The sequence below is a fragment of the Mytilus edulis genome, chromosome 8 (assembly GCF_963676685.1).
Source record: "Mytilus edulis chromosome 8, xbMytEdul2.2, whole genome shotgun sequence".
Lineage (NCBI taxonomy): Eukaryota > Metazoa > Mollusca > Bivalvia > Mytilida > Mytilidae > Mytilus > Mytilus edulis.
In genome coordinates this window covers 85,632,912-85,696,248 of record NC_092351.1, presented here as the reverse complement: position 1 = coordinate 85,696,248, position 63,337 = coordinate 85,632,912, and the positions used below count along the sequence as shown (strand labels likewise).

At 31.2% G+C, this 63,337-nt stretch overlaps 2 protein-coding genes across 3 annotated transcripts; one reads left to right on the top strand and one right to left on the bottom strand.

The window, feature by feature from the left end:
* Window positions 1-6,255: 6,255 nt before the first annotated feature.
* Window positions 6,256-22,669, bottom strand: LOC139486500 (uncharacterized). Of its 2 annotated transcripts, XM_071271399.1 has the most exons (6): window positions 22,565-22,669; window positions 21,031-21,799; window positions 18,592-18,660; window positions 14,933-15,571; window positions 13,031-13,202; window positions 6,256-6,784 (listed from the first exon to the last, which is right to left on the bottom strand). In XM_071271399.1, exons 2-6 carry the CDS (start codon window positions 21,795-21,797, stop codon window positions 6,602-6,604), a joined length of 1,830 nt encoding a protein of 609 aa, XP_071127500.1. In that variant the 5' UTR covers window positions 21,798-21,799; window positions 22,565-22,669; the 3' UTR covers window positions 6,256-6,601. The 2 variants fall into 2 exon arrangements, with proteins under 2 accessions (XP_071127500.1, XP_071127501.1); XM_071271400.1 differs by lacking the exon at window positions 22,565-22,669 and having other exon boundaries at window positions 21,031-21,899.
* Window positions 22,670-32,039: 9,370 nt separating this feature from the next.
* On the top strand, window positions 32,040-33,887 carry LOC139484473 (uncharacterized). Its single transcript, XM_071268206.1, has one exon. It carries the CDS (start codon window positions 32,040-32,042, stop codon window positions 33,885-33,887), a length of 1,848 nt encoding a protein of 615 aa, XP_071124307.1.
* The last annotated feature ends 29,450 nt before the right edge of the window (window positions 33,888-63,337 follow it).

Genomic DNA, 63,337 nt, shown 5'->3' with positions numbered 1-63,337 from the left:
AACATAAGATTTGTTCACACTTGTAAACCATATGTCCTTGACCTTGACCTTATAATCCTCTAAATGAAAAAAAAATGTCTTTATATCAAAGACCTTTTTGACTTATGGCGTATGCATTAGTTTAGAATATTATCTATGTTTTTAAGGGAAAAACTCTCTGAGAACGTCATGAATAACAAAGAAGCTAAATTCATTCAAGTATGGACATCACAATATAGCAACTTATTACATAACAATTAATTATGTAACAATTATGTCATAATAAAATTATCACAATTTGAAAGATTAATCATTCCTCTTTCCTTTGATACCTCATTTGTAAAAGTTAAAGAAGGATGATTGGAATTACAACAGTTTAAAGATGTCTGATTGGGGATGAAAAATCTTTGTATTGTGCTACCTTAAACATAAGCAAAACACTCTTAAAGTAGACAAACAATTTCGAGATTACAGTTTGTTGATATCTTTTATGATTAAAGAGAAATGAAAATAGAAAAACGATAATAATAATAATAATAATAATAATAATAATAATAATAATAATAATAATAATAATAATAATAATAATAATAATAATAATAATAATAATAATTATAATAATAATAATAATAATAATAATAATAATAATAAAAAAAAAATAATAATAATAATAATAATAATAATAATAATAATAATAATAATAAAAATAATAATAATAATAATAACAATAATAATAATAATAATGATTATCATATAATTGTAATAATTTTACTTCTAATAATAATAATAATAATAATACAGTACAAGACAGAAAGGGATTTCCCTTTTGGAAAAGAAAAAAAAACTAAATCACAAAAAATATAACATTGTAATCAGAATGAAGCTTTGATCAAGTTATGACATATTAGAGTTAGTCACGTATTTCTTATCTAACTATAGCAGTTACGTTCAAAACAGACTTCATAAAAAGGGACGAAAGATACAAGAGGGACAGTCTGGGGATTTTTCAACCCTCATATTTGGGTCCGATTATTGGCCCCTGTCCAAAGAGACATGTGCTCTTTTTTTCTCAATTTTCAGCTCTAAAATTACCAGTTGTATATCATTGTATATAAACTTCATTGCAAAATTTTGTTGGTGTTCTAATGTGGTATTTTGTTTACAAAGCTGCAATTATAACTTATTCCTTCTCAGAATGCAGAATTTTGCACATATTTTTTTTAAATTTTCTTGAGGACCTAGTCCCTAAACCCCACTTCCAAGTTGCAAACGACTGGTGCTGTGCGCCACCAGTATCGATACACTAATATATTTCCCCACAATCCAACATTTTACGACCCAATGGACCTTCACCTAGATACAAGGAAAATCACTGCAGTAAAACTCATAAATAGAAAAAAAAAATTGACAACGCAATGGCTGAAAATGAGACTAACAGACAAACAATAGTACACATGACACATCATATAAAACTAAAGCATACGCAACACGAACCCCACCAAAAACGGGAGGTGATCGGAAGGGTAAGCAGATTCAGAACTATTATTCTTTTATTGTTCATAACGATACATAACATCATTTTTGGACTCCGATTTCTATATGTTTAGATTCAGCAAATCGAAGAACCCCAATAATTCATTTTTTTCATGAAATCAAAAAAAAGTTTAATTTCAGACCTCAATGTAGAATAATTTGAAAATATGGCCTAAAATCTGAAATCTATATAAACGGTAACATACCGATCAAGTATCCAATGTATTCAGTTTTTTGTTGAAGAATTTAATCTTGGACCCCGATTTGCACCAATTTGAAAACCAGTTTCAAAATCAAAAATCTTAATACACATACAGATTCAGCTCATCAACAGAACTGCAAGAATTTTATTTTGATTGAAACCAAAAAAGTTTAATTGTGGACCCTTTAGACCTCAATGTAGCCCGTTTTGAAGGCGGGTCCAAAATAGAAAAAAATATATTCACGGATGTATTTGGCATACATGAAAAAGTTTTTTTAATGTTTGATTAAGTAAAGTAATTTTCTATATATTTCATTTCTAAGTTGTTTTAGTTATTTCTTTAATTGCATGTGATTGCATGTGATTGTATATTTTGTAATTTACCTCTTGTTTTTCTTGTCAATGGGGCGAGTGTTTTTAAAATAAAGCATATTTTATTATATTGATTAAATTAAACAAAGTTTAATTTTGGACCTTTAGACCTCACGTTTATACCAATTTAAACACGGGGCCTTCAATTCAGAAAATAACAAGACAGTTAGATGCAGCATTTTAAAAAACCCCCGGAATTAAATGCCATTGAAATTGGTCAAGAAATAAACAACAAACACCAAACAACAACATATGATAATATTATACGGATGCAAACATTTTCTCGGTCGCTTAAAAAGTTATCTGATCTTTGAATACAAAGGTCATGAAGTCTTTAATGATATACAACAAAATAACTATACCATTTTCTGAGTACATGCACAAGACAGTTCATGAACTGCATTATGTTGCGCCCATGGTTTACATTTTTATGATGCCAATTTCATACTTGTAAAAAGACAGGGAAATGGTTAGATATAAATTGAAAAACAGTTTGCGAGTAAAATATATATTATAGCAAACGTTACATATCATAATGATCAGATTGTCCATGATTTTTTTTACCTTTTTATCATGTCATGATTATTATTCATTTCAGCTTTTGAAATACAAGAATCATTTTGTAAGGACATCTGTCTGCTATCCATTGACACAAGTTACACCCTTAAAAATTCGCGTGCGTTTGAAACTATGTGATGTATATGGATAGGTACTTCCTTAAATATTATTTTTCCAAAACGCCGTCAAAGCTTTTTTTGTTAAAACTAAACCACAAAAAAAGCGGAAATCTACGGCATATATAGAAAAGTGAGACTAGAACCGCGAAGAATGTCCCTAAACATCCAACTGAAAAAGATTAAAAGAGAATGTGTACAACCGACTTAATTGATAGCTAATGTAATCAAAACAAATACTCCAGCCATTCTATATCGTTGAAATATTTTTATTTTGTGTGCTGAGAGCATATGTTTTCATTATGTAAGGTGTTGATTTAAATCGATAAAACACAATCCACCTTGATATAAATAAAAGAAAAACAATTTGAAACTGAATGATGGCAAAATCTGAAACTGAAAACCTTGAGCACCTATTTTGTTTATAGTTATATCAATTCTTTCATTTTCCTTCATTTTTGCCATATCCATGTATATGTTGTAATTGCATAAGCTTGAATCTCAGAATTAAAGCAGATGTAGCAACTGTGAGCGAGACTTGAAAACCCGATGAAAATTTTCAAACAACAACAGCAGGGCCGCATTAAGTTTTCAACAAAAGACAGGACGTCCAAGTCTATTTCCGTAACAAGTTATTCAAAAGAATAAAAAAACCTGATTTCACTGTACATGTAATTATATTGATAGCAGGTTATGTCAACAGGTTAACGCAGACAATGGACATAAATTTGTCATTGTTAGTTGTTAAGTATGAAATCTTTGCCATATCCTCAATGCTAAATGTAAGAGCATCGTTTTTGGAGTCTAAAATTCTTGAAGCACAGAGTTAAAAACAACACCTCAAAGTAAGTAAAAAACATTTTGATGTCTGCAGGGATGACCAGGTTTGACAAAAGTTACATTATACATCATATGTATAAATATCAACCAACTAAATAATTTTTAGATTAAGTAAACCATTAACTGAGTCAACGTTTTGAAATTAGTCTGTGAAAACAAAATTCACAATTACTGATGTCGTCTGTTTTATGTAATGGCTCAAAACATAGCCTAGTGGATAAGGTAACTTATTCCTGGGATAGGAAAATCCTTAGTTTTTCGAAAAATTCAAAGTTTTGTAACAGGATATTTATAAAAAAATGACCATATAATTGATATTCATGTCAATACTGAACTGCTGACTATTGAGCTGGTGATACCCTCAGCGATGAAAAGAAATGACTGGTCGGTTCAAAATCAGACCAATGAGTCTGGAGAGGATGTCATATATAAAGAATAAGGGGGAGGTTGTGTGATTGTAAATTATCCACCAGCTCTCAAAACATGTGGATGGAATCACTTATAGGTCAATGTTAAGTCTTTATAAATAAGAAAAACCCATACATTAAATTGGATGTTCTCGCAAACTGTTATATAGCAAACGACCTGATGCATGATACAAAAGCCTGTCTATCATGTCGGTCTTGTTCATGGTGAACAATCACATCATTGCCTAGTTTGTCCATCAGTCTGTCTTATTTCAAGCCTATATTTTAATCAGAATAGCTTATGTTTTCGATATCACAAACTAGTCAAAACATTCACAAAATTGCATCATCATCGGTACAAGGATATCATTTGTAAATATCAATCAACATGCAGACATCTTATACTTTTGAGTATGTCACATTCATTTTATGGTTATATTATATACAAAGAACACACATTTCGATATGGCGAAAATAAGGGCTGACTTTTCCGCACATTTGATAAAATTTATAATTTCATTCCTCAACTAAGAGAAGTAATTTAATAAAAAAGGACCACAGTCACGTGGAGAAAATCATAATTATGAAAAAAGTACCCTTTTTGCCATGGAGTTAAAAAACCTTTTGGTGGTCGTCGGCTGTTTTCTGCTAATATGTTTGGTTGTTTTCTCTTTGACACACTTTCCATTTCCATTTTGAATTGTATTGTTGTTAGCATAATGTAAGACTGTTAACATATGTTCGTTATGAAATGTAATGTTAAATTGAGGTTTTGACCAATATCTTACGGCTACATGTACTGGACATGGATATGAGACATGCGAGCAAAGTGTTTTTAAATACAAATACAGTTGGTGTCTATTTTCATTTTTTAATTCTATATCTGCAAATCTAAAACCTGTTTATTCACTTCTTTTTCCATGACAATAAGAAATTATTATGGAAACATAAAAGTCTAAAACAAGTATATTTTTACTAATGCTGACTAAGAGTAGTTGCATATGTGTTTATTAGCAGATGTATGCCTATGAAATTTTCAAGGCCGAATGGTAATATTTTTTAAACGATGTAGACAAATAATGTTTGGTTCCACTCTAGTCTTTACTACACATTTAAATGTTTAAGCTCTACAAACATATCATAGGTTATAGATAAACTACAGATGATATGTAAAACCATGATATTGAAAACTGACTTGATATACAAGAAAAAGAGATGATCTTTGCAAATAATACAATTAATGGACCGTTGTAGAATAAGCAAGATTGGTTGTTTGAACTGATTTCTAGTTAACGGTATTGAGTACCGGTGACTCCTAACATAGAGGCATATTTAGATATGTTTCTTTAAGATTATTTTTTTTATTTGAATTCTTCTTGTGCTATTATACTAATTTAAGTAAAATAGTCTCATATTTGACTTTTCATATTCAATAGATAATATCTAATCAATGATGATATTTTTGTTTGCTTACATTATATATTGTAAATGACCTAGTAATTACGGATAAGGTGTTAAATTAAAAAAAAATACTTATTATACAACATTTTGTACAATGCGTATGATTGTTTGTCGTGCCAATTTAATAGATTTATTTCCGACAGAGTAAAATGAACGAGTACTCAATGCATACTTTATTTGGTACTTTGAACTATTTTGATTTGGTCATCATTGATGAGTCATCTTTACTTGTAGAGGAATAAGCGTCTTGCGTACATAAATTTAAACCTGGTATCAGTAATATCTCGTTGATATCGCATAACTAATAATTAAATTTTCAAAATTTTTTAGTGTTATTTTGTTGTCGTCAAGTGTAAAAAGACGGCCCTTTACAGTGGTACTACATGGATCGATTTGTTTTGTTGACGTTTTAGTTTGTTTTGAAGTAAACTGTCTTCACAACGGCTGTTCCCATGGCTTGGTTGATCAGCGAGGCATCCCGCTAACAACGTCGTTGTTTTACTGATCGCTGAGTTGTGGACTCTAGAGACAACCTGTTCAGGATCAGTACGGAAGCTCGATATAACGCAATATGTATATCGGCTTAGTTTGGGTGAGTGGAAAACTTGCCCATTACCATGCACTAATAATACAGGGCCTTCGAACGTCGGACGTCATAACACTTCCCCGTTTTGAATTCTCGTAAACAGATCAACATCTCACTTGAAAAGATGTCAACGAATTTCCCTTTGTCTTAATAAATTCATATTATCTAAAATCGTGACAAAGCAACTGTTTAATAGATAGATAGATATATATAGTTTTATTTCAAAGATAAAACTTGGTATATGTACATGATATATAATGATATTAAAATTTTAAACATACATATGTAATCACTAAACAGGTATATTTATACAAACCAGCCTTAAGAGGCTTATGCTGCATTGTCATTTATATGCGAAATATTATATGAATAAATTTCAAAATCTTATTATACAAATATGAAGATGTGGTATGAGTGCCAATGAGACAACTCTCAATCCAAGTCATTATGTATAAAATTTCAAGATAGGTCAAAGTATAACAATTGGCTCACACAGAACGTCAAGCTATAAAGGGTTATTCAAGACATAACGGATCTTCAATATGAACTATGTATCGTGTATTTGTTTTGAAGAATCAAGTGTTGATTTCATTGCTAGAGCAAAACTATCTGCATCATCCTTGTTTGCAAAATTCAAACCGTAAACCTGTCTTTGATCTCTCCATTGGTGAAATGTAGTGGTAGCCTGTTGGTAATGAAGAGTTTTTGATATTGAAGAGTTTATCACTACCTACAATACAAACAGTTGTTTTATTTTTGATAAAGTCAACCTGAACTATTTCTATGCTTTACTTACCACCCTCAAACGTTCTACAATATATTATAAAAGTAAGCATGGAAATGGGTAATGTGAAAAAGAGACAACAACCCGACCATAGCGCAGACAACGGTCAAGGTCACAAATGGGTCTTCAATCTAGCGAAAAACTTCCGCACCCAGAGCCGTCCTCCGGCTGGCCCCTAAAGAAATATGTATACTCGCTACATTGAAGACCTGTTGGTGACCTTCTGCTCTTGTCCTTTCTATGGTCGGGTTGTTGTCTTTTTGGCACAATCCCGTTTTCCATTCTCAATTTTATAGTTCAGTGATAATGGACGTCATACTAAAATCCGAATTATACACAGCAAACTAAAATTAAAAATCATACAAGACTAACGAAGGCAAGAGTCTCCTGGCTTAGGACAGCCACAAAAATGTGGCGGGGTTAAACATGGTTTTTGGAGATCTCAACCCCCCTAGTCAATGAAGAAAAACAAACGCACATCAATACGCACAGTAGGACTCAGTTCAAGAGAAGTCCGAGTCCGTTGTCAGGTTAGGTACAATAATACATAAATAACAAAAGACTACTAGCAGATACTAACATGCCAGCTCCAGACCTGAACTTAACTGATTGACATATTATGTCTTCATCATATGAATATAAAGCACAATCCTTCCCGTTAAGGGTTTAGTATAATACCATCATGAAATATATGAGAAGAACATAACCCGGGTCGTACCAACAACTGGTGTTAGAATAAATGTGTTTAATTCCGTTGACTTATGAATTATAACACCATGGCATTTTTTTTTACAAAAAAACAAACTACAGTTTACAAAGCACAGTATAGAAAACTAACGGGTGAGCAACACCAAGAAAAACAGCGGTCATTGTATATGTTTTGGGAGGGTAAACAGATCCTATTCCAAATGAAGCAACCGTCGTGCTGATCATGTAAGTATCAAACCAATATTAAATTAAATCTAGTAGGTTACACACGCATTCGGGGAAACAAATTTTGGTTACGACGATTTGAACATATCCGTTGTCATCTAAAACAAAAAGATATTTTATAACATTCAACCAACTTGTAATGACATCAGTCAAATTCATGAAGGAATAATTTCCGCTTTTCCACTTTGAACTCTTGATTTAAAAGTTTCTTAGTGAGCATCAACCCTCTATCAACGAAGTATCAACAGGAAACGCTAGCCCCAGGATATCGTATCAACTGAGAGGTACATACTCAACAAGAATTAAGGCGCTGCTGAAATGTTCCTACATAGAAAAAGAAAGGTCACGACTGGTGAGCTGAAATTATCACTTTTGTCGTAACGTTTTATCTGCAAGCTACCCTCATTATTAATGCCTAGTTTTAACCCCTCCCCCCCAAAAAAAAAGAGAAGATGTGGTATGATGGACAATGAGACAACGCTCAACAATAGACCAAACGACACAGAAATTTACAACTATTGGTCACCGTGAGGCCTTCAACAATGAGCTAAACCAATACCGCATAGTCAGTTTAAAAACCCGAAAACGCAATTGTACATTAATTCAAACTAAAAAACGAACAACCTAATTTATGTTCAAATAATGACCGAAAAAAAAACAGTAGCACAGGAACGCACGATTACCACTGAATGACAGGCTACTGGATTAGGACATGCACATACATATATCTGCATGTATCTGTTATATCCTTCATTTCAAGTTAGAGGGAATAGATACGTTCAACATAGTCACTAACTTTGAATTATATAGTGATATAGTGGCAATGATAATAAACATCTGTAATATTCTTTTAGTGCAAACACATATTGTAAGAATAGACCAGAGCATTTTGACACTCAATGTCTACTCACATGTATATCAATTATCATGATTATAGGCCGGCATTTAGTCGATCATTATATGATATGGGTTTGAGATTGTTACATGAGTTTCTGCGGATATACATTATTATTGTCTGCGGTATATGCAAATTAAGGATTTAAGGTAATTAAAATAAATACATTTTTTTAATTCAATTTTATTTAAGAAGATGCCAAGTATATATAACAATGAATGTTTATTATGCGTGACCCGTATTTTGGGATTTCCCAAACCAGATTATGTTAAAAAATTTAAACAAGGTACAATGTTTTTACAACATGTCGTCGGAACACGGAAAATGATTTATCGTTTGCGTTATTTTCTCATTTTATATTCTAGTTTGATTATGGTAAATACAGTTTTTATCATTTAGAAAAATAATCATTATAAAGATATCTTTACTTTCTATGTGAACGATCTCGGGAATTCGTATAGGTCACATGTTTAAATAACCGACAATGATTTCAAATGTAAATATACAGAAGACAAAATTGATATCACTACATGGTAATACCCAAATATGGAACGTTTTTATTGTTGTTCTTCATCTTCAAGTTACCATGTGCCATTCAGCAATGACCAATATTTATCATAACTGGTAATAAATTTCAGTGGACACTTCGCATTGGTTTGAACAGAATTCATAATTAAATATCACACAAAGATACATTTCTATTTGTATGAATGTTTGTTAATTTCACCAAAAGCGAATAGAAATGAAATTATTATTTCAATGAATTCTCAACCTTTACTGAGAGGAATAATTTGATATTTGTTTGCTTTAAGATTTTTCTATTTTTATCAAACGAAGTTGGGAAAGAGATTTAGTGTTTCTTCTGTGCATCATAAAGTTAAAGTCCATCTATCTACACTACAAACTGCTCATAGTCTGAATTGACCAGTTTTTGTGCTCGACCAGTAAAATCGAGCAGACATTTTACTCGGCTTTGTCTCGACTGTACTTAACTGTACTTAAGTGTACTCAACTAGGTCTCGACTTTACTTAATTAGTCTAATTCACTACTTGATGATCTTTGTGTAGTTTGAACTGGTCTTGACCAAGGCTTAACCTGTCTCGACCTGTCTTGACTAGTCTCGACCTGTCTTAACTAGTCTCGACTTGTCTCGACTAGTTTCGACTCAGTCTCAACCAGTCTCGACCTTTCTCGACTTGTCTTGACCTTCAAATTTAGTTTTGACTGTAATCAATCAGCCCTTCTAACTAAACTGAACATTGATCTTACAAAATTCAAGCTTATTAGGTAAATTGATTTATTGCGGTGAAATGAAAGAATTTAATTTTACAATAGGTAAAAATAAAAGTTATTATATAAATTCAGATAGGCATCTTTAATTTTTATAACTTTTTTCAAATAAACTTGGATTTTCATCAAACTATGCAGCTATCTTAGATATATATTAAGCTTACTGAATCCCAGGTCATTTTGTTTTTTGTTGTATTACTGTCAAATTAAAGAATTAAAGTAATTTTGGTAAAAAAAAGCTAGGATTTGCAGTTTGGACAAAATAAAGATAGTTCACTTTAATTTTTTTTTATAACTTTTTCACATCAACTTGGGTTTTCATCAAACTATGCCGCTATTTTAGATATATATTAAGCTTACTGAATCCCAGATCATTTTGTTTTTTGTTGTTTTGCTGTCAAATTTAAGAATTAAATTAATCTAGGTCAAAAAGCTAGAATTTGCAGTTCGAACAAAACAGTGATAGTACACTTTAATTTTTTTTAATAACTTTTTTCAAATCTACTCAGATTTTCATCACACTATACAGCTATCTTAGTTTGGTGCGTCTAAACACTGCTAAGAAGTCCTTAGTGCACTAAGGACTTATAACATGCCACTAAGGACTAAGGCGTGCTGTCACATATAATTTCTTTTCATATTATGGTAGATATTGATATTTAATGCATTTATTTCAAATATTTGTTCTTTTTCATTAAAAAATATATCTATAAAAGAAATTGTATTTGAAATTATTTCTGTCGGCTTTTTTTCATTTTTTAATGAAACTTACTCTGACAAAAATTCGATGAAAGATTTCTTTTAAAAAATTCTTTTACTTTTAGAAAAAAAAAATGTTGAACAATTACAAACACATGAGTACCGTATGAAGCCTTTGTAAACAGATATCAAAGGACGCCACATGATTTTTTTTCTTCTTCAATTCAATCGGAATTCGCTCTAAGTATAAATTGGTAAGGTTAACTTTCTGGTAATAAGACCCGTCACGGCCTGACTGAGGAATTGGGTAGGCAAATGCTCAAATTAATTTGTATCGATAAAGGCTCCAAATGCCTCCTTTATACGCCATAACTCATGGTGGTGATCCTTATAAAGGATGCTTATACGGAGACAAAAAGAAGATAAAGCCGTAAAAGAAAGTGGAAAAGCTAACATCATGTTTTATAGGTTTTATTTCGTAATTTACTCATAATTTTTGTAAAACCATTTGTATATACACGCATCTTTGTCAGAATTAAAATAAAGACAAAACACTTATGAATATATCTATTCCTTTTGTTTCGATATCTCTTACATAACCATTTTAACAAGCTGACCACCTCTAACACCAGAGTCATGCAGCTATGGCATGTAACTTTGTCGGGAATGAAGTACAGTAAAGTACAGTCGAGACAAAGTCGAGACTAGTCGAGTAAAATGTGTGCTCGATTTTACTGGTCGAGCACAAAAAACTGGTCAATTCAGACTCTGGGTAGTTTGTAGTGCTAGTTTAAACAGATTTATTTAGAGTGGATTGGAAACACGTTTTTCAACTTTTACTAACCCATTTCCACTTTCCGGTTGCTACTGCTGCTTTTTAACGAAATTAGCCTTCCCTTTTTCGAAATCTACAAGAGTATATTTTACGTGCAAGATATGTGGCTCTCTCTTAACACGGAGCAGCCATTTATCGTCCCCTTACGACGGACTATTATCGTTTCTCCAGACCATACTCGCAAATGGTATCAAAGGAGAGGCGGAACCGGGATCGAACCAGGAACCTTTGTGTAAATTTTCCGATGCACTAACCTCTACATCACGACTCCCCATCAATCCGTGGAAGTATAAGTTATAGTTTATAATATTTTGCTAATAGATGCGTCTTGGAATAAATAAAGGCAACAGTAGTATACCGCTGTTCAAAACTCATAAATCTATAGACAAAAAACAAAATCGGGGTAAAAAACTAAAACTGAGGGAAACGCATTAAATATTAGAGAACAACGACACAACATTAAAATGTAAAACACACAGCAAAGGACTAAACATTAGACAAAATCCGAAGGAGTACTGATAATTTGTAAGTAGATGAGTCTGTAATAGTCAAAATCGAGGGTCCAAAAAAAATACGTCATCTTGACATTAAATTCATTGATGAGGAAATGAGGTGAAATGCTGCGTTTAAGTCCATATCTAAGATGAGGAATACAAAAAATTGTCAGTAGATGCAATTTTGATAGTCATGAGTTTCAAAATCAAGTTTTGAAAATGAATTAGATGATATTTCATTTCATCAGCTCAACTTACAAGATATTCGATTTCATCAACTGCACAATTAAGTTATATCTTATAACACCACCCTAACTAATTGGATTGGACTAGTTTTGTCAATTGAGGATTAAAGTCTACTAAATTATATTTTTATAGTTCGTTCTTATGTTGTATTGTTAAACCACTGTCCCAGGTTAGGGGGAGGGTTGGGATCCCGCTTACATGTCCCAAGTCAGGAGCCTGTAATTCAGTGGTTGTCGTTTGTTTATGTGTAACATATTTGTTTTTCGTTCATTTTGTTTACATTAATAAGGCCGTTATTTTTCTCGTTTGGATTGTTTTACATTGTCTTATCGGGGCCTTTTAAAGCTGACTATGCGGTATGGGCTTTGCTCATTGTTGAAGGCCGTATGGTGACCTATAGTTTTTAATGTCTGTGTAATTTTGGAGTTTTATTGATAGTTGTCTCATTGGCAATCATACCACATCTACTTTTTTATAAATATAAAGATTGTTTATATAATAATTTGCTTTTTTTTTACACCAAAAACCTTCATATTTCCGGTCCAAAAATTTGGTGTGCGCAGAAATGAACACTCTTCATAATTGATAGGACGTTTCACGAAACTAAAAAAAACATCTTTCCCCTGCACTTCAGTACACTTGAAGAATACAAATGCAACTTGTTCTCAAGAAAAACCAAATATAAAATGTTTCTTGATCACCTCAGCCTTTGTATCTATCCTATAAAAAATGGATTTCAATTCACGAAGACATAGATTGTTAATAATTATGTTTATTAAATTGATGAAGGGTTACTTACTTCATGATTGTCAATTTTTCTACCAACAACTCGAAATGTATTGATTCCTGTGTGTCTGTAAATTTGCACTTTTGATAAACCTTGCTGCTGTGCACTACCCACAGGCACCCATTTCCTTTTTGAGTCTTCATATTGCATTACGTTTGCTCTCACAGAAACAATGGGCACTTCACTGAAAATATAAATGAACACTTGTTGCACGATGTTTTCTATTTCCTTCTATTTATTTGAAAGACACATACAGCAGGATTCTAGTTTGACATGTATCAAATAAAGACGAAACAATATATAATGTAATGTTTTAAATAATTTATTTTTTTGACTTGTGTCAATCTTCTGAAAATGTGTTGCCTGACATGAAGTTTTCAGAATTATCGACAAGCTGGTATTAGGAAAGGAAACATTGTTTAATGGACATTGTTTGTTGTTCTTCTTTTCAACAAATGTTTTACCAAAGACCATCTTTTTGAGAAAAAAAATTGAAATTAATTAATCAACGTTGGCTCATTATAACAAAAAGAAACATGTATGGCTACGCTGACAACTATGTTATATAATGTAAAGATGCGACTATGTTATATAATGTAAAGATGCGTTATACTGTTTAAAAATACAAGAGAAATAAACAAAGAAAATACAAGAGAAAAACAAATAAAATAAAAAGAGTTACCGAATCCTATGCGTACAGTCAAGTTACTGACAGTTGGCCTAAATAAAGAATAATTCATGGGGTACCTCACACTTTGACTAAAATAGAATTATCTAGTTTTATTTTCAAAATTTTAGCAAAGTACTAACTTTGACCTCTTGACATTGTTTTCAAACTTAAAGTGATTCGAACCAAACAATTTACAGAATTAATTTCATTGGATATATAACAGTTTCACAAATACTAAATTTGATCACTGAGAAGCTTGATTTTTTCTTTACTGAAAGTATAGATTAAAACGTGCAGCTGATTCTTAGCAAGTAAAATATTTAAGTTGTTAGATTTCTTCTTAAAGTGTTATTGAGAAATATGAACTAGATGTTGGTAGCTAATGAAATGCACATGCACATGACATAGTTCAGAACGTTGGAAAGAATATTTCAAAATAAAAAAATTTAACCGTAGAACACACCAACAGTTACTTGTTTAGCCTTAGTTAGGGATATGAAAGTAAATTATTGCATCCGTTAATAGTGTGTGGGATAAAAAAACCTTAGCTTTTCGAAAAATTGTGTAAGTGCTTTTAAAGCCGTTAATAATGAAATAACGCGTTAAATTAAAACAGCTTTTATCGTGTTAAATTTGTTGTTATCGTGCTAAATGTTAACGCGTTACTCTGGTTTTTGACATGAACGGCCTTATGGGAATTTTCAAGAAAACGGAAAAACTTAAGCATATTTTCAAATATTTTTATTTATATTGAAACTAATTGCCCATTATAAAAAAAAAGAATGTTTCATCGATGGTTATGACAACTATACTCCCAACCTCCCTGATTTCGGGTCGTTGACCTGTTTAATCCGTCTTTGCATCTCCATATTGGTGACCTATGTTTGAAAATTGAAGGACCTTCAAACAAAATACTGGAATAGCACACCATATATTCTCGTTAAAATCAATTTGTTGTAGGATGTAAGACAAACACACACAAAAAAGTGTTTTTACGATTCATTAATCTTTACACGAAAGGCCTCTGATATTGTCCAATGTATGTTTTTTTTTCATAGTTTACCTGATGTTTCTATGTTTAAAAAAAATATGTAAAATTAAATTCCAAAATGCTATCTGCAATTTATTTAAATCAACTTACGGAGTTAAACAATGTGTGTGCTATGCCCGAAACTGATTTCTGTATAAATGACCTCCTAAATGAACTCGATAATTAAAAGATTTAATCAATAGTAAGAGCTCACCTTTCTTGAGGTGTGTGTGGTTGTTGTGGTGGTGGTGATGATGATGGTTGTGGTGGTTGTGGTCGTGGTGGATGTGGTGGTTGGGGTTGCTGTTCTGCTGATGGTGGTGGTGGTGATGGTTGTGATTGCTGTGGTGGTAGTAGTGGTGATGGTTTTAGTTGCTGTTGTGGTGGTGACGATGGTTGTGGTGGTTGTGGTCGTGGTGGAGGTGGTGATTGTGGTGGAGGTGGTGATGGTGATTGTTGTAATTGCTGTGGTTGTGGTGAAGGTTTTGGATGCTGTTTTGGTGATGGGGATGATGGTTGTGGTGGTTGTGGTCGTGGTGGAGGTGGTGGTTGGGTTTGCTGTGGTGATGATGGTAGTGATGGTTGTAATTGCTGTGGTGGTGGTGGTGATGATGATTGTGGTGGAGGTGGTGATGGTGATTGTTGTAATTGCTGTGGTTGTGGTGAAGGTTTTGGATGCTGTTGTGGTGATGGGGATGATGGTTTTGGTGGTTGTGGTCTGGTAGGAGGTGGTGGTTGGGGTTGCTGTGGTGATGGTGGTGGTGCTGGTTGTAATTGCTGTGGTGGTGGTGATGATGATTGTGGTGGTTGTGGTCGTGGTGGAGGTGGTGGTTGCATTGTAAACTTCGCCAGACTGCAATTACAAAATGTAAAGACATTATATTTCGAAGATGATATGACAAACAACAATCTGGTAACTTGAGTCATTGAAAAGATTAGGATTATATTTTGATATGCCACACTCGCATTTTGTCTACATAAGACTTATTAGTGACGCTCAGATCAAGATAGTAATAAAGCAAAACAAGTACAAAGTTACAGAGCATGCAGGAACCAAAATTACAAAAGGTTGTGCCAAATACGGCTAAGGCTATCTATTCCAGGGACAAGAAAATCCTTAGTTGTTAGAAAAATTCAAAGTTTTGTAAACAGGAAACAGGAACATATACTTATATCCTTACACATCTTTTACCTTTGTTTTTACCAATCCACTAAATAAGTAACAACGCACGATGGACTAGTACATGCCTACTGTCAACCGAGAACAAGTCTCAGACCACATTTATTCCTCCGATTGGTCATGTTGGTTACAATGATTTCTTTGTAAAATTCAAATTGAATAAAAAAATTGCACCACATGAAATAAATGTAACTGCTTATAGACCATTAGTATTTAAAAAAATATGCTTTCTATCAGAACAATTCTTCAATGTTTTTGTTCTTTTGAAAGTCCTTTTAACATGCCAATTGTAGAATATGAATCTTCAATAAATGACGAAGTCTAATATGTACCAAACTTTCATTTTTGCAAAATATCTACTTTTAATTTCAACAATAAATTGTTCCGACAAGAGTTACTTATTTCATTATTAATGCAACCAATAGGAGCACTGAGATATATAAACACCATAAGCTGGTGACATCTAAAAATGGATAATCAACAATTGGAAACGAAAAATCATCTCATTAAGCATAAATTTTTGTATTAAGCTTCCCATTCAAAATATAGATATCTAGATCCAAGAAAGGTCAGTGTTCATTGTTAGTATAAGCGTATTTAAAGTCAGTTTGGAGGATACATTTCTTTAGAGTACATACTGAAGTCCTCATACACATTTGAAAAATGGATAAGACAGAAAAAAACATAGGCAACCAGAAAAGCACGATTCTGTCACAAATTTATACATCTCATTCATGAGATAACTCACATATTAAAACACACAAAACTGTCTGGGTTTCTAGATCTCTATTTTTTATTTTTTTTAACAACTGAATCACTACATTTTAAGGTCACGCAGAAGGTCAATCCTTAGAATCATCATCAGTTTGGTCACCTGCATCTACCGAATTATCATTATCATCATTTCCATCATATTCGTCGTCATCGTTAGCAATATCAACGATTTGGTAATCCTTATATCTACAAGCTTTCGAGCATTTACATACAGCTATCTGTTCAACACACTGTGTTGAACATATGAACATCTTTTGTTGGCACAACCAGCTTTACATGAACAGCACATCATTATTAAAGCATCTAACGCTTGTGGTTGGTCTAGCCAATTGATGCTGATCAAATTGTTCTAAACAATCCAGTCATAGTTGTTTGGCAACAGACCAGTGTTGTGTTTAAGAGCAGATTTCCAAATCTACGTCTGAAAGTTGGCTTGTTTAATGTGCTTTAGCATTGCATCTTTTGTTGGGGGCAGTAGATGACAATGAATCTTTTTTTGTTGCATTTCAAAACGTTCTGATCTTTATTCATCGATATTTTTTTAATTTCGTAGCCATATATAGAACACGAAAACCTCTCGAGTGTTTTGACAACTCTTCGTCAACCTCTTCAAAGGTTTCACCACGATGGAATAGACCTTCTGAAAACTCCACATAACGTGCCAAAAAGCCGAATGCATTGCTTTTTTTCCTTTACCAGACAAAACACTTACTGAATCACAACCTGTATTGTCGTGAAATCCTGGCAGTTTTCTACAAACAGTCTCACTAAATTTCGAACACATTGATTGCGCATTTAATAACCTGCATTTGTACCTGTCAGACAAACAATGTTAGAATTTTAAAAGAATCCTTTATTTTGTCTCAAAACTAGGAATTGGCAGGAATTTATTCTTGGTTCTCATATGTAAAACATATAGTAGAAGAAACTTTGAAAACATATTCCTCACAAAAGATAACTAAACATATAAGAGAACAATTAAATTTAAAATTGAAGTATTTTTATGAAGAACTAGTAATTGATAAATTATCAGATTTCAAGGATAACAGAAAACTCACTATTTATAAACATGTAAAAATAAATAATACAGAAGAAAATATTGAACTTGCTCAAAACTTGAATTCAGAAAACTGATAACAAAGTTTAGATTGAGTGACCATAATTTATTAATAGAAAAGGGAAGATACCTTAAAATACCAAGAGAAGAAAGATTATTAAAAAACTGCAAATAAATTGAAGACGAAATTCATTTCGTGTTATATTGTTATAGAAACGATAATAAAAGAAAAGTTTATTTTGATTTTATGATAAATAAGAATATCCACTTTATAAATTTAAATGAGAGGGATAACATAACATATACACTCAACCAAATTTCACACACTCAGGTAAATAAGCTAGGATCCTTTATAAGACAGTTTATTGAACTGAGGACAGGGGACTCTTGAAATATTTACTTTTATTGTGTATATTAATGATCTTGTTGTTATTTTTTTATTTTCATTTTGTTATATTGTTTAACATACTATAAATATGTAGTTTTATGGCAATAAAGATTTGAATTAAATTGGATTGAATTATTGAGAGTCAATCTATCATCTAAATATCTAAAAGTGTTGTTAAATTTTAATGCTAATAGTTCGAATTGCTAATTTGAGTCATACAATTGTTGCATCATACATACACAAAAAATGATGTTAGGGCTATTTACTTGAGCACCGGCTACGTTGATATGTAGATTACTGAAGTAACACTTTATTAGGGAGATTGCCGTTGGAAAAAAATCTAACGTGTTATCTAGTAATTTGACTCCATTTATTTATTATTTGTTGTTGACCTCCAAAATAATTTGCATTACTTTATCCTTACTTTAAGATAATGTTGATAGAGTTGAAAGAGATAAATAATGTAGTATTTACCTTCCAGTATTTATCGCCTGAGCCTTTTCGCTATGGTTATTTCGTACAGTAATACTGTACTTTAGGTCTCTAAAGAAAACAAGATAATATAAATGTGGTATGATTGCCAACGAGACAACTCTACACAAAAGATCAAATGACACATAAATTAACAACTATAGGTCAACGTACGGCAATTATATCGTATATCTATATCGTAAATAACACATCTTCTCAGACAGTATAATATAAGTTCTAAATAAAACTAGTGGCTTTTAAAATCATTTATAGCTCATCCGCATCTTTAACAAAAATAATAGTCAAAACTTTCTGACCATTTTCGCCCATGTCTGATGTTCTCTATTTAAAACAAATTCAAATAAAAGAAGCCATTGATGTAATAAAAATCTTCATCTCTCAATTTTTTTAGCAGATTGATTAAGTCCTGATTTCCATTAAATTGAGGACAAAATTAATTTACTTTGTAAATTACTGTACTTTATTATGTACGTGTTCTTTTCATTTCATATAAGTTTTCTTTTTATCATAAGATTGTTCCTGTGCAAAAAAGGATCTGTAAGCATATTAAAAAAAATTAAGTACTAGTACATGTAGTATGCAATTTTTTTTGTTGGATAATTATATTTCATTTCTGTTGTAGATTATTACGCAAATGCGAAATTGAATATCATATTCCAAGAAAGATACCATATAATGAATGACGTTATTTTTGCATATGTTACTAATGCTTATATCAATGATAGTAATTTTGATACATTGAAGCAGTCAATTTGATACCAGCTGGCGATTGAGAGAGCAAAAGATAATACATTCAACCACTGTTTTTTTATTGGTTCTAGTGAATTTCAAAGTTTTTTGTACATTTCTTTATGCTCTTTGTCGTTTTTTCTTGTTTCTCATTTTTCTGTTTGCCCTTGTATTGCCTGTCTATGGGTTATAATATAAAAAAAAGTAAAATCATAAAAATACTGAATTCAAAGGATAATCAAATCGGAAAGTCCCTAATCACATGGCTAATTCACATGACAAAACACATAACAAACGAATGGACAAGAACTGTCATATTCCTGACTTGAACAGGCATTTTCAAATGTAGAAAACGGTGGATTAAACCTGGTTTTATAGCGTGAAACATCTCACTTTGTTGACAGTCTCATCAAATTCTGGTATATTTTCAATGATGCGTAATCAACACAGATAATAATAAATAAAATAGTCAAAATATTGGTACAGCAGTCATCATCGTGCAACAATTTTAAAAGGAATAAATTTAACAATACACAAAAACATCTACAAACACATTCATTGATTCGCGTGTCTGACGTCAGAAAATTGTATACCTCACATATTTTTGTCGTTCAATGTTTATACAAACAATTGTCAAATTTCACATGGGCAATGTTAGCGTACAGGGTTAAACAATGAAAAGTATGTAAGAATTAATGTCAGAAATAGACCGAGATTTAAAATAGTCCAAAAGTTCTATTGAATTTATAAGAATCCACAAATAGTTCATTCCACGACGCGATTGAATAATTTTGACGTTTGTGGTTCAACGTATTTTCTAATTCATTTTAGAAATATATCATAATGACATATTATAGAACAATAACATAATTGCCCCTTTTTTATTGAACAAAAACAACATAGTTATTCAGTTTTTATGTTTTTCTTACTCTGTTTGTATGAAACTAGCTTAACGTAAAAAATGTTACTATCTTGGATATCTTAACAAAAATATCATATGTGTATTGCAACACCTGGTCTACAATACAAAAAAATCTTATTATTATTCAACATTTACCATTTTTATAAATTTAAAAAAAAAAGAATAATAGTTAATCGATTACAAAACTTGAAAATTCAATTTTGAATCTGGTATAGCATTATGATTGAATTAGATAAAGCAATTCAACTCCACTTACTTCGTATAACACATGATATTTATACCAGCGGTAGATTTTAAATTTCATAATGAAAATAAGCATGCGGTAATGACTTTGCTCATTGTTAAAGACCGAGTGGTGACCCTATAGTTATTAATTTCTATGTCATTTTGAACTCTAGTTGAGAATTGTCTCATTGGAAATCATACCACATCTTCTTTTTTTCAAAATATAATCAGTGAATGAATAGCTTGCATTCCAAAATGCATACTTGATAACTGTTCTCTCGCTGGTAAGTGCGACTAATTCATTTAGTTTTTGACAAAATGAGTTCTTCAACACGTAACGTATATATCGGTTTATGAGTGTAATTCTTCGTCACTTTAAACATATGATGATAGTTTTTCTTCTATAGCCTAATTATCAATTATATATGGAATAATGAATGCAATAAGAAGATCCAATTTTATATCATTGAAATGGTATTGACTAAGATAAAATCGACTATAGTTAAAACAAGTATTATATATATAGTCTAGATTCAATAACTTACTTGACTGATATCTCTCCAAAATACTTAAGTATCTCTTTCTCTCTTCTATCCTTTTTGGCATATTTCACTGTTGGCATCAATGGTGGATCTTTTTCCATTGTATCATCTAAATCGGACTTGATATGTTTTAATGATTTCAGCATTTCAGCAACATCAGTTATTTTCTGGCTTTCGGCTAAGTCGTTGTGACATTTTTCTAACTTTTCAATATCATTTCGTAACTCAGTTCTTAGAGGTTCTAATGCCTCATAGCTCTCTGCTTCCTTTTTTTCCAATGATGTTTTCAAAGCTAATACTTGTTGGTCAACCTCTTGTTTTATCTCTTTTCCATTTTCTGTAATGGCACGAATAGCTTCTTTAATGTCGCTATGGTATTTGTCTTTGCCTTGTTCAATTTTGTTTAAATTTGTTTTAGCTGATTTGATCTTTAATTCAATTACCTGTTTAACTTCAGCCTGTAATCCTTGAATCGATTCGTTGATTTCTGACGTATCATGCCGTTTGTGTTTATTGACGATACACATTTTACATATTGGTATGTCACAATCAATGCAGTAAAATATGAAATTTTCATCGTGTTCTCTGCATGACAGTTTATCCTCCGGGTTGATACTTTCACCACTAAAAAAGGTATGATTTCTACTTATTTTTGACCTTAAATGTAAAGTTTTACAGAAATCACACAGCCACTGGTCGCATTGTTTACAACAGTTCTTTCCCGGTCCACTCATGCAGATGTCACAGGACTTGAAAGCAAATTGAGCCATACCTAAAAGATTTCAGTAATCTTGACACACATACAAATGTAGCTCTAATAAATGAACAAACTGAACAGTAAAGTGTCTAGGTAAGAAATTCGAAACCGCTAAGCTCTAAAATATCAATTTCCATTTGTATACACTTCATACAATTGTATGTGTGAAGTCCTTAATAAAACGTAAATTATCATAAAACACCAGTATGTGAAACACAATAACCATTATCATGTATTCAGTTTTATTCAATACATTTATTTATAATAGACATTTTAAATGTCACACATGTTTTTTTTTAAATTCTACCTTTTCATTTGTTTGCAGATAACGTAGCAGATTATATATTCTGTTTAGATTACTTTTAATAATACTTTTATATTATGATAGTGGCTGAAATGATATCGTTGAATGCTTTTGAATTGAAATTCGTGTACAGGTGGTACACATTTACATTAAGTTATAAATATGTCGTCGATTGATATATTTGTTCTAATTTGGAAGCGATGGGGTTGCAGGTTTGATTAAAAACCTTTTCTTACTCTACGACTAATTACTGTCAAGCAAGTTATAAAAAGCGGGATACAACTATAACATGATCAATCATCCTACTTTATCATATGGCAATCTTACTGTTGATCATCAATAACATATGACCACCCAAATGAAAAAACAGAGAAAATAATAAAACACAAATTATAAAACTCTTACGGCTGTTTATGTATTATCTCATATACTCTTTGTAAACTAATGTTGCACCTTATGCTACACGTTTTACTTACGTAGGTAAAAAAATGTTATCCACAGTGATTCGATATTGTCCTTGTTGTCTTTTGTGTGTGTTATATCATCTAAATAAACGTGTCATACTACACTAAATTTTGAACGTTAAATTTGAGATGCTAATTTAGGTCAAGCTTGTTGAATTAAGTAAGATACGGGAGAGAAAATTTAAAGGGAAAAGATTGATGAAAAATGAGAAAAATCATCAAAATTGTGTATTTTAAAAGGATTGTAACAAAAATATAAGTGCACCACCTTATGATTTTTTATTCAACATATAATTGTTACAGTCATATCAAACCAAAAATCAGGTTAAGAAAACAACTTTAATACTAGGAATTTTTGGCCCCTCAGAGGTATACATCCTTAAGGTTTAGTTTATTAATACATTATGTTGATTTTGATTCTTGATAATCTTTAATGTCTGCTGCCCCTTGTGTCTTATGTGTTTCGAGTCAGTTAGTAATACTAGTAGTATACATCTTCCTGATATAGTAAGTTGTTCTATAACATTAACATCCGATGATCCATGTTGATTAAACATATGTAAACGTAATAATTTGGTAACATGCACTGAAGTATCATACCAACTTATAATATAGGCGTAATACCCTATAGAAGACATACGACTAAGCAACATGCATTCCTAGTGAAACCAGCGGGATTGATCCTCAAAGCACCGTTAAAAAGGTATTCGTCATGATATTCATTAAAAAGAAACACTTTGTAATATTGCCTGATTTTCCATTTTTAAAAGAACACATGAAACACACAACTCAACTTTTATTTGTTTTATGATAATCTTAAATGTGACAAAATAAATATATTCCCTCAATTTCAGTTATCATAACAAAAGAATAACTGGTTTTATACATTTCGGGGCCTTTTATAGCTGACTATGCGTTATGAGCTTTGATCATTGTTGAAGGCCGTACGGTGAGCTATAGTTGTTAATCTCCGTGTTTTTGTGGTCTCTTGTGGTAGTTTTCATTGACAATCATACCCATCTTCTTTTTTATATCTATAATCAATGATAATTCTTGTCAAGATCAGTCAGTATGGTTTCATCATTCAGATGGATATTTTAAACAGAATGCCTATTCTTTGTTAAAACAACTATTCAACAAACGAAACACAGTTGTTGTTACGAAATAAATCAAACATCTTGATAGTTATACTTTCGGTTACATTTTCATTTGGAACATATTGATATATAAGCAAAGTACGATTGTCCCTTCTGAAAAAAAAAACCGATACCTATATTTACTGTTGCCAATACAGTGAAGGGAGACACAATTCTTCATCGTTTCTTGAAATTCTAACGAAACACAAAACATATCTATAATTATACCGGATGTTCTTTCATTATGAATAGTAGGATTACATGTTAAGCTTCAAAACTCGCTAATTGGTGTTGTTTTATGCTTTATCCGCGGAGAAAATATCATACACGAAATGAAGGTAGGACATTAGGGTCCTTAAATCTTGATGTAACAGGTATATTCCTAGACAAATTCAGTGTTAAATTCAAGGTTGTATCAAGAAACTCACAGCCTTAAAAAAATTCGTTTGGAAAAAATGAATTTGTAAAAGGGGCAACAAGCCGACCAAAGTTCAGAACATATCAAAAGGCCACCGATGGAACACATTAAGAAAGATTATCACGGTCTTCCGTCTTGCGTTCAGCAAGAAGCTCAGCATTTTAAATTTTCCTAACTAAATCTTGTCCTCATATAGTCTTAAATTATTTAACATGTCTTGTCTTTCTTTACTCCTTGGTTTTGATTGTTATTGTCTTTATATATACAGAACACCTATGACTCCTTTGAGTCACATGGTTAAATACTCAAAAGAAAAATAACAAAACCCAACAAATAAAATCACTTTATAATGCAATGACCAGTAAGAGATTTTAACTTGTAAATTTCATCTACATCTTGAATTGTGCTTTCCTTGAAAGGACAACTTACAAGATAATAGAGAAATGAATAATAGTTTGTTTTGAAAAATGTATTCAAATAAGATCGTACAGATAATATAAAATAAACTAACTAAACCCAACTTATTGTATAATTATTGTTCTAGATCAACCACAAGGAAGTGAGTATTTAGATTTGTAAAACCTGTATTAGAAGGTGATTTAAGGTTCTTTATTTAACAGATTGTATGTTCGTTCCTATTATTATGATGAAGGGCCGTTGTTGAAATAATACCGCGTAACGTCCAAATAATGAGGAGGTGTGTAAAAGTTTGCTAGCAATGCTAGTGTCTTTCGTGATTGTATTCATCTATGTAATATTATCTCACTGTGAAATCGATATCTATGAAAATAAAAGATATCACATAACAGCCGAATAAATCAATACATATGCATGCAAAAAGTATATTAACTTTTCACCATTTAAAAATGTTTTTAAAATCGATTTTGTCAGGTATTGTTGAGGTAAATCGACAGAATGAAGACATTTGTAGCTCTTGTTATATTTTTACAGTTTTCAGTTGTTGCAAGTCTAATAAAACGCAAACCGGTCACTCTTACTTTGAATGCAGAGAAAGACATACCAGTTAAAGGCTTTCTAATAGACAATTCTAGATCAAACTGAATTAAAGAAGGGGTGGACAATTAGTTGATGAAAAATGGCAGTTTCGAAGAACCATAGCGACAGCATATCTTCAATTAAATCCAGATTAATAGACCTCAGAAAGGTTGCAAATGGCTTGCTTCAAAAAACTGATCCAAAAAGTGATGGTTTGTTTACATCTGATAACATCAGATAACATTGGTATATAACTTTTGCCAATTTTTGCCAATTCAAATAATGAAGATGCATAAAATGTAGTAAAATATTAAACAGCCGTTGTGCGCTTGCATCTTTGCCAAAGATCGGTCTTTTGAATTTAACATTGTGAAACTCAAAATGACAGTAGGAACGTTTAATTACACAAAATACCTTATAGGAAGTTATATTCTACCAAATAGACACCTATAGTTTCGCGTGCTCATGATTATTAAACAAAACTAAAATTTATGATTGTTTTACAGAAATATTTATCAATTAGATCAAAGTAGGTCAGAGACCCAGCGAGAAAAGTTAGCAAAAAATGTCTAAGTATATCTAATATAATAGAATCTCCAACGCGTTATATTTATTTGTATTCTGATTCGTTGTTTTCTTATTAACAATATGTCATTGCTAGAACGAAGCTCATTTAAATCAGCTTTTCCAACTGAATATATGTTGTATTATTTTGATATTATTAGTTTAAGAAATGTTATGTTTATATTTTAGGTTACTTTGTATGTTACCATGACGACGGTGGTAGACATCTCAAATATAAAATGTTGGACTTGGGCAATTTTATAACCTTGGACAAATGCCGTGAAAATTGTGAAGCATATAAATACACGGGCTTGCATGTAGATATGATTTTACGGTAACATTTCTAAACCAAAAAATCAAATACGTAATTTCAAGTGGACATTCGTGTCAAACTGAGTCATACTATTGTGGATACTAATTTGGCAATCACGTTAGACGCATAGCTGATACATATACAAACCACATATCAATCTATAGAATTCATACATAATCAAAACGTTAGTCGACCACTGTGAATGCGCTTTATAAAACGAATATATTGACATAGTATTTAATTTTGTTTATATACGTATAACTATCACAATTATTTCCTTGTGATTTGTAAACCAAATATAATATGTGTATCAATATAATATTTATGTATCTACGTTACAAACTTGTTTTCGTTTCAGTATCGGACATATTGTCCTTGCGGAAATAAACTCTCAAACCAACGTTCTCCTAAGTACCAGAATCAGATTGTAACATGGCTTGTGCTGGTGAAACAAATCGTATGTGTTGAGGTAGCATGAGAAAATCGATATATTTAGGGAACTTAGTTAAATAAATGTTTTCCCAATCAAAAATAAGATTTATAAATGTGTATACTTATATAAGAATTAAAAATAACACTTGCAAAATATCGTGCATCCGGATATTGCATGATTTTTAAAACTATCAACCGGAGACCAAACCATGTTCATATAAGCAACTACCGATAATTTGTACATTTTTCATAAAGAACAAAACCAATTTTATATGGAAAGCTGTTGTTAGTATATTTTAAATTCGATATGCATAAAATAAATTTGTAAATGTATTCTAATAAATAAAACACATTTAAAAGGTTTTAATTCTGAACTTGTAATGTATTATTGAAACGTTACTGTTTCAAATGTTCTGATTGCTTCAAACACGCGAACCACAACGCTGAAACTATTTGTTTACAGATATTCTTTTTGTTTTTATTTTTGAGATTGAACGCCTTTATTTTGTTCTGTTTCTAGTCAAACCGTAACCTTTAAGAGAAGTACAGAACAAATCGACACAAGAGTATGAAGAAGAAGAGTATGAAAATAAAATAATGGCACTTTGATTTACTTGTTTGTTGAATTTTGATGATAGACAAGGACTGATGAAGACGATTAGTCAAATAGTCAGATTGCTTGTTATTTTTGTCTCTTAATTGTGTCCTTTTTGTCGTATTATCCACATCTTCTGTTATGTTTGTAATGGTTATATCAAAATCAAGAACAACTATCTTCATTTTACAAGAATCTACTGTAGTGAAATACTTGATTGAAATTTAGTTAACTGTAACAAAGTTTGTCACTTGATTCGCACCATATGAGTCAGATCAGTGTAAGTTAAATTCATTGACTGCTATATATAACAGCAATGTCCTGTGTACAGGGTTATATAGATTTAATAAAATTCTTGTTTCTTCTTTAAGGATGTACTTAGGTGATCTACGGTAAAAATTAATCTTTCGTCCCTCTTTCAAATAAGTTAATAATTCAAAATTGATATTTTATGCTGGAAGAGTATTAGTTAAGGATAAAAAAAGGTTAACATATTGATAGATCATATAGCACCTTTTTGAGATATTTGATTTATAAAATATGGCGGGAAAATGCTGACTTGGACTTTTACCTAATATTTGCAATGGTTTTATTTGGGTCTCAAATCAAAAGAAAGAAAATCAAGTATCTGCTTAAACGGGAAGGTCCGGTAAAGGACTGATTCTGGCCTGAAATTTAAGATTCATCTAACAAGAGATTTAGGACACTTTTTAAACACTTAAGTGTCTATTTCAATTGATTCGATAGATTATGTGAAAGATTTTAACTGATTCAGTCATAAAAAATGCTCCGATTCAAGCTTAGATATGAAAAATCTACCAAATGTGTCAAAAAACGTCACTTTTTAGATGGTTTTTGTCAAAAATGAAAGTGACCGCATCCGTGTTCATTCTCAACCTTTATTTTATATGTTATGTATTATCATCAAATACAACTTACATTTCAATATTATGAATGCGGCCACTTTCATTTAAGATGGAAAATGCTAAAATTGTGAAGATTTCAGTAATTTATCATGACTACATTGGTCTAGTTTGCTTGATTTTATGCCATCAGATATGAATTAATTATTAGATAAGTAGATAAACTGACCTGGCTTAATTAAAGGCAATAGTAGTAAACCGCTGTTCAAAGTCATTAATCGATTGAGAGAAAACAAATCCGGGTAACAAACAAAAACTGAGGTAAACAAATTCACTATAAGAGGAAATTAACAAAACAACAGGAACACAGAAGTGCAACATAAAACAAACGAAAGTGCAACACACATGTACATAGAAACACACGAATTTTAACTGACCTCTTACTTCATCTACAACGATACATGCATATGTTTAACTTGTTTCCCTCTTGTCACAGAGTGTATTTCTTGAGAATAATTCTTTTTTCAAATGCTACATGAAAATAAAAATAAAATTGTTTAAGATAGTAGCATTTAGTTTGAACCGTAGAGTTGTACGTAATTGTAACATAATTTATCCGTAAATGTGTAATTTTGGAGGCTAAAAATGTACACTTCAATTATACAATTGAGATCAATATTATTGAAATGAATGCGACTGTCATACAAATGCAAGGTCTAAGGTTTTTAATCCCTCATTTTCTACATATTAAGAAAATGCCTATACCAAATCAGGAATATGACAGTTGATATCCATTCCTTTGAATTGATTGAGCTTTAGATTTTGCCATTTGATAAAAGACTTTTCGATTTGATAATCCTGATTTCGAATTATTGTTATTTTAATTTTTGCAAAGGATCATTCATGGAAAATTCTCCAGAAATGAAATAAGTAATGCCCGACTTGAATTCTCAAAACAAAATGTCTGTTTTTATTTCGTTTACACCTTTTTGCATGCAATAAAAGCATTCTAAAAAATTGTGCAACTTGCATTCAGGCTCTATGCAAGCTCCATTTTATATTGAAATATTTAAATAAACCATAACAGAAGAAGTATAAACAAAAAAGCATACTTTAAGGAAAATTCACAGAGGAAACCAATAAACTGATACATTGCCATACTGTCAATTTTATGAGAGCCGTGAAAACCTTATTGAATAAACACTTCAACTTTATGTTTGACCACTTATAACCAATAGTCGCATACTTGAATGTGTCCCTTCAGATGGTGCTGGACCTAGTTTATTATTTACAACAATGAAAAACATAAAACCGAAATCATTCGCATACTATCTAACACAGAAAACAATTTGTGGAGTCATATTTCAGAAGGATATATGTTTTCATCGAGGTGTCATTTAAATCATTCTTAATCGATCAACCAAAATACAATAAAATTAACAAATATACAGTAGGAACTATTTTGAAATTGAAAGAAACAAGTCATAGTGGGTCAATAGTTTTGTTTCAATTAAATATCAACTAATCTTTACTTTAACTTAGTTAAAACAACAACACGGTTGTTAGGAACTCCACGTTAACATATATATGCAAAAAAAAGTATACACAAAAGTAAAATGGCAGGTAATTACAATTTAGTACTAATTTTGTGCTCTTAAGTGTTTATTCAAAACTGAGTTATACAACGCTTATAAGGTTACAGAAGACTCAAATTATTGCAATATGCATGATGTAAGCAATTCACGTTCGATATACTTACGTATCACTTAATCTTTTACTTATTTCACAATTTTGTCTTAAAATATTGTTTCCGTTCAATATTTTGATACACGTGCAACAACTAGTTTTCAAATAGTAATAGCTTGTTTTGATATAACACTGAAGCTAAATATTGGAAAAGACGACGATTGAATGTAGGATAGCAATGTATTTTTATGACTTTCGTCTCAGATTCGACAAAATTCAGTTGTGTTCCTTGAAGGTCAAAAGAGTCGACAAGCTGAGTCCTATCTTAAGTCACAATTTCAGAGTAATTAACCCAATAGACAAACGCACTAAGGGAAAACATATTTCTGCCTTTTGATGTTCAGTCCTATTGATGAACAATTTGATTGACATATAATTCAGAAAACTGACTGAAACTGATTTTCACTATCTTTAACAATCTGTAAACAAATAATACATGATAACATGTCACATAAGTTGTTTACCAGGTTATTTAAGAATTACTAAGGGTTACGCTCTGTGTGTTTGAATACAGTGACACGATGTGAAATTAACTTTTCAAATCCTGTTTTCAATTTCAACATATCTACCTATATATACACTATGTTTTCCTTTTATAATATAGTGTTTAATTATTGTCATTCGAAATGCTGTTAAGTACATCGAACGCAGGGTAAATTAAAATGTTAAGTCTTATTCTCGTTTCTACGCAAAATTTATCACGAAGTGAAAATCTAGCTACAATAATGTTAAGATATATAATTCGTATTACTTCTTGTCTTGCAATATGTTTCTTCACGATGAATCCTATATTTCAAATGATACTTGAACATGAAATAAAATAACTATTTGAGAAATGTTTTGATGAACCCTCATCATGGTCATATTGCATGTAATAAATACATAGTTTACATGTAAGTATTTATCTTGGAGGCCTTATTGTACGTTTTGGTTTCGCACTTGAGACCAATGTACAGTAATTTGTTTTACAAGTGAGATGTTTAGATGGCTATAAAACCATGTATTAGGGAGAGGATTGGGATCTCGCTAACATGTTTAACCCCGCCACATTATTTATGTATGTGCCTGTCCCAAGTCAGGAGCCTGTAAATCAGTGGTTGTCGTTTGTTTATGTGTTACATATTTGTTTTTCGTTCATTTTTGTTACATAAATAAGGCCGTTAGTGTTCTCGTTTGAATTGTTTTCCATTGTCTTATCGGGGCCTTTTATAGCTGACTATCCGGTATGGGCTTTGCTCATTGTTGAAGGCCGTACAATGACTTATAGTTGTTAATGTCTGTGTCATTTTGGTCTTTTGTGGATAGTTGTCTCATTGGCAATCATACCACATCTTCTTTTTTTATATTATCCACAAATTATACATAATTATGATATGCATGTACCAAGTTAGGAGTATGATAGCGATTTGCCATTCGTTTGATGTGTTTGAGCTTTGATTTTCCAATCGATAAGAGACTCGCAATAAAGTTTGAAATTTTTATTATTTTATTTTTATGTGAAGGATCAATTATAAATACATTATCCCGTTACAGATCAACTCGATTGTTCAAATCCAATTCCCTTGTTTGATTTCATGCAGTAAATTAAAACAACGTAATCAATTTGAAATAGTATATTAACTTCAACCACTAGCTATACACTTTCACATTATTAAATGTTCGTTTCACGTTTGCATATATCAAGCATGTATTCCCTCCAAATGTTGGAAACCTAGATCTTTGATTTGAAAACATTGAAAAATTTAAACCTATTATTTTATTGATGTGTCATCTGTAATTCTTAATCGGCAAACCAAGATACAAATAAATTAACAAATAACCAATAGAAACAATTCAAAACGGAAAGACGCAAAGTCATAATGGGTAAACAGTGTTGTCTCAATCAACCGATTTTTAATCATTACGTAAGGAATCAAACTAGGTAATGGACAAATCCATCCACCTAAACGTTTATAAAATTCTATCCTTTTTTCTTTAAGTCGGGGCATTTTCTAGCATTAAATACGATGTGGGTTTTTCTCAGTTGTTGAATATTGCCTATTATTGCTTGTGTTTATATCATTTAAACTATGCTGGATAGTTGTATCAATGCCAATCATACCACATCTTCTAACTTTTAGAAAGATAACTTTACACAAACATGTAAGCTAAAAACGGACAATTTATCTTTCCCTATCGTTATTTTACCTTTTTTCAATTGTTTTGAAATAACACAATCAAAGATGCTTAGTATATACTAATGAGACTTCCTCATGAACTATTTGCTGTGTATTGAGGTAACAGACATAAAAGTATAAGAATCGTATTATCAGTCTTTAAATTAAATGTTTTACAGAACCAGCAACACGAGATGCATCAATAGCTCTATATCATTACCTCTGTCAGGAAATTGTCGGGTCAGAGAAAAGTGTTAAAACAAGAAGAATGATGAACAACGTGAGGGATTATTTCGACACCAATGACAACAAATCTATAATCACAAGTGGAAGTTTTGGAGAAGGACTCGAGATGCGAGGAAGTGATCTCGATATTATGTTTGTATTGAAATGTATTGAAGTTTGTGAGGACAAAAGTGTTCCTTTAAACCCTAATAAAGCATATTTCACCATTGAAGCAGACGCAACACAACCAGGTTACACTCAATTACGTCTCAGATATGAACACTTTAATAAAAAGTCAAACATTTTGGAAATTTGTGAAGAAATTCGAGGTAAATACTACTGTTCAAACTTTTGTATAAAGCAACGATTCATCAACGAATTTACTCCAATAGTTCATGGACCGTGCACATCCGACAAGAAAGGTGTCTTTGATATTGCCTACTGCTTACATTGTAAAACATGGATAAGACAAGCACATCAGTGGATAAAACGCTCAAATAATGCATGGCCAGAATTTGATGTTAAACAGTCTATTGTAACACATGGTGTTCTATTTGTACCAATAGGTGTTAAAGGATCTTCAAAAGAAGATCTAGAATGGCGAATGTCATTTTCCGTTGGAGAAAAACTACTAATCCATGCCTTTACACATACACAATTACTGTGTTATGTTCTGATGAAAATTCTTCTCAAAGACGTGATAGAGATTGACTTAGAAAGCAAAAACATACTATGCACATATTTTATGAAAACAATTTTGTTTTGGATCTCCGAGGAATTACCACTTACAACCTGGCATCCAGCTAACCTGATATCTAATTTTATGAAGTGCCTAAAGAGACTTACATATTGTGTTGAAAACGCAGATTGTCCACACTACTTCATTCCTGAGAATAATTTATTTGAGGATAAGATGAAAGGACGCGCACAAGAAACACTTCTGAATAAACTGAAATCTCTAAATAGTTATGGATGGAAATGTATCTTATTTTCAGATCAAATCAATGAATTACCACTTAAAATTCAATCAGAAACGCCAACGTTGTATTATACATTTTATAATAATCTGAAAATAGTAGTATCTCCAACTGCTTTTTTGAGAGATAGTCTCATTACATGCATTCCTTCTTCATTCGAAAAAGAGGTTCACATGATGCGGTCTTTCAAAAGTTCAAATTTAAAATACCTTTGCTCATTCTTTATGTCAAAAATGTGTCATAATAGATGCCAGTTACTACCGTTCGATGTAAAGGGCAATAACAAATCTTTGTATAAACAATACAAAATGTGTATTAGTCACGTGTTACTAAATACACGTGAAGATGCTGTATCTGGATGGATGATGTTAGCTTCATTTTTCTATAAGACTAATCAATATCAAGTAGCTCTAGACATCCTGCAGTACTCACTACTGAAATGTTCACCCGAAAAAATTTACAATGACTTTGATGTTTCAAATATTGATAATGAAATATTCCGTTTAAATTTGTTTATGGAGATGAGTATAGTTCAATTAGCAAAATTACTGCTAGTAAACGATGTGTTGTTTATTGCAAACTCATCGTTCACACCGAATGAACTCCTTATCGGACAAAATACGACAGGCTTTCAAATACCACCAGTAGTGTATGCTCATTCCCTGCGTTTTCTTTGTTATCATCAACTTAATAATATCAGTCAATGTCAGCATTCTCTTAAAGACTTACTAGTAACTATAGACGAAGATTTTTTCATTGCTGATGACTCCGAGAAAGCTTCTTCATTTAACATCTTAGGTATAATTTTTCACTTAGTTGGAAACATAGCATCAGCGAAACAAGCATTTCAGAAATCTGTAGAACTATACCAAGATGTAGATTGTAATAGCGCGTTCCGGATGCTTCTTAAGTAGGTTGAATTATGTTTAATAATGTATTTTTGTGAGTGAGGTATATTTTGCAAAATTAAATCTAATTTGTGTGTTTTTGTTTTGTTTTATTTATCGTGTTGATATAGATAGGTATTTGCAAACTAATGTAAATATCTTCCCGAAATACAAAAATCAAAATTCAGATATGATATGAGAAAACATAAAATACAAAATTAACCTTATTTCAAAAAGTCTGATGATACAAGGGGGAAAGGCACAAACAATATTCTTTCAGGCGTTGAAACTACACGAAACTACACAATATAACACGAACACAAAGACAATTAAAAACCAATTGTTCATAGGAAGTCTTCCTCCATTAAGTTTGAAAGTTATTTAAAAGAATCTAGTTCAGGTTTATTCAATGTTAAAATTGACATCCAATCATAAGTTTCTTTATACTAATAGGATATACAAATGGTTTCTATATACTTATGAGGGAAATAAGAGAGATAATGAGCTACTTCCGGTGTAGGGAATAAAACTTCCGGTCTCATATGATAGCTTCTTTCACACTGATTCCAAAAAAATATAGTTTCTTTATACTTGTGCATGTAAAACAGGAGATAATTGGTCCTTTCCGGTTTATAGAAAATCATGTCTTGAATTGAGTGATAAGTATTACAAAAAATATGAATTCTAAGTACTTCTATATGTAAAAAGTGCAAAACTAGCTACCTCCGGTCTCAAGGTTACTTCCAGTTGTCAATTTTCAAGGTCATATGTCACCTTACCTTTTATTAAAGGTCATATGGCTTTATAATTAACAAGTTGAAGTTATAATCAAATAACCTCATATTTAGACATTTCAGGGGCATAATTAGTAATCAAAGGTACCAGGATTATAATTTAGTACGCCAGACGCGTGTTTCGTCTACATAAGACTCATCAGTGACGTTCATATCAAAATATTTATCCAGCCAAACAAGTACGAAGTTGAAGAGCATTGATGATCCAAAATTAAAAATAGTTGTGCCAAATACGGCTGAGGTAATCTATACCTGGGATAAGAAAATCCTTAGTTTTTCGATAAATTCAAAGTTTTGTAAATGAAGGCAACAGTAGTATACCACTGTTCAAAACTCATAAATCCATGGACAAAAAACAAAATCGGGGTAACAAACTAAAACTGAGGGAAACGCATTAAATGTAAGATGTAAACAGGAAATTTATAAAAATGACCACATAATTGATATTCATGTCAACACCGAAGTGCTGACTACCGGGCTGGTGATACCCTCGCATAAACTCCGATAAGATACAATTAAGAGGGTGTCCATGGAACAACCAGGCAGTGTTTTCAAAAATTTTTCATCTTTTTCATATCACAAATTCATTCTTTCTCAAAGTTAAATTTTGTTTTTTTTAATAACTGCAACAAATACAGAGAAAAAAATACACAGACAGCACTGAAAATTCATTGGATCGGCGAGATAACTCTTCATTTTGTACAAAATTTTGTTGCATTGTTAACGATCTTTAAAATCATTTTCTGAGCCATCCACTGTTGATTCAAAAATATCTTTGACATATATATCCTTTGTATGATATAAACATTGCATTGGAAGCAACAATTCAATGTGAAGAAACTTATGTTGTGCCACCCATATCATAGGATTTGCCTGATATTTATTTGGACAGCCTCAAAATTTTTATCAGACCAATGTGACATATCTTCATTATGTAACCGTATTTGGCACAACTAGGGCTACTAGTCAAGTTTTGGTGAATAATTCCTATTTTGCTTCCGGGTTTTACAATTATTGACAAACATTATAAAGAGGCTACAATGGAAAAATAAAAATCTTTTAAAATTTGAAAGTGCTATATAAACCATATTCTCGTATGATATTAATTAAAAACAAACTGTAAACACAATTTGATGTTTCTACTAGCTATATATATCCACATGATAAAATTGTTGCATCATGTGTGCAAATACCCACCATTGATGTTTCTCAAATGTTCTGATATTTAAAACAATGAATAACATTCTGAAAAAAAAAACCCAATAAAAAGTTGTATAGCATGTTGCACAATTACTATCGAGTCTATATGCTAGTCCCACTTTATATTGAAAAATTCAAAAGAAGCCCTTATGAATCTAATCGACTTCACATAAAATAATTAACAAAACTTGGGAACTTTAATGCAAATTCAAAAAGCGTAAATGTCAACATATTTTTAACTTAAAATTAAAAAAATAATTAATGATCAAGGTTGTGGTGAACTCCACGTAGACTTATCTATGTAAATAAAATTGAACACAAACGTAAAAATGCAAACAATTACTATCTCATATAAAATCTGCGGCCATTGAATGGCTATTTAAAACTGTATTGTGAGTTTTACAACAGACATAAGTTTTGTGTTCTTATTTTACAAAATATTCCAATCTTGGCATTATGTTAGAATTTAAGAATGATAGTTACGGTATTCAATGGTGCTATCTTATGATCTTTTATTGATTGTAAAGTGTTACCTTTTCATGTCGTTTCAGAGCAATCTCTTGATAAAAGTTCAACCAATACTCCAAATTGTAAAAGCTTGTTTGTATCACACACTGAAATAAATACTGAACGACGATGGCGTGTAGGATCGCAATGTCTTATTTTCTCTACTTCCGTCTCTCACTCGACAAAATTCAGTCTTGTACCTGTTGGTCTATAAAGAAGATAGGTTTAGTTTAAGTTAATGGAAAGAGATAACAATTAATGACCTCGGATTTCAGTCCGAATGAGAAACAATATGACAAACATACAATTTCGAATACTGACTGACACTGCTATTTTATTTTGTTATAACTAAACAACAAACACATTCTATAATAACAATATCCTTACAACATGTTGCGAAAGCTGTATCTAGGTTGTATGCCAGTTTCGCTTTATGTTGCCAAAAACAGAAGTAGTTCTAACGAATCAAATTGACATAACCAACACATGTTAGCACAAATACCATATGTTAAAAAGAGGAAGTCAATTAAACTACCATATCGTCATTTTACCAATCTTAAAAAAGATCTGATGTTCTATCTAATATACAATCGTTGGAAGAAACAAGAGCTAACCTAATCAAATTAACAACATCGATAGACATAAAACTCCAAAGTGATGTTTGACCTCTAGCTATATATAATCACATGCTGATAGTGTTGTAGCATACTAGCATTTATGAAAGTGGAGACGAGATATTTTATTCAAACACTATATAAAAAGAAAAATTGTTTGCTTACTACCTAACACAGGAAGACGATCTCCACTATATTTCAATAGAAAAAATAATTTCATTGTGGTGTCATTTAAATTATTCTTAATCGGTCAACCAAATCACAAAGAAATTAACACATACAAAAGAAATTATTCTGAAATTGAAAGAAACAAGTAGTAAGGGTAAATCGTTTTTGTTTTAATTAAAAATATAGCAACAATGTATTTTAATTTGTCTGAATGTAAACGATCTAGATTATTGCAAACAGTACGATTTTACATATTCATATATATATATAATTGTACACAAAGGTAAATAGCAGATAATTACTAAATACTAGCAATATTTTGCTTTTGAATATCGAATTTAAATTGTATTCTAAGTTTTTCTAACAGTTTGGTATATTTTGTTAAAAGGATTCAACTTATTGCATTATGTAATTTAATTTCGATATTAATGCAAAATGTTGTCTTTTAAGATCGGTTCCATGCAATATCTTAATAAACGTTCAACAAATCCTTTTCAAATTGTAATATATTGTTTGAAACCACAGACTGAACCTAAATAAAATCATATATTTACATTTGTATCCCTGTACTTTAATATGTTGTCTCAATACAAATCAAACTGTTATAACATATCGTTTTCATTATCAGATATCCGACGTATACAACCTATCAATAGACATTGTCTAATCTTACAACAACCTGTTTATCGATCCATAATATTGAATTTCTTACAATTATTTTAAATACAAACTAAAGGAAAAAAAGAGGAAATAATGCTTTAGTTTCTTAAGACATGTACAGAAAATAAATGTAGCATGTCACTAGGATGATGTAAGACTGTTACATGAACATCAATAGACGAGATTTTGATAACATATACAATAAAGGCAACAGTAGTATACCACTGTTCAAAACTCATAAATCCATGGACAAAAAACAAAATCGGGATAACAAACTAAAACCGAGGGAAACGCATTAAATATAAGAGGAGAACAACGACATAACACTAAAATGTAACACACATAGACAAAATCCCACGAGAATAACAAATATAACATATATATATAACATCAAAACCAAATACATGAATTTGGGATAGACAAGTACCGTGACACGTCTTATCGCAATGTGAATTTACACTCAAAAATAAGAGAAAGCAAACGACACAACGTTATAATGTAATACACACAGAAACGAACTATAATATAACAATGACCATATTCCTGACTTGGTACAGGGCATTTTTAAAGGAAAACACAGAGTGGACGCGAACACGTAATGATATATCCATACTTGCAGTTTATTCGGTGGTTTTCCCCTTACTAAAACGTCAGTTTGATTTAAACATGCGATGACCTCAGTTAATATTATAGTAAAAATGGTAAATACAATACTATTTTATGTGATCTAACTTATTTTATGTGATATAACTTATTTTATTTGATATAAATTATTTTTTACATGTGAACATAGGCTTTACAACGAGTTATCTAGTTTTAATAAGAAACCCCTTTTCGAGTTGGTATCAATCAATATCTAGTTAGTGCGACCTATTTCTCCTATTGCGAACAGGTGTTCTTTTCTGTTCCAATGATAACTACATTACAATATTGAAACGTTCTAATTGAAATATTTTGTGGAACATATACATTTCATACAATGTATTTACCATTTTTACTATAATATTTACTGAGGTCATCACATGTTTAAATCAAACTGACGTTTTAGTAAGGGGAAAACCACCGAATAAACTGCAAGTATGGATATATCATTACGTGTTCGCGTCCACTCTGTGTTTTTGTTAGATGTATTTCTATTTGTATCCATATGATGAGCTAAGCATTTTTCAACTGATATTTATAGTATGCTTATATTTTATACTATTACATATACACCACTGTCCTTGGTTAATGGAGAATTGGTGCCTTCAAACGAATTTAACCCTGCCACGTTCTGTATGTGCATAGCCAAATTCAGGAATCTGTAATTCAGCGGTTGTCGTTTGTTGCTGTTAAACATATTTGTGTTTAATTACTTATTATTGTTCATAAATTAGGCTGTTAGTTTTCTTGTTTGAATTGTTTGTCATTTGTCAGTTCGATGCCTTTTAAAGCTAACTATGCGATATGGGCTTTGCTAATTGTTGAAGGCCGTACGATGACCTATAGTTGTAAATGTATTTTTCATGTTGTCTCTTGTGAAGGATCGTCTCATTGGCTATTACACCACATTTTCTTTTTGAAATACATTTTGTTTTCAGTTACCTGTGTCCATTATTCTATTTGGCGGTACTTTGTTCAATTTTGTTTTTATGAAATTAATGTTGTGATGATAGAATTGAGAATGGAAATGGGGAATGTGTCAAAGAGACAACAACCCGACCAAATAAAAAAACAACAGCAGAAGGTCACCAACAGGTCTTCAATGTAGCGAGAAAATACTCTAGTGTTTCAGATAAGGGTGAGGGTTGGTACATATTGAACCGTTTAAACCCGCTGCAATTGTATGTACGTGTCCTATGTCAGGATTCTGATATTCAGTATTTGTCCTTTGTTTATGTGGTTCATAAATATTTCACGTTTCTCGTTTTTTATATAAATTAGACCGTTGGTTTTTCCCGTTTGAATGGTTTCACGCATGTCTTTTCGGGGGTTCTTTATAGCTTGCTGTTCGTTGTGAGCCAATGGTTCGTGTTGAGTACTGTATTTTGACAGACAATGGTTTCATTTTCAAATTGTGACTTGGATGATAGAGTTTTTACATCGGTACGTTCACTCATACCACATGTTATATCGTTAACAATAAACATTTTATGAATTTCCAATTTAATAATGAAAAACCATGACAATTCAGTATTTGATTTCCTTTTCACTAGTTATGGAATAGTTATAAAGGTCTTAATGGGACAGTCAAACTCATAGATTGAAAATAAAATGACAAACAGAAAAAAAAATAGAACAGAAGACAAAACCTAGCAAAACTTACGACAAAGCAACAAAAACCACACAATAAACTTTGGGTGAACTCAGGTGCTCCGGAATGGTAAGCAAATCCTGCTCCACATGTGTCACCCGTCGTAACGCTTATGTTATTACAAATCCATTAACAAGTTAAATTCGGTAGGTCACAATCGTGAAAAGGAACGGGTATTGCCATAACGACATAAGTAACATATACGATATTGTCCGTGAAACGGTTATTTCATAATGGTCAAACAACCCGTAATGGCGTCCGTAAAATTTACGAAGGGATGATTTCAGGTTCACTATTTGGAACTCGTGGTTTGATAGCTTCCTTGTGAGCAGCAATCCTCTATCAAGAAAATCATGATAGGAGAGACAAACCCGGGAATATCGAATCAATTGGTTGATATATACACCTTATGCAAGTGCTGCTGGAATGTTGCTACAAAGAAATGGAAAGTTCACAATTGGGAATTTGAAATCCACTCTTTTGTCGAAAAGTTTTGTTTTCAACCGACCTTCATTTGTTAATTTCTAGATGTAAGTCATGATATGAGGCAGACTTAACTGTATCTGTAGTTATTAGTTTAGACTCGTAAAGTTTGCGATGTTTCCAAATAGATATTCAATAGAGTCATAAATCAATTGAAAGAAAACAAAAACAAATCGCATCATTCTAATGATTAATACAAAAACAAGTAACAACACGACATATAAAAGTATTGGTTTTGCCAATCCGTAGTATATCCGGAAACCAACTTGCTATTTGTTATCATCCTAACATTTAAAATGTATCTATAAAAGTTATCCCTATGTAACAGTATTGCATTGATGTGAAAAAGCGAACTTGAGCTCGTATGATGTACAAAGAAGGATACAACTGTCAATGATTTGAATCCTATAATTCTTAAATTATGTTTAATCGGTTGACAACACGAAACATAAAATCGTCACTTTATCTATTTGTCCAATGTTATTGTGATTCAAATTTGTTTAATCGGTTGACAACACGAAACATAAAATAGTCACTTTAATTATTTGTCTAGCGTAATTGAGTTTCAAATTTGTTTGACACCAAGGTGCCGAAAGCTTTGGAACTCTTGTCTTCTTAATTTTCAGTACGAAGAATAAGTCAAATCATAAAGAAATATTTCCGAGCTTAGCAAACAATATGATTGCTACGAAACTCAAAATGAAATGACCTACAAAAGCATAATATTTGTTCAATCAATAAAGACCGATATACCGACATAAAACCACAATACATGTACCAGATAAAACATAAAATAACCAGATATAACATATGAGTAATGACAAACTTATTCAAATATTAAATTAAATTTCAGTAGTAACACAAATAGATAAAATTTGAGATAAGATAAGCATGATAAGGCAATAATAGTATAAAGCTAATTTTACAAATATCGACTTAACATTGAATATGACAGAAAGATGACAACCAGATAATGGGCAAAGTCCCAATACAGTTATCAATTTGAACAAATACTTTGAAACAAAATGGCAATGTTTATTACATAACACTATTTTGCTTTTTAATGCATATTTTACACTGTATTCTATTCAGGTTTTTTGTTAAATCAGAGATGTATCAAGTTAGAGGTATAAATGAGTTCAAGCGTTGTGCTAAGAATTAAATTTAGTTGATATTTGTTCACTTTAACCGTTTATGAGATCTAGTTGTTTATTTGTTGAACAATGCTTTTGCACTACTTTTGTTAATTGGACTTAACAATGTTATGATTGCCACAGTTTGATAATATGTGTACTATAACAATGATTTTATGACGATAATTGACTGTTATTCCTTAACAAAAATATATCGAAAGCCACATGTTTGATGTGTTTGTCCAAATTTAGGAGTCCGTTATTCAAAGAGACATATGTTGCCGTTTATCTGTTTTCAATTTTATCGTTTTAACCTGAAACAGACTGTTGGTTTTTGTTTATCCTCTTAACATTTACCCGGTTATGTATATGTGCCATTGGTTAAAACAGAGCGGTGACCAACATATTTGTAATAATCAGTTCATTCGGTATTTATAGCTGGAAATGACACTCAACCTTTTCAGTTGTACACACATTACACGAAACACAATAATAACAGCTAACTTCTATTGGAATTACTGGACTGCTGGCTCTTAGGATTAGAACACGAGTTCCTCCAACCTAACATATGAAAATTGTTAAATGTGAAGCACAACATCGGAAGACTTTGTCAAGAAAATTGAAAGTTAAGGTTTAGAGAAAGGTTTTAGAACATCAAACATCTACATGGTGAAGACAAATTTATTGTACACTACAGTTTGCCTTTCTGTTTAATTTATTTCAAGAAACCACGCGAAAGCCTATGATAAAATGACAGATTTCAGTTATTATATTTCGTTATATGTTATATCTTAGGTTTTGAATTATATATCAATTTCAAGTTGTGTTTTTATTTGTCAATGAAGAATTTCTAAACAAAACATTATCAAATACAAAGCAGTGATATTCAATAAATACAGAAATGACAAAAATAGCGGAAACTACAAGGAGGTCATCTAAAACTCCCATAAGTCGACGATAAACTGACAATATCATGAGAGCAAATGAAAAAAAAAAACCGACGCATAGACAAGCCAGTCAATAAAATACTACATACATAACTTTAGATCGCGCAATGCACTCTCCAACAGGTGAGAAATGAAATTAGGTGCGGTTAGAAGTTACATTTTGTTCCGCTTTCTATATGACGGGCGTCTATGCATCAAAGTAGAAATCAGTGATAATTTTTATTCGGTGATGTCATAATCGAGGACTTTGTAACGAAAATATTGGATATTGGTTATAAGAAAAGGAAGATATGTACATAGTTGTATCTGATATTTTATAACAATCAACTTACTTTTTATACATCCCGACAATGTGTTATCTAACAAATTTTCATACTACAATGTCAAAACGGAGATTCATTTAAATTAAGGATCGTTATTTAACCTTACATATATATTATTTTTAGTTACAGTATCACATGCAATGATGGACAAATATTTGCTTTCAATTTACATCGAACCGATGCACACTCTATTAGAAAACGAATTATCTCTAATAGAAAATATAGATATATGCTAACAAAATTAAATCCTGGTATTGAAATTCTAGTACGATGATAATTTCCCCAAAGAACTCTTTTAAAAGCGTTTAATCGTTTATCATAGAAGGATTCTGTGTTGTTCATAAAAGAATTCTTACATATAAAACAAAATCTTTTATTTCAGAAGTGGTTGATATTTTATTACAGTAAATCGCTTGCTACTTTAAGATGTTGTGTCAATGGTTCGAAAGACCGTTCTATTGTTATATATAACAATATTGGCTTCTTAGAGGTGATGATAATTCAAAATTGTAAACCATAGACATTTGTTCATATCGAGCTTTGCTCTCTAGAAAAATCTATGTTTTCAGGATTAAAATGATGTATTATTACCTTTTCTATTAGCATCACTGAAGAGACATGTATTGTCGAAATGCGCATCTGGTGTATTAAATTATAATCTGATAAATTGATAACTATTTACACCACTGGGTCGAAGCGATGCGCGTTTCATGTACATAAGACTAACCAGTGACGCTCATATCAAATAGTTATACAAACAAGTAAAAAGTTGAAGAGCATTGATGACCAACAATTCCTAAAAGGTGTGCCAAATACGGCTTAGAGTAATCTATGCCTGGGATAAGAAAATCCTTAGTTTTTCCAAAAATTAAACGTTATGTAACAGGAAATTTTATTAAAATTACCATATAAATGATATTCATGTCAACACCGAAGTGTTACTTATTTATATAGGGGGAATAACACATTATGCGTAACTATCTCGAATCTATTGCAACTATTGCAAATTGATTATATAGTCTAAGGAAAATACAATAATGTTTTACACAAAGTAATCTGTGTCTTTTTATTAAATGTTGTTTCAGAACCAGCAACACAAAACGAATCAATAGCTCTATATCAATATTTGTGTCAAAAAATTGTTGGAACAGAGGAACACGTCAAAACAATAAGAATGAGGAATGCAGTCAGCGACCATTTATCGAGTTATGATTACATGGAAATGATCACCAGTGGAAGTGTTGGGGAAGAACTTGAGATGCGAAGTAGTGATATCGATAAAATGAGAGTGATGACATTTGTTGAGGTTTGCGAGAACACAAACGTTCCTATAAATACTGACAAAACTTATTATACTATGGAAACAGTCGACGCACAATCAGGTTTCACCCAATTACGTCTGATACATATAAATAAGAGGTTAAATATGTTAGAGCTGTGTGAAGAGATTGGAGGGGAATACTTCTTTTCAAACATAACTTTTAAACAACGATACTCGAACAAATTTTTTCCGATTATTCATGGACCCTGTTTATCTGACAGGGAAGGTATCTTCGATTATGCCAACTGTTTGCACTGTAGATCATGGAAAACACAAGCTCATCAGTGGATAAAATGTGCAAATAACTCATGGCCGGGTTGCGATGTTAAACAGTCTATTATAAACCACGGCGTTCTATTTGTGCCAAAAGGTGTCCAAGGATCTACCAAAGAGGATTTAGAATGCCGTATATCGTTTTCCGTTGGAGAAAAACTTCTCATTTATACCTTTACACATACACAATTACTATGTTATGCTTTGACGAAAATACTTCTCAAAGGCGTGATAAATATTGACTTAGATTGTAAGGAATTACTTTGTTCATATTTCATGAAAACAATTTTGTTTTGGATTTCTGAGGAATTTCCAGTTTCAATATGGAGTCAAAAAAACCTAATATCTAACTTTATTATGTACTTGCAGTGAATTAAATACTGTGTTGAATACTCAGTATGTCCACATTATTTCATTCCTGAAAATAAATTGTTCGAAAATAAAATAGCAGGATGCAAAAAGGAAACATCCATGAGAAAGCTGAACTATCTCACAAGTTACGGTTGGAAATGTCTTTTATTTTCAGATCAATGCAATGAGCTAGCATTTCACATTCACAAAGACGTGAGTCTTTTCTATGATAATATTCTGAAACAAATATTATCTCCAATTAGGGATTTGACAGATATTTCTATCTATATTTCGCTTTCTTCACTGAGAAAACAATTTCACAAGATGCTAACTTTTCAGAGTTCCAACATAAAGTACCTGTATTCGTGGTATATATCAACGATATGCTCGCATACAGTGCAATTCATACCATTTAATGTACTTGATGATAATAAATCTACCTATAAACAGTACAAAAAGTGTACAAGCAATTTGTTACTGTGTACACGTCACGATGCTGTATCAGGATGGTTGATGGTAGCTTCATTTTTCTACCATACTAAACAGTACCAAAAAGCACTTGATGTACTGAAGTATTCTCTAATGAAATGTTCACCCGAAAATAAATCTTTAATTTGTCAGATATTCATTATGAAATATTTCGTTTAAGTTTATTAAGGCAGATAAATACAGTTCAAATATCAAAATTGCTGCTAGTAAATGAAGTGTGGTTTTTTGAAAACTCTTGGTTAGCACCAAAGGAACTTCTAATTGGACAACACACGACAGGCTATCAAATACCACCAGTAGTATATGCCCATTGTCTACATTTTCCTTGTCATTATCATTTTAAGAGTATGATTCAATGTAGGCATTCTCTTCAAAATTTACAATCGACTATAGAAGAAGAGTATTTTATACCTAGTGTCGAAAACTCCACCAGAAAAGACATCGACCCAGTGGTTGTAAATAAACTCATCATGGATGCCTGCTCTTTTGTATTTTCGCCAGACGCACGTTTTGTCTCCGAAAAATCATAAATGCCTGATCTTTCATTATCAATTTTGTTGCAACAAATGATTTTTCAAATTCTTTCATATATTAAAATGATTCGATTTTGATCAATGTGATTGTATGTTTTGAATTCAAGTATAAAAAACCCAAAGTAATATGTGTAAGGTACGCAAAAATAGTATTAATAGGCAAAACTTCATCAATGATTGCGATGTTCACAGTATCTTGCCAGTTGTCAGACAACATATATATACAATAAATGTAAATGAAGCTCAACTTGATGGACACTGTTGGTAAATATATCTTTGTTTTCACGAAAACTGCAAGATGACTAACCTTTACAAGGAATTATTTTCACGCCATGTTATAAATTAGGCTCAATACAGGTAAATATCATTAATGGTAAAGGTTCCATCAAGCAATTACAATTACAACTCTACTTTTATGGTAAGGATTATAGAACGATATTTAACCGATTTTTACAGCTTAATTATTAAGAAAGCTAGGGAAAAATGTCTATAAATTCACACAAGTGATTGTCATTACAAAGTGTTGCTAACTATTAATCAAAGTGTGTTGCCGTGTGTTTGTCTACATTTACTGCATCTATGCAAGCAATCTTATCACCGATGCTACATCCGGTGTCCCTGGTGCATTGATAATGTGGAAACAGCTAGCATTAGAGTTATTCAAACAACATAGCCGACGCGAGTTTGAAAACATTAAATGAAAATTAGTATCTTTTACATCTTGACTCCCAACATATAGCTATGGTGTCAATAATACTTATAAAAGGCTCGATGATAAAACAAATATATGTCTCCAATTTCATAGTGTTAATCATAACAACCACCGACTATTTCAGTATATTGTTCCATTATTTCACTTGTTTTTTGAGTGGTTATAAAGATCTAGTCATAACATCTGCTATCTTTTAAATTCAGAATCGTAAATTATATCGCATAAAGTTATTAAATAAAGCAACAGAAGTAAACTGCTGTTCAATTGTCTTAAACCGATTGAGAGAAAACTAAAATAAATCAAAACATTGATTGATACACAAAACTAATTTACAACACAACATATACATGTATTGTCCATACGTCGGATATTCTGAAACTAACACTGCCACATGGTATCATCTAGATTTTTTTTATTATATATTAACCATGTAACAGTGTTGTTATGATATAAAGTTGGTTTTATAGCACTTCATCTTTTCTATAAGATTTGGATTTCAAATATTTTGGCCACGAGCATCACTGAAGAGACATGTATTGTCGAAATGCGCACCTGGTGCAGGAAAATTGGTACCGTTTATGTTATTGGTATGATGTGCTAATAAAAATACCAGTCTCAGTGATTTGAAGCCTATAATTCTTAAATGAATTTATCGGTTGCCAATTCGAAAAATTAAATCATTCCTTTTACTATGTGTCCGACGTAGTTGTTTTTCAAATCTGTGTGACGCCAATGTGCCGAAATGGATCAGACAAAGCATAACACAATCTGTATGATCTTTAAAACAATATCATTCTATGACACTAAAAACGAAATGACTTCAATGGCTTAGTAATATTTGTTCGAAAAAGTATTCAAATTTATAATACAAAAATAAGTAAATTTGAGATAAAGTTAGGTCATAACAGTATAAAGTTTCATAATATTTACTTAACATTGACCATGTTGACTATTAATAGAATAGTACCCAATAATGGGAAAACTCCCCATATATTTGTCAATGTGAACAATGTGAAACAAAGTGGCTGGTAATGTATATTACAGTACACTATTCTAGATCTGCCCGTAAATAATTTTCTTTCCAATATGTTTTAAATCATAGAATGCTGTATTAATTAAGTCATATGAACGTGATCAACCGTTGTCCAAGAATAACATTCTGTTGATATGTATTTACTATACTGTTGATGAGAGCAATTCGTTGGTTGTAAAAGTTTATGACATTTGACCATGCAATTGTTACTAATAAACCATTTTTCTAATCCTTTTGTTTTTCTCGACAAAAGGACTGAGTTTTTATGCCATTAATAAAATGCATAAACCTTGACAGGTAAAACACTGAATAGGAATACTTAATCATTTTGTTAAATAGAAAAAAAAATATATAACAAACTCTCTAAAGCTTACCCTATCCGGAGCACCTGAGATCACCCCTAGTTTTTAGTGAGGTTCGTCTTGCTTATTCTTTAGTTTTCTATGTTGTGTCATGTGTACTATTGTTTGATCAATTAGCATTCGGTAAATGAGTCGGAAAACAAGTCAGCATGTACAAAATACTGTTTAAATCAATGGATTTGAAATAGAAAAAATAAATAAAACGAATTAGTTTAAATGCAAAAAATATATATTGTTTACGAAAAATTATAAATAAGTAGTCAATATTTAAGTGTTAAAAATTAAACAAATACAGTCGAAATACCGGTGATTTACTTGACCGCTAAGAAACCAACGTGTCAAAGGTTAACAGATCATGATTAATTTTGATAATTTCAATAAGTGTGCAATGACATAATACTGATTTTAGAGGAAAATCTAATCGGAAATTCCATAATCACAAAATCAAATAACAAAACACATCTCAAACAAATGGACAAGAACTGTCATATTTCTGACTTGGTACAGGCATTTTCAAATGTAGAAAATGGTGGATTAAACCTAGATTTAAAGCGCTAACCAATGTTGACAATTTAAATTAAATTCATAATTAAAACATATAACAAAAGTTACACTGGTCACATTAAAATATAGCCACATTGTTTTGAACGTTTATGAACTTCATGTTTTCACCAAAATTTGAATATGGCTGTGAAAGGGATTACTTTGGTAGTTCTGATTGTAGAACCTAGTCATCATATGTTCACGAATGTATATGCTAATGCCACATGAAGACTATTACTGAGCAAAATGTACCCTGAATTTAATAAAAAAATATTGCACACATAAAAAAATAGGCAATTTTATAGGAACAGTATAATTTATTTGAGCCGTGCATGTGGGTTCTGGTTGTAATGAGAAAAAGATTTTCTATCCCATTTTTCACTTTAAGAAGTACCAAAAAAATAGGCAAATTCAAACGATGACCTATACATATAATTTTACAACAAAAGAAACTCGGGTATCTCTTTTCAATCAACAGTTATGAGAAATTTTATGAATCATATACTTTTTTCCCCATCGTCCCATGCTATATCATCCTGAAAACGTCAATCTTTTTATATCAACAGATCGGTACGAAGCACACTTAAAAACATTTATCATATAAACAATAGAAACAAAGCACAGATAAAAAGAGAACTAGCAGTTACTGAAAGCTTGTTGAAAACCATATACAAAAGATAGTGCAAAAAAAAAAAATACCAAAAAACACAAGCAGACAACTTTGAATAGTCAATAAAAATCTATATATACATATAACATTAATTTCTTAAAAATGTTAAGGAATTTCGATTTTTTAAAAGTTTACAAAATTATGGTCTGTGAAATAAGAGTTTGATTTTAAATCTTTAATTTTATTCGGTAGGGGTATTAACATGTACTTAAGATTCATTAAAACAATTTATGGTCATTTTTATTATCAAAATTAAAGAATTGACTCTGAAACTTAGTTATTCATAAGAAATACACCTTGTCATTAGAAAATTAAAGTCTTTTTAAGAATGTGATTAGCCAACGAAATTAATGCAGTAATACTTACCTTATAAATGTGAACCATCCTGTTATCTTTTAAGCTTATTGGTCATGTCGGTGAAATTGTTTCATTTAATGGGTAGTTTACCTTGTTTCTTGACAGAATTATAAACTGGTATGTTGAGTATCATGTTATGTGTAGTTTAATTTGATATGTATAACAGATTTATACAGTTTACTCTTAAATGATCGATATCTTATTCGGAAAATATGCTTCCGGTTTATGTTTCAAAAGTTCGAAGGTGCTTGTAACCTTACATATATCTCTAGGCGAACATGTTAATTTCGATCTTTCTACCTATGCATACATTTAAGACTTTTCGTTTAGTATATGGTTTTCTATGCTGTGTCATGTGTAATATGAGGCAGGCATTACCTGTGAATGGGGACAAAGTCTGTAATTATTTTTTTTTAATTCAAACATGTTGATAAAAGAAACGGAAATACCGTAACGTTTCCGATGTTGGTTCTGTTGTTAGGGGTTTAGCTGTGACGTTATTTAAGTTATGACGTCATATTCAATGTAAACAAAGAAACGTTGTTATCCAGGTAACGTTTTTTTCATATAAAACAATTATTAAAAATGATTGGGTGTTGAGTTCCTTCCTATATTTGTTGATATGTTGATAAATATTGATATGTACATTTTATTCAAAGTCTCATGCAAACAAGACCGGAAACGGAAGTAGATCTGAAAATAAAGTTAACGATTTTGAGTTCATTAGTACAATGAAAAATTCGGGAAATTTTCCCGAATTATTCTTTTTTATTGATTTTTCTACCGTAATTGGGGCCTTCGTCCCCATATTATTGTTTGTCTGTGTTATCTCCATTTCTAGCCATTGCGTTGTCGGTTTATTTTCGATTTATGAGTTTGACTGTCCCACAGGTGTCTTTCGTCCTTCTTTTAAAACCGAAATAAAAAAGAAAAAAATGTAGTAAGTAGTATATTTCATTCAAATTATTACATCATATGCGCGTGTGTTGGGCATACTTTAGTGCATTAGGAAAATGGGTGGATACGTATATGTGGATGATTTGTTTTTTTATATATACCTTTCTTTTTTTTTGTTCATATGATTACACATAGTTTTGTTTATATTCACAAAAGCATGATTTGTTTTTTGCATTAAGGACAAACTAGAAAATGTAATGCACTTCCTCATTTTGAATATGAATTACTTCCCTTTTTGGGAATTATACTGGTATGCATACTGGTTGGTTGCAATGCTGATATATGGTAGAAAATCTTATTCTACTTTATCTATTCCAGTTGTATAAATGGGTTGTATTACAAGACATTAGACCATTACAATTTAAATATTTATATCATCCAAAAATTATCTATAAATTAACACGAATTAAAAACTGCTTATCATTGACTTTTTATTTGACTTTGTTGCTGTAAATATAAAAAAGAAGATGTGTTATGATTAAGCAATTCTTCTTCCTGACAAGGGACCTTTCTTGAAGTTATAATTTTGTAATAAAATTCATGATTAATTATGGATATTAGTTTCTGAAAAGTACTATACACACATGTCAAACAAGGTTTAACAAAACATGACTTACATGTGAATCCACCATTTTCTACATTTGAAAATGCCTGTACAAAGTCAGGAATATGACAGCTCTTGTCCATTCGTTTTTGATGCGTTTTGTTATTTGATTTTGCCATGTGATTATGGACCTTTCAAATTGTTTTTCCTCTAAGTTCAGTATTTTTGTGATTTTACTTTTCATGATAACTCCCAATAGCTAATTATAAAAAAAACACATTTTGTATGATTTACTTTCTAAGTGGGTGTTATTGCTTTAAAAAACATAACACCAATCAAATCATAGGTCGTCAATTAAAACCTGTAATGAATAAATTGTTGCTGTTAATTCCATCATTAGTTGTGGCATCCAATTGACATGCATCAATCATTATTGTCATGCTTATGTAAGATTAAGATGATCGTCTTCACTTTTTCAGGTTGTTATGATTATAATTTATATGCAGTCAACAGTAATAAATGAACAACGTAAACCTCTATAAGTAAATTAGGCACATGATAAATACTTATTCTTTCAAAATTACAATTTCAGATTTTTAAAATATATTGCATTCCAATTAAGATTTTCAAAGTGCAATTTGCTGCAAGAATCCGAAATGTACACTTGAAGGTATTGTTAAAGTGCACTAAACTAATAGTTCAAGTTAAAGATTGGAATGACGCCATTATATGCTGCATCGTTTCATAGCAAACAGATATCCTTTATCGAACATAGACTTGTATCTGTTTCTATTCTACATTGATCAGAAACCACGGTTTAATATAAAATAAAGGTAAATACATGCATTTATTTAAACATGTTGCACCTCTGTAATTAAGAATGATAATTTGTGACTTCTGGTTGGGAAAATGGTACTTCCAGTATTATTTGAATGGTGACTTGACACTGATTCTAAGAATTCATGGTTTTATTGGCTTTAAACCTAATGTTGAAAATTCCAACTGTTCATGATGTATACATTTCAAAGCAAAGGTAAATGTCTAAAATGTGAAAATAACTTATGACCTTGAGCTCAATTTCAAGGTCATAAACTAACCTCAAATAAAAAGAACCGTAGTTCCTAATTATATTTGGTTAATGAGTCATATCACCATACGCCTATTTTTAAATACAAAAAACTCTAATAAAATGTTAACGAACCCTTTAAACTAGTATGTATGTGTTACAATATGTTGCAAGTAACATTCAAGTAAAAAGATGTCGATATCTTGTATGGTGTTTTCAAAAAGGTGAAAATATGCCAAAATTTAAACTAAAAAATGCCCCTGACCTTTGATTCACCTTGACTCTATTTTTTTGGATCAAGGACCTCAATTCAAATGACCATAGGTCTCTATCAATTACAACTTCACTATCTCATTGTTTACTTATTTCAAATATACACTGGTGGCAAGCGGATGGTAGTAACTAAAAGTAACGACCATCCGGAGATGGGAGACAACTCTAGGGATAAGTTTTTCTTTTCCGATTTTCGTTCAGTAAAAGGTTCATTTGAGCCAAATATTTTGTCTCTGATACACTTATCGTGAGTGCTTTGATATTGAAACCAAATTTGATAACTGAAATCACTCCAATTTTCGTAAAATAGTCATTCAAAAATTCGAGCATGATGGTCGTTACTTTAAATGTGTGATGCTCGTAAATTCAACTATAGTATTTTGGATGATGGTCGTAACCGACACAAGATGGTCGCAACTTTGATATATGACCGAGTACTTAGACACACTGTTATTAATATATTTTAAAAGTAAAAGTAATATACTAAGATGTCATTAAGATGTTAGAGAATTATTAAACATACACAGTTCTGATGTATTCCAAACGTTCTTCATTTAGGAGCAACAGCGAAAACTAATCAACTCGCATTAAGCCAAAAAAGTATGTTAGGGTTGAGTATTAATAAATTTTTTACTGTACGTTAAGGCATAAAATTATTAAATGCACATGTATTCCCTCATATTTGTTTTTATTATTTTTTATTTATGATTTTTTATATCTGTAATCATGTCGGTAGATGAAATTATTGAACGTACAATTCTGAACAACCATCTTCCATTTTTAATCAGCTATTGCAGTTTTAATTAACTAGTGGCCTTCAAATATTCGGCTTTTGTTCGTTCATGAGGAAATTAAATTCACAAATGCACTTCGGAGTCTTGGGTAACATCAAATTGCTGTCTTATACGTGAGAACTTACAAAACAACAGAATATTATGTGAGAAATGTGGTAAATTTTGTTATGATCCTTGTACTCATGCAATACTATCATGTGACTATACAGTTGATGCTCGATATCAAATTTGGAGGAGTGTTATAGACTTATATAGACCCGATTACATTTAGTGTTCACTTAGGAAATATGACTGACAATAAATTGCTAAATTGTATTCTGGCCTGTGATACCGATTTTGATCTAGAGAATGAAGAACATGAACAGTTTAAATTTATGTGTGTAAATTTTATTTACAATTCTTGTAAATTGTCACAGAAATGGTACTGCTGCTAATAGTTCATTAGTTATCTTCAAACTGCAAAGAACATATGTAAATAATTGAGCTGTTCGTTGTGATCCTGTCTTTATTGACTGTTTCTGTATAAATCACTACTCGTGTTGTTTGTATATGATTAATTGTAATTGTCTTTGCTTTGTCACTTACTCTCCAATAGGAGCCCAATAAATTATACTTCGGAGTCCTGGGTTGAGTTCAATATCGTAGACTAGCAGCTACGTAGTGCTACGTAGTGTTATGTAGATTTTGACTATTGAACGTGTAGCTATAGACTAGTTGCCACATAGATATTGATAGCAGATACGTAGCTGCTACGATATTGAACTCAACCCAGATTTTTTAACGTGTTGCCTTTATTTTTTATCGATTATCTATTGCGGTATACCATTGATATTTGTTCTAAGTATTGGTACGGAATAAAAACTGAATCTATGGTGTCGCAATGAACATTGTATTAACCTTGAAAGTAGGAATAGTGTTGATATATATTTTACACTGCTACACGTGCTGAATTTAAGGGTAAACTCAAATACTAGTTTGTAACCAGCCTTAAGATTGTAGCCAGGATAATAATACAAGTAGTTAGGTAGAGCTACAGTAAATGTACTGCGGCAACTATTACATACAAACCCCGGTATGCATGCAGGTTGAAAATTATGTGTATGTTATATATGTTTATATTGTATGCATGACTACAAGCTACTCATGGACATCGTCATTGGACATAACTGTGCACCTTATTCTCAGCTTTATTTCACCAAACAACAATATGACTTCTAAACATCAATGCTAAAAATAAAGCGTATGTGCTTTAATTCAGGTACGGACCTGTGAATTCGCGGGAATGGTCAAGTCTCCATAACGACCTGCAAAACCTATCAATATATTTTGCTTATTTTGACTCCTTACTAATGCTCTTTCGACTTAAAGTATCAATCTTAAATTATAGATTTAAAAAAAAAATCAACTAGTAGGTACGTCTTCAAAATGTTTTAAAAAAGTTTATCTTTTTAATAGATGCAAAATCTAAAGAAGAAAAAAAACCCAGAATACTTTTATTTCATATGATGTCCACTTTATTTGCTTAAAATCATTTATTTTGTAATTAAAAAATGATTTGATACGGTTCGTGCTTTTTATTTCTAACTAAGAAATATTATTACCAGAGCTGTGTTTGTTGTTTTAAAATGGATTCTCCACTTTTGAGAAATTTACATTGTTAATGAATTTAACCGCTGACATTAATTCAACTATTTGCCTCTTGTAAATGTTTTCAGATTTATATGACTTTTTATTTCATTTTGTATTGTTTACTTCGATTCGTTTCTTCCGTTTCGTACCCCTCTCTTCACCCCTTTTAGTTTTTTTTATTATTTGGTGAAAACAACTTCACAAATATACAATATAATATATTCATATAACAAAAAAACACGTTTAAAACTCTTGATTTGCCTTGTCCAAAACATTTTAAAAATTTAGAATTTTAAATCAAACATTAATCAAAATTTCTCTAAAACTGATATTTGAAAACTTTTTAAAATTTTGAATTGATAAGTGTTATCCGGATTGAAATTGCTTTATTCTACATTGTATGTAAAACTTAAAAAAAAAATCTTCAGAAATACATCATCTAATAGAATTAAGAATGAAAAAGCAGCCAACAGTCTAGGTCACCAACAGGTCTTCAATGCAGCGAGAAATTCCCGCACCCGGAGGTGTCCTCCAGCTGGCCCCTAAACAAACATATATACCAGTTCAGTGATAATAAATGCCATACTAAACTCCAAATTGTACACAAGAAACCAAAATTAAAAATAATACAAGACTAACAAAGACAAGAGGCTCCTGACTAATATATGTACATAATAAAAGACACGTTTAAAACTCCTGACTTCCCTTATTTTGTCTTATTTAAAACAGAGTTACGACCACCACAAATTTACGTTACGACCATCTTCAACAGTTTTTTTTAGTTACGACCATCATGCTGGAATTTTTGAATGACTATTTAACGAAAATTGGAATGTTTTAATACATCAAATTTGATTTCAGTATCACCGAACTGCCGAAAAGTATGTATGAGACAAGCGGTTTGTCTAGAATGAACCTTTTACTGCAGGAAAATCGGAAAAGAAAAACTTATCCCTTGAGTTGTCTCCCATCTCCGGATGGTCGTAACTTTTAGTTACGACCATACGCTTACCACCAGTGAATATAGTGGATTTAACTCAAATTTAGTTTCCAGAAAAGTGGAGAGACCTAATTATCATTTAAATTCAGTCAAACGTATCTAAATACATTATTTTAAATAGATGAAGCCTTTCACTTTTTCAGTTTACTCCGTTCTTTTACGTCAATTTAATAGTGCGTTTTTTTTGGGGGAACGACAAATAATTGCTTTCACAAAGATCGCTTCGATCCAAACGATTTCCCGTATTTGTCCTATTGGAATAAAATAAATCCGGGGCTTGAATCTATACTGATTTTTCCATGAATAGGCCCTTTATGCCGATATTATAACACTTGATATCGCTCGGGGTAAAATATTTAGCACAAAGGACTAACCCGTGTTAAATCAGTAATTCAAGAATTAAAGTGCTTCAGACATATATGATAACTTATTTTAAAATATTACACAAATACTATGAACAACATCATCATACAAACTTCTACAATAAATGAAATTGTGTACTATCTGTTGTTGGTAAATCTTAAATCTTAAAAAGACACTGACAGCACGATCAAATTATGTGAAATCTTTTCAAATACGTAACATAACAACAACAATACATGCAGAACATTGATTTGTCGTACATCATACTGAATATAAAAGATATAATTATCATAATACTTCGTTTTTATATATGTTCGTCGGAAGGTACCAAGACCTTGTTGATAAATATTCCGTAACAACTTCACAAATAATACATGATCATGATGATGGTCTTGATGTATAGATTCTGCGTACTGATGTTGTTTATCATTTTAAAAACGTGTTATATTGTTCTTTCATTTGTCTTTGTTCTATTATTAATATTACTTTTACTGTTGAATTGTTTATGTGATATCCATTTAACGTAATTCGGTACTGAAACATCCCGTCAATGTGTTTGTATTATCTTTCATTTTTTGCTGGTATGTTTTGTATATGCAACTTTTTGTGTTTCTCTGGTTCGTAAAACGTGACTCCCGTCAATATGATATTGTTCTGTTATATGTCATTATGATATATTTCTATTATGAATTAAAAAAACACGTTAAACCACAAACTTAACGTCAAAATGATGCAATCACGTAATGGAATGAACTATTTGTGGATTCTTATAAATTCTATTTTTTTTTTTGACTATTTTAAATCTCAGTCTATTTCTGAAATTAATTCTTATATACTTTGATTTTTTAACCCTGTTTGCTAACATTGCCCTTGTGAAATTTTTAAATTGTTTGGATTCTCCTCTGAGTCCAGTATTTTTGTGATTATACTGTTTACCTCTTATATTTCATGTGTTTCCCTCGGTTTTAGTTTGTATCACGGATTTATTTTCTCTCAATCGATTGATGACTTTTAAAAAGCAGTATGCTACCGTTCCCTTTAAAAAAAAATTTTTTTTTAAATCGACACCATCATAAGAGACTACTGTGCATATCTTTGTTCCTCCATTTATATTAGACTGACTTAATATAGAAACGTCTGAGCAGTCTCCGTTAACTTTAATTTTCGAAAAATAGATGCAGTTTTCTGACTGAATAATTCAAAATGTGCTGACTATGTTGAATGCATTTATACGATAGAATCTGAAAAGAAGTATATAACAGATGTTATTAAGCGTGTGTCTCATTTCTGACCTTACATCTCAAAGTTGACAATGAGGGTCGGATTGGTTTCAAATTACATATCTTCAATCCAGTACCCTTTTTCACAAATTTGACCTGCCGAATTAGACTTATTACCGTGATGGATGACACATATGAAGCAGGATCATCTGGCCTATATTGTGTTTTGTGTACTGTTGTTCGTCGTTGTTTTGTTTTTGTTCTTTAGACAAGGCATTGTAAGTTCATTTTCGACTTATGAATTTGAATTCCCGTTGTTGTTATCTCTTTTCTCTCTTATGTGATATCTTTATATCACTTATTATAATAAAAGTCTATGCATGTACACTGAACAACGCTGATATTAAAATATGATTTGAAGGTTGCATGGTTGATTATATGATTTAATGATGAATATTGAACCATCCTTGATAAGACACATATGTTTAATGTGCAGTTTTTGTCCCGCCTGCGGCAGTAATCGCAGTATGCGAAACAGGGGATTTAATAAACGGTGACATCAGCGGTTTAAAATAATTGTATAAAGCTTTCTATTTCTGAAGGTAGAAGACCTGGATGCATATACCTTACGAAGTCTCCATCAATCATATGTCCATTGACCTTGACCTTATTTTCACGGTTTAGTGAATGATTGAAATGAATGAGCTTTCTTGTCATGTTAATTTCTGAATTATTTTGAGTAATAAGATAACTGTAAATATTTTGTGTAAGGGTTCCATGCAACGTTAAATGTCGTAAAATATAGTTCACCTGACCTGGGCCCAATTTCATAGACCAGTGATCAGGGTTATAGTTACATGATTAGGTCTGTTTGACAAATTCTATAAGCAGAAAGTCAACTAAATTCGATATATGGAATAAATGCACTCTGACAGTTTTCATCTGACCTTAGCCTAACTTTTATGGCATTGGTTAATGTTACGTTTTTATGTTTTTGTCTGTTTTCAAGTACTATAAGCAAAATGTCAACTGTTTTGGTGTATTGAATCATTTTTAGGTGTACAGTCTGTATGGCAGGTACCATAAAAAGTAAAAGAATCAATATATTCTGAACTCAGAGGAAAATTCTAAGTCCCTCTGCAAATAGCAAAATCAAAACCTTTATCACATCAAACTTATGGATAACAATTGTCATTTCCTTGACTTGGAACAGCCATTTTGTTATGTAGAAAATGGTAGATTGTAGCAGTTTTGTAGCTTGCTGAACCTTTCACTTGTATATATATTATAAAATTGGATACAATTTACCAATGTTAATAATTGACCAATTGGTCATATTTACAGAGAAATATTTTCTTTTCAAGAAACCATGTATTTAAGGCAAAAACGCGTAATTTGTTTTTGAATTTTTCGTTATCTTTAAGAAATCGTATCTTCACCCCAAAATGTTTTTAAAAAATTGAAATTACAACTCAAAACTAAAATTTGGCTGCTTAAAATTTTGAATGTCTTTCCAGACATTTGAATGCTTTATTCTCGTAGTCGGTATTATAAGCCGACTTCTGTCATCATCTTCCGCATAATAAATGTAACCCCTGTGTTCAATAACACAGTATTTTATCACTTTCGTATTCGGTCAGATTCCTGTTATAATATGCATTTGAGTTGCAAACAAATCTTTTTCATTGGATAATTTAACAGTTGTTCTTTTTTTATTATATTTTATGATATGTTGAAATTCAAACTTGTGTATCGTTCTTTTTGTTGACTAGAGTATGACCAAATTAAATCAATATCAGCCTACAAGGTACTATATATAATATTAACTACAGGTTTGATATGTTGTATCGAAAAGCAAAGATTTCTGTTATTGGATTTCAGTCGTGGCTTATACCTGTGGTTGGACATGGTTCCAAGAGACATAAACCGAAAGTTAGTAATTTTAAGCTACCGTATTTATTGAAAAATGATTTCTTCAGACATTGCTATTTTTTTTAATACAATCAGTATTTTTTTCAAACAAATAACAAACATAAAGATACACTTTTTTATTTTGGTGCTGATATTCTGTGTCTTTTCTGTGTTTTTATCTCGGTTATGGATTGACTGAAAAACACAATTAAATGCATTGAAAATTAAAGCAAATCAAAACATGCAAACATTAACTTTTTCATGATATACATTTGTGTAACAGCTGTCTGATTAAAAACCATGTGTTAAGCTTTAAATAATTGACATGACTTATATTAACCGGTGAACATTCAACAGACTTATATTAGCGATATATGTAGAAATAAACGATTCATAAAATGTAATTACATTAATATTATTCATCTTAAATTACCTAAGTATATTGAGTTAATATAGCTGGCTCCACACATTCGACTTTTTTCTCCAACACAAGGAATGTTACATGTAGATTCTGGTACCCCTGGGTACTTTTTGTTCTCTAGTATATTTCCACACAGACAGTAATGCCTATGCTAAAAAAGTTAAAACATGTGATATACTGACGAATATAATTGAAATATACAGTTAACAAATAAAATGTATAACACCCAGGGATGATTACAATATGAACAATATTTTATTCTATAAAAATATGTATATATGATTCTACAAAGAGGCAGAAGAGCGGCGTGCATTTGAATAAAAACGGTGTTCTATGTCAAAATATAATGAGTTTTCTATATAGCTAACGTTTAGAGAAAATTATATCTCTTTTGTTTTTAATTTTTGAAAGCTGAATGCAAATATATTTAAAAGTTGGTTGTGAAATCGGAGTTACCTGCAAGCCTAAGTATTTAAATCCTTTGCAATGTTCACGACATTTAGCTAATGTCAAAGAATGGGAAAAAGACACTTCTTTGTATCCGAGATGTTTATTACTGTCATCTTTGTAACATCCAATGTATCCTAAAATATAAACATAAATATCCATCACTTTTTTTAAAAGGTTTAAGGTGGTACCCAACACTTTCACTAAAATAAATTTGGCTCGTTTAATTTTCATAAAATTTGGTCAAAGTATTTACTTTGACACTTAAAAAAAATATAAAAATTTGAACCAACCGTTTTGTCAGAAAAAAAACACTGGTTATATAGCAATTTGACAAACACTAATTTTGATCATTGAGAAGCTTCATATTCCTTGTACAACACAACGTAATTAAAACGTTAAGCTGACTTTACAGAGTTATCTCCCTGTAGTGTTAGGTACCACCTTAAATCCAAAAGGTAGTAAAAGACTTTTTTAGAAGTTTTTATTACATAAGTTACATTTTGTCGTTCATATTAAATTTTGTGATTGTGATTAAATAGATCGAATACATTTAAAAAAAAATACACGTTGTTGTAATTTGCATTCATACAATTCCCCATTTTCATTCTCAATTTTATCATACGTTTGGAAATTGCTTTACAACCATTATAAAAATACTATTGAAATATTTCATTTGAATATTGTTTGTTCTTCTTTAATTCATAATTTTTCCAACACGTGTTTCTTTGTTGTATCGAGCATAGCAATTAATTTCAATTTTAATCAAAACCAACGAGAAACGAATTTAACTTTAATTGATCACTAACTTTTTATGATATATCATCAGGCATAAATAAAATTAACGGTACCAATTTTCTTGCACCAGATGCGCATTTCGACAATACATGTCTCTTCAGTGATGCTCGTGGCCAAAATATTTGAAATCCAAAGCTTATATAAAAGATGAAGAGCTATAATCCGAAAGGTCCAAAAAGTATAGCCAAATTCGTGAAAGGAATCAGAGCTTTGCATGAGGGAGATACATTCCTTAATTTATAATAATTTCTATCATTTTGTAACAGCAAATTTTAATAACACAAAAAAAATCCGTATTTTCATGGGCTGGTGATACCCTCGGGCACTAATAGTCCACCAGCAGAGGCATCGACCCAGTGATAGTAATAAAATTAACGGTAACACAAAACATCCGTATTTTTTTTATGCATAAAGGTGTATCGAAATCGTAAAATCTGTCGTTTTGAGATTGTGATTATATACAGAATACATTTTTAAAAAGCTACGTGAGCACATTATATTTTATTTGAATAAATTCCAAATCATATAAATATATAAATAAGTTTTGTTCGCAATGATTGAACTATTTTTGAAAACTTTCTTGTATATTGAATACTAACCATCACCCTGTTTTCTTTTCTTTAATGCATTGACCACTTTCCTAAGATCTGTGAGCGTGGATATAATTGCGGAAATGTTCTTGTCATTTTCCTTCGAAGCTGCTTTTATTTTGTTCAATTGGTTCTGTTGGTCATCCTTCACCTTTTTAATAAGAGCTGTGAGCTTTTATTGAACTGCAAAAACACCGTTGCTATTTTCCTTCGAAGCTGCTTTTATTTTGTTTAATTGGTCCTGTTGGGCTTTCATCATTTTTACAATCGGTTTTAATTTTGAAGATGAAACCGTGTCGTCGTTATTACCTATTAAGAAACCACGAATGGGAATCTTATTTGGTGCATTCAAGGATAAACTAACCCCATGTCGTTTATCTAAACTGGTAACTATTATAAATTCCAAGAAAGCAACTATAATTGCTAGGCTCTTCATTCTGTTGTAGACGCTTAGAATATCAGGAATTCAGTGTTTTATAATAAAACAACAAATATTTATATGTCATGCAATTGTATTGATTACGAACGCTGCTGTTATATGATATGTGATACATGTATTTATATGTTTTCATATGGGAGTCAATGTTTTATGAATTAAATGGGAAAAAATCACACTAAGGCCACACCAATTTAATTTCTTGTTCTACGGATTTTTGGACTTCAAAATTTGGGGCGAGCGAGCGATTTGAAAATTTTAATAAAAAAAATATTGAATTTGTAAATTTTTGAGGCGAAGTTTGAAAAGTAAAGGCGAGCGATTATAATTTTTTTTTGTAAACATAAAATAGTAGGTTTTGACAATATTAAAGCTTGATTTATCACTTGTACTTTGACATTTCTTTAATTTCTGAAGTATTTTTTCCCTGTTCACCAAGAAATAATTAAATCTGGTCTATGTAGGTGTGACTGACAATGAGACAATTCTCCATCCAAGTCATAATCAGTTTGGGGACAACCCCTTAATTTTATAAATATCCCTTTTACATGTTTTATGAGGGATCAATATAAGTTATAATATATTTGTTTGTACAAAAGGGCTCATAATTTCTCAAAGAACTATATATCTATCTGGTATTAAATGGTCAAAACATGTCCAAGAATTTTGTAATATTCCTGGACTTTAACCATGTTAACACATTTACTTTAACACTTTAATATTATTCAAAATAAGTGGACCCCTCTTTTAGAAAAAGTTGTTTAAAATATGATGTAACTCTCCTCCTTTTGAGTACAAAATTCTAAGTTTTCAAAGGTTTTGTATAGAAGAACTATACATATCCTTGGTATTTCTATTTTCTTTTCTACATCAGTAAAATGACCCCTTGTCTAAGAGAGAGGATTGTTCTCAACCTGATAATAACAAACACAGGTCAAAGTATAGCCTTTTACACAGGGCTTTGATACAGACCAAACAGCAGGCTATAAAGGACCCCAAAATTATTAGCGTACACAATTCTAACAGGAAAACCAACGATCTAATTTATATATCATGTATATCCAAACAGGAAAATACCAATGAACAACATCAACAAACGATAACTGCTGAACGACAGGCCCCTCAATCAAACAGGACAGGTGCATAAACATGCAACGGCTATGGATAGTTTTGTTTCGCAAGCATACAATATAATTGCAGTTGAAGGCAAATCCTTCAGAAGTTCTTTGTACTTTATTCTAACAACAAACATTTTTTGATAG

What these genes read in the sequence shown, in the direction of transcription:
- LOC139486500 (XM_071271399.1), bottom strand. Translation starts at nt 21,797, where the DNA reads ATGGCTCAATTTGCTTTCAAGTCCTGTGACATCTGCATGAGTGGACCG. An exon ending in TTTGGAGAGATATCAGTCAA is followed by an intron (nt 18,661 to 21,030) that starts GTAAGTTATTGA and finishes TGTTTTCTTTAG; the next exon opens with AGACCTAAAGTACAGTATTA. An exon ending in GAAAAATTGACAATCATGAA is followed by an intron (nt 6,785 to 13,030) that starts GTAAGTAACCCT and finishes TTTGTATTGTAG; the next exon opens with GTAGTGATAAACTCTTCAAT.
- LOC139484473 (XM_071268206.1), top strand. Translation starts at nt 32,040, where the DNA reads ATGATGAACAACGTGAGGGATTATTTCGACACCAATGACAACAAATCT.